Genomic DNA, 71,413 nt, shown 5'->3' with positions numbered 1-71,413 from the left:
GTGCTTCGAGTCGTTATATCGAGACTCACATTGTATGGAATTGAGACCCACAGCCTATGAAATATATTTTTATTGTTATTATTTAAACTGTGTTGATTGCGCTACGCTCCCTCTCCACCTTTCCCCCTCACGACATAGAACTACGCCCTGAGCTTGTGTCTGGGCTGCAGAAACGGATATCGGGAATCGAATTGTCGAAACGTGATGCGCGTAATCACACCTGGCGCCCATTTGGAATGTTTCGTCGGGAGAAATGTATACTGTGGATACTTTGGAGAAATTGATACCGCGGATACCTCGGAGCTACCGTCTGCCTATTGGTTAATTTGCGGCAGCGCCCCTTCGGCTAGCGAGACCGAAGAAAAACGGGTCGCAATAGAGGTAGATTTTTATAATATCTATGAGAGTTTTGTTGCCGGAGATAATGTTTTATTAAATCAAAATAAAAAATATACCGTTGATAAAATGATAACAATTTTTCTCTTTCTATTTGAGGTAATAATGATCTTTCTCTCTGTTTCGTGCGCGACCGAGGTACCCTCAGGACACGAAGTATGCCGGGACCACCCTGTCCAGGGCGCGGGGCAAGACCCAAGGAGGGAGCGAAAAGAGGGTTCAAAAAACGCTCGCCGGGTTCTTCTGACAAACACACTTTATTGCACATAGAGTACTTATCGCACTCACGCACCCGAGCACCCGGAGCATTCGCGGGATGGCGGGACGGAAATCTTGAGTCGCTCCTTCTGTCTGCGTGGCTCGCGAAACGGAAATCTTGTAGAGCGGTAGATGACCGCCCTCGCGTCCGGAGATCTTGCTCGCGGTCAACGGATATCTTGGCGCGAAGCAGACGAGCGACCGCGGTCACGAGGTGCGAGATGCTCAGGCTTTCTTTTTGTCTCGGGTACGCGATAGTGAGTTCGCGTTTTACACAATCACTATACGCTTTACATTCACGCTGTTGGTCCGTGTTCAGTCCATGAACGGCGCGGCACGACAAAATGGCCGCGAGAGAGGGGTCGATATCGGGATCGAACTCCCTTCACTGAGTTATTGAGAAGTGATCGCTTGCACTGACGCTCGGTTATCACACCCTTGTTGCAATCACTAGACGGGCTGACTGCATGTGACGGTCTCGTTCGCCGTCTGTACGTTCCTTTAGATGAGGATCACGGTACCGCACGCGGTGATCACGTGATCCGTTTGTGCGCGTTGCCCACTCGATTGCGGGCGACAAATCTCGTCAATCTCGTATGACGAGATATAGTGCGCGACGACTAATGCCGCTCGCGACGACACTTGTACGCTCGAAACTACCTCTCGCACAGGGCTTCTCGCGTCCCCCAATACCGAACTCCTCGCAGTCGGAAAACGGCTCACTCTTCGCGGCACTAGTGAAAGAGCGATTCGAGATGTTTCACGCGGCGATCTCACGGATGCGGCTCGCGATGAAACTTGATTACGGACTTCACGCACTGGCGGTCGAGATCACTCCCGATAGGCACAATGTCGCGAACGCCCGGCTCGATGTGTCTCTTGTCGCGGCAGAGAACAGAAGAGAGCGCGGATCGATATCGATTATCCTTCGTCCCGATAGGAGACCCTCGGCGGGGTATGGGCCTCACGAAGGGCCAATCACATGGATCCGCGATGTAACGCGTTGCGCGGTATACATATTTAGGAATACGCGTGCGCGTTCTGCAATCGCGCTGTCGAAACGGTAAGCGCGATAGTCGGGTGATCTCGGATAAAGTCGAGTCAAGCCCGAGGGTTGTTTGTGCTTGCGCCAGGGGCGATTACTTTCGCGACAGCGCCCTGCCAACTGATTTTACCTTAATCCTAAACATACCGCCCGCCTCGAAGCTTTAGTTTCGAAATTTTCTGACTTCGAATGTGATGAAGTTCGAGGAGGTCGATATGTGAACGCACGAAATCTTACGAGCTAATCGAACGCAAACGTACATACTGTCGCAGAACTTTATTTACAAGACTTAAGCAATAAGGGTAACAAGAATATCGCACGAACCGCCCGCCGTGGCAGACAGATCAGCGACGCGAAGGCTGAAGAGAAGTCGAATCGTTACTAGAAGTCTCGTCAGAACGCGTCTCACAGTCAATCGGCAGCAAACACAGTTTTACTATCGGCCGGGTATACTCGGACGTCGCGGTTTTGACATTCACAACACGAATCAATCCATCGGAACCGGCGTGGCACTGGGTAATTCGACCAAGCTCCCATTTACAAGGAGGCAGTGTGGCATTCCGCAATAAAACGAGCTGCCCAACTTTCACGGGCGTTTGCAATTTTCGCCATTTAACACGCTGCTGCAACGTGTTAACGTAATCTGTTTGCCACAATTTCCAAAAGCGCTCGGTCAAATGTCGAACTCGTTGCCACCTCGACAACCGATTTTCATGCAAATCTAATAGCGATGGCTCCGGACTGACCGTGATCGCCGATCCGATTAAAAAATGTCCGGGCGTTAAGACCTCGTAATCATTGAGCGTATCTTTCAACGGAGCGAGAGGACGCGAATTAAGACACGCTTCGATTCGGCACAACAAAGTCGTAAGCTCTTCGAACGTGAGCGTGTGATTCTGGAGGACCCGACGGAGATGATGTTTCACGCTCCGGACTCCGGCTTCCCATAAACCACCGAAATGTGGCGCAGACGGGGGAATAAAATGCCATTGGACATTATCGGAAGCGGTGGCGTTGAGAAAATTCGGATCATTAACGGCTGCGCGATATGCTTGGGATAACTTTTTAGTGGCTCCGACAAACGTTGTCCCGTTATCGGAGTACATTGACTCCGGCAATCCTCGCCGAGCGCAAAATCGAGAAAAGGCGTCTAGAAACGCGGGTGTGGAATAATTGCCTACTAATTCTAAATGGATCGCGCGGGTTGCAAGACACACAAACAACGCGATATACGCCTTTCGTGAACTAATTCCGCGGCCACCGGAAGCGCGAACTTGTACGGGTCCCGCGTAATCGAGACCGCAGTGTGAGAAACTGCGCGATGGCGGAGACACTCGCAGGGTAGGAAGATCTCCCATGAGCTGCTGGGGCACGACCGCTTTTTCACGCGTGCAAACCACGCACCTATGAATGATCGATCGGACCGCGCTTCGAGCTCGTAAGATCCAGAAGTCCTGTCGCAGTGTGGCGAGCGTGAGCTGCATGCCTGCATGAAGCAGTCGCGAATGAGCTTGCCGAATGAGTAGAGTCACTAACGGATGTGACGCGAGTAAAATTGGATGCTTAGAATTAAACGAGATCGGAGCGTTTTTCAAGCGTCCTCCGACTCTAAGCAACCCCTCGTGATCCACAAATGGATTTAACGATAAGAGCGGACTTTTAGCATTTAATGGTTTGTGGTTGGTCAACGCGGTAAGTTCGGCGGAAAATAATTCAAGTTGAATCTGCTTGAGCCAGAATGTGCGAGCGCGATGACATTCGTGGACCGACAAGGCGAGTCCCTGAGGCGCGAGATCCGATGACCCATCCGTAAGACGACAGCGAGAAACGAATTTCATGATGTACGCTGTTACACGAATGAGTTTAGCCCACTCTGAATACTGTGCTGCTAGATTCCACGAGACGGGAGGAGTCGCAACGTGTACAGTGACTGCGCGTTCCTCGAGCGACGGTTCGGCGAGAGGCGATGCAAGGCCTTCCGGCCATTTTTCCTGAGGGAACTTAAGCCATGGGGGTCCCCGCCACCATAACGGGTGATTCACTAATTCGTGACCGAGTAAGCCGCGAGATGCACAATCTGCTGGATTGTCCGCGGTAGCTACGTGACGCCATGTCACGTTCGGGAGAAGCGATTGAATTTTTGATACGCGATTCGCAACGAAAGTTTTCCAACGAGACGGATGCCGTCTCAACCATGCGAGTACGATCTCGGAATCGCTCCAACAATATCGCGCAACGACATCAACCGCGATCGATTCTTGAACAAATTCCATTAAATCAGCTAATAATAACGCGGCAGAGAGCTCCAACCGAGGGACGCTCATCGTTTTTATCGGAGCTACCTTAGATTTTCCCGCGAGAAGCGAGATTGTTACTTCGCCCGACTGTGATATTACGCGAAGATATACGACGGCTGCGTATGCAACAGTAGATGCATCAGCGAAGCCGTGCAACTCACAACGAACGGAATCAGATTCCTGCCCTGTCCAACGCGGAAGCTGCACTTCATTAAGCGCGGATACATTCGTGCATATAAGCTGCCAATCGCGGAACAAGTCGGGAGGAAGTTCGTCGTCCCAATCGAGCTTGAGACGCCATAATCGTTGCATAAAAACTTTCGCGGTAATTATGACGGGGGTGACCCATCCGAGCGGGTCAAACAACTTCGCGATCATTGAGAGAATTGTTCGTTTCGTTTTCGGGATGTGAGCTTCGATCGCGACCCGATACTGGAACACATCTCGCGCGGGATTCCAGCTAATTCCGAGAATCTTTAAATGTTCATCAGTTTGCAAAATTTTATTGCATGCGAGACCGTGATTGGCCGGATCGATATCCGATAAAAGCTCCGAGTCGTTGCTCGTCCATTTGCGCAGTTCAAAGCCGCCCTTTTTTAAGAGTGCGATGAGTTGAGTACGAGCTTGACGGAGGCAACCGCGCTTGTGTGCGCCGAAAAGAACCTCATCGATATATTTTTTCTTGCGAAGGATGATGACGGCCGACGGGAAAGCTTGTCCTTCATCGATAACTAACTGCTCAAGGACACGAAGTGCTAAGAACGGAGCAGCTGCGGTACCGTACGTTACGGTAAGCAGCATATATTCACGCAGAGGTTCGCTGGGATTCTTCCGCCAAAGAATCCTTTGATATGTCACGTCGCGCGGGTCCACGAGAATTTGCCGATACATTTTGGTAGCATCAGCCGTATACACAAATTGATGTTGCCGCCACTGGAGAATGACAACTGGCAAATCGGGTTGAAGTTTAGGACCCGAGAGAAGATGATCATTCAATGATGATCCGTTAGAAGAGGGACATGACGCATTGAAAACGACACGCAGATGCGTAGTTTTACTGTCTTCCCGGATAACGGGATGATGCGGAATGAAAACGCATTGCGTATCATTGGAGTCGGAAGCGGGCACTTCCCTCATGTGCCCGAGAGCTTCATATTCGCGAAGAAATTCGGAGTACTCGTCCCATTGCGCAGGATGAGCATCGAATCTCCGAATTAACCCGTTAAGATATTTCTCGGCGATAGCGCGAGAATGTCCGATTTCGATCGGAGGGCTTTCCTTAAATGGAAGACGTACAATATAGCGTCCGTCAGGACAGCGCGAATGAGTGAGGCGAAAATGCTCTTCGCATTTTTCGTCCTCGGGAGTGAGAGTCATCTTTCGCGGAATCTCTTCGACCTCCCAAAACCGTCGGAGTTCTTGATCGAGCGACAAGGAATTGAGACTGTGGTGAGCACTCACAGTATACGAAGGTCGATCGTGTGACGAGTCAACCGAGATGGCATGTGAGGCTACCTGACTAGAAGTGATAGGTCCCGATATTACCCATCCCAATATCGAATTTTGAGCGATAGGCTGTCCTACCGCCCCTTTTCGAATTCCGTCTTTAATGAGAGCGCTATACAATTCCGCGCCTACTATAATGCTAATGGGATCTGCGCTCATGGGGTCGTGGTCAGCCCAGGGTGTGGGAGATCCTCGAGATGAGCCAGCGTCGCCTTGAGCGGCAAACGTTTTGGCGCGTATGCCGTTAGCGATTTCAAAATTAATGCGGTCGTCGAGAATGCCGGAGTCTGTTTACCTTTCGGCGAGATCGTTAGTCGCGCGGCATATCGATACGTCCCGGCATTTACACACCCGACGGCCGAAACCGAAGTTGGCATTCGAATTCTCTTCAGCCGTAAACACTGCGCGAGTCTCTCGGTTATAAAGGTCATTTCGGAGCCTTGATCAAGCAAGGCTCTTACAATCACAGAACGGCCCGAAGACGCGCTAACGGTAAGCCGAGCTGTCGCAAGCAAAACATGCGACCTAGTGGTGTGCGAAGACGCACACAATGAGCTCACTTCGCTACTGGGCGTTTCACTTTGTTTCGGCGTGTCGGTTGACGCCGTGACCTCTGCGGGTTTCGAGGAAGAGTCGGAATCTACATGGAGCAACGTGTGATGTTTTCTCTGACAAAGACGGCATGAATATTTACTGGAGCACGTTTTTGCCCCATGATTTGAACTTAAACAGTTGAAACACCGTTTCTCTTTCTGCACAAGTTCTCGCCTCTGATTCGGACTCTTCTCGGTAAATTTCGGACAAACGTAGAAAGCATGCTTCGCTTTACACAACGAACACGGCGGAAACGATTTCGCGCACACGTTAGCACTAATCTTTTGCGCATTCGAATTTTTCGCTTTATCGGAGGAAGAAAGGGGGAGCTTTCAATTTTCGAGAGCTCGGATTCGGTTATCCAAGAATTTTTTAAAGTCATCGTATGACGGAGGATGTCGAGCTTCACCAAACTTTAAATTCCATGCCTTTCGCGTAACTGCATCGAGTTTTTGTGACCCGAGACTGATGAGAATATCGCTCCATAACTCTTCAGGCGTGCGATTCAATTTGTCGAGAGCGGCAACGGCGGAATTTATTTTATCGCGTAATGATTGCAACTCAAGAGCGGATTCTTTCGCGACCGCTGGCAAATTCAGCAGCGTCGACATGTGAATATTGATCAAACGACGTTTGTCTTCAAATCGCGCGTTTAACGTACTCCACGCAATGTCGAAATTCTCCGCGGTAACACTGATATCGTTCACACACTCAAGAGCGCGCCCCTGGAGGCAGGAAATGAGATAATGCATACGCGAGAAATTTGACACGTCTTTATTATTAATTATAAGAGACGCAAACCGATCACGAAAGCTCTCCCATTCCTCGTACTTCCCGTCAAACGGAGGAAGGTTTATCGGCGGAAGATGAGACAAAGAAAACGCGGACGACGGACTTGTGGGGAAATGCGGCCCGAAACTGACAGACTGGTTCGGACTTACATACGGATCCAATTCCTCCAGACACTCGTGCATGTAGTCCAAGGCGGTCCTGTACTTCTCCTCGTAGACCTCATAATGTTGATCCTTGAAGTACTCGTGATTTACTCGTTCCGCAGCAGGAATAGCGGCTCGAAGGGCGAAGTGTCCATCCTGGATTGCTGCCCAGACGTCCTTCAAATCAGTGATGCGACTACGAATCTTGGCTATCGTCAAGTTATTCTTGCCAATCTTCTTGAAGTTTTCGAGCGCGCGATTGACGGTTCGCAATCGCTGAGACTGCTTGTCGAGCAGCTGCTCACTCATGGTGCCGGTCAATGTGCTTGATTAACCCTTTTCGCTACGAGAATTGCCTCGATCCGGCTCGAAGGACCAGATGTTTCGTGCGCGACCGAGGTACCCTCAGGACACGAAGTATGCCGGGACCACCCTGTCCAGGGCGCGGGGCAAGACCCAAGGAGGGAGCGAAAAGAGGGTTCAAAAAACGCTCGCCGGGTTCTTCTGACAAACACACTTTATTGCACATAGAGTACTTATCGCACTCACGCACCCGAGCACCCGGAGCATTCGCGGGATGGCGGGACGGAAATCTTGAGTCGCTCCTTCTGTCTGCGTGGCTCGCGAAACGGAAATCTTGTAGAGCGGTAGATGACCGCCCTCGCGTCCGGAGATCTTGCTCGCGGTCAACGGATATCTTGGCGCGAAGCAGACGAGCGACCGCGGTCACGCGGTGCGAGATGCTCAGGCTTTCTTTTTGTCTCGGGTACGCGATAGTGAGTTCGCGTTTTACACAATCACTATACGCTTTACATTCACGCTGTTGGTCCGTGTTCAGTCCATGAACGGCGCGGCACGACAAAATGGCCGCGAGAGAGGGGTCGATATCGGGATCGAACTCCCTTCACTGAGTTATTGAGAAGTGATCGCTTGCACTGACGCTCGGTTATCACACCCTTGTTGCAATCACTAGACGGGCTGACTGCATGTGACGGTCTCGTTCGCCGTCTGTACGTTCCTTTAGATGAGGATCACGGTACCGCACGCGGTGATCACGTGATCCGTTTGTGCGCGTTGCCCACTCGATTGCGGGCGACAAATCTCGTCAATCTCGTATGACGAGATATAGTGCGCGACGACTAATGCCGCTCGCGACGACACTTGTACGCTCGAAACTACCCCTCGCACAGGGCTTCTCGCGTCCCCCAATACCGAACTCCTCGCAGTCGGAAAACGGCTCACTCTTCGCGGCACTAGTGAAAGAGCGATTCGAGATGTTTCACGCGGCGATCTCACGGATGCGGCTCGCGATGAAACTTGATTACGGACTTCACGCACTGGCGGTCGAGATCACTCCCGATAGGCACAATGTCGCGAACGCCCGGCTCGATGTGTCTCTTGTCGCGGCAGAGAACAGAAGAGAGCGCGGATCGATATCGATTATCCTTCGTCCCGATAGGAGACCCTCGGCGGGGTATGGGCCTCACGAAGGGCCAATCACATGGATCCGCGATGTAACGCGTTGCGCGGTATACATATTTAGGAATACGCGTGCGCGTTCTGCAATCGCGCTGTCGAAACGGTAAGCGCGATAGTCGGGTGATCTCGGATAAAGTCGAGTCAAGCCCGAGGGTTGTTTGTGCTTGCGCCAGGGGCGATTACTTTCGCGACAGCGCCCTGCCAACTGATTTTACCTTAATCCTAAACACTCTCTCTATTTGCATATCTTGTTGTTGTCCGTCTTCTTCGTCGACACGTCTAAAAATTTCTTTAACAATTTGACGCCGTCTTCTTTGCCCGAGGTCGCGAAAAGCCTTTCCTGACATTTCTACAATTGATGTAATAAGAATCTGTTTTATGCCTCATTTATACATACATACATCATCTATGTATACATACTTTTTAAGATTGATCTTCTGCGCTATAATTTATATTAATAATCTTTATTAAATATGATTGCTTTCCATCTCAGGACAAGACTACATAAGTATTAGTTTATCTTTTTTTTTTAGAGATAATTCCCTTTTCGGGATACATGGCGTTTTACAGGGACGTACCCAACCCTTTACATTTACCCGTAAATTTTCTTAAAAAGCCTGGCCATTGTGCGACCTTACAAGATTAGTTACCCAACCCTCTCTTTCCCTTATTAACCCCTTTGTCATCTTCCTTCGTATCCTTCCTTCTGCTCCTTCCAGTTCCTATAGCTCTTCCTCTATTTCCTGAGTGAGTCCCGATTGCGCACATTACAAATCGGACACGACAATATTTTCCGATCGGACACGGTAACGATTGCACACGGTGTCGATTGCACACGGTAACGATCGGACACGGGAACGATTGCACACGGTGTCGATTGCACACGGTGTCGATTGCACACGGTGTCGATTGCACACGGTGTCGATTGCACACGGTGTTGATCGGACACATGCTCCGTGGCTGCACGCGCAGCAAAATAAAAGTTGTAATTTTCGTTAAAACAGAGCACACACACGATTGTGTGAGCTCTGCTTTAAGCAGATATTTTGTATTTAACTGTGTAAAGCGCGTCACTAACTTATATAGGTTAGTGGCGCGCTTTACTTTATTCAAATAATTTTATAACATGTTAAATAATTTTTGCGATCGACACCGTGTCCGATCGACACCGTGTGCAATCGACACCGTGTGCAATCGTTACCGTGCCCGATCGGGAAATATTGTCGTGTCCGATTTGTAATGTGCGCAATCGGGACAATCCCTATTTCCTTCTATCTGTTTTCCTTTGACATTTTTTCCTTTTTCTTCTTCTGTCACGTCTCCGCTGCCCCCTACCCCTCCTCCCTTTCAGATTCCGCGCCCCTTCTATGAACAACGCAACGTTAATCATATGGTCCTATGTAATTCTTCCTTTGCACCTTATTCTTTCTTTAACATTTTGTGAGACCTCAACTGCAACCGATATCATTTTTGTACGCGTGCTAATTACAAGACTTTATCATACCGAGGTTTCTTATAATTCCTCCTCTACTTAACTATTTCTTGTGACCTTTCTTTTCCGCTATACTACAATGTTACACGCTTGTTCCGCTAGCACCATTTAATCTGTTCGTTCTTACCATACCGCAATTATTTCGTCAATGCTCGCTAAGTTACAGTAATCCTCTTCGTTTCACGTTCTTCTATGTTCTTATTATTTTCTTTTTTTCTTCACTTTTCTTTTGCTCACGCTTTTCTTATCTTCCTTGCCTACTTCCTCAGCTTGTATAGCTTGTTCCTCTTTTTGCTTCCTTTTCACATTTTCCTCTTCAATTTGTCGCTGCCTTTCCTTGTGTCTCTTTTCCTTTTGCTCGCTGTTTTCACTTTCTCTCCGTCTTCGTCTACCACCTTAGTTTCATTCCACGTGCTATCATCGTGGCGACTCATCATTCGCCGCCACGTGCGACTCATCATTCGCCGCCGCGACAGTCCACCTCTCATTCGTCGCCGCTCGCGCAGGCACCGTGAGCCTCGTATGCTGCACCTCGACGCCCCGCAGTGATGCCAACCCACTATTTTGGAGGGGCCCGCACTTCGCGTCGTTTCGGCCCCACCTCGACGTTCCGCAGTGATGCCAACCCACTCTTTTGGAGAGGCCGGCACCCCGCGCTGTCAGCCCGAGCCGGAGCCCCACCATCACCTCGCCGCTTCCACGCTGCCTCTCCGACTGCCCGTGCCGCGCGCCACCTTCTGACGTCATGTTCCTCTTCCTCTGTGCTTCACCTCTGACGTCTCCTCCCCCTCTTCCTTCTTCCTCCATGTCCTAACCTTCAAAGGCTTCTCTCCGAAATTCCACGATCTTTCTTCATCTACTTCCCTCTCGGAGCCTCCTTTATTTACTCCGCTTCCTCTGTTCCTCCTCCCTCGGATTCAACGCGCCGCTCCATTCTCCTTGCCTCACTCCATTCACAAAAACTTCTTTTCCTCTCCGCTTAATTCCCGACCATCCGCACGCTCCGAAAGGCTTTCCCCCTCCTCCTTTAGTTTATCTTTCTTACTCACTGGATATCGACAAAGATAGAATGATGATTATGTTACCGTAGCATATATCGGTCACGTGACTAAACCTAGTGTGACCACGTGATCACACTGCCACCACCGGCACCACCACCACGTAAAACAATCGACATAAGATAGTAGCTTAGTTGTGAAAATTTCGTTCCGTACTTTCGTGATCATTTTGACGAAACGTGATACCAAAGCCAAAACCAAAGAAATATGCACTTATATGGTGGCTGGACAGTGCCTACAAAGATGTGGTTGATTTTCCGGTATTGCCGCGATCTAGCAGGAAAGTTAATTCTATTGCGTCTGTGAAATGGCGGGATAATAAACGGAAAACAACAATTAATGCGCGCGCTACAGTTCTCGCCATAAGTGGTAAATATGTCTTTTATAAATATCTCCGAGTATATCAAGGATTAATAGATAAGTTTTATTTTAATTCCGATTGGAAACATGCATTTCCGAGTAGCGAATTTCCGAGTGGCGAAGCAAAGCGTCCTTAGCAACGAGATGTATTGATTAAAAAACAACAACTGTCAGATTGTTCTGGAGCCGCTGGATCATTTGAAGGTGTGTTCACGCTCTCTGTATTGAGCCTGTTTTAATAAACGCTAACCGAATTTCTTTTGTAAAACGGTGGGTAATTCTTCAGTTTAGCTACAGCAGCACAAAAAACGGTGAATTTAGGCTCATTCGACGCGTTTTTGCACAAAACGACCGAATCTGGCAGAAAAAAGTGTCGCTCTGCCCCGCGACGCGAAATATTAATCGTTAAAGTTGACAGGAATCAGGTTATGATTTCTGTCATACCGACGACATGTAGCAACACTGAACGTGCCCTGCGGCCACATGCGCATGCTTAGTGGTCGCACGCGCATGTAAAACTGCGCCAATTTTAAATGAATCAATCGTGCAGAATAACCAAGCATCTCGATTCAAGCAGTTAGGTCTCACGCTGGGAGTTTCTTTAATTTAATTATGCGTGGGAAGCACACACACACACATACACAACGGGGGAGTGCGAGGGGGGGGCCTTCGGCCCCCCCTCCCCCGCACCCACCCCGCCGGTAGGCTGCGTGGATCTCGCTTTACAACATAAAGTATACTGCTATTCATTAATGCCTGGACTTCCGTTTGCCTGGAGTGACATTTCTAACGTGCTTATTCCCATCTATGTGAATCAATGAGTTTCAGGTTGCGCAGGTTATACGCATGAAAATGTCCCTAAATAAACAGACTTAACCTATGATCGTTTCTGGCCGTATTTGACAGTTGTGAAATGAAACGGTTTGATAATGTCTTTTAAGTGTATGTCTTTAATATGTATTTTGTAGAATATAACTTTTTACGTATTTTTTCTATATTTATTTTAATAAATGGATAAGTATTTGCTACTTTTTCATTTTGTTTTTAATTACTATTAACAATACTACATATAATATTTACATTAATATTACTATTATTTTATAACTTGTAAACGTTTACAAATTCAACTGTGTTAACGAGTGATAAAACTTTACAACATTTTTCGTTAAATAATTAATTATATTAAACTTGAGCAACTTATGTTTACGGAAATCGGCTCCGTTTTTGCGATCGCTGTTCTTATTATTGAAAAAAGGTCTTCTTTATGTAATTGTCGGGATATAAATTTTCTTTGAATGTGGTTTTTCTCGATCTTTTATTTTCTACGATCCACTGAAATAGTTTCACTTGCTTCTTTGTATCGCTAAATCTACAAGTTCACTATTTTTATATTACGCCTAATCGTAGCTACGATTTCGTTTTCAGGCATTTCTCTTTGCAATAAGCGTATGATTTTTTCATGCACTAATTGAATTAGAGTCGCAAAAATGTTATTTCCTTATAAATGGTCTCTATCTTCCATGTCTATAATGATAAAAAAAAAGACAAACACATTATTCTTACCAACAATGCGCGACTGGGTTTGCTTAATCAATCGTGTTTTGTTTTTATCCGTTATTCATTATTATTACCGTCGTCGTGTTATATCGTGCTATATCAAATTGTTTATTGGCACTGTTTATTGGACGATTATGGACATGGAAGAGCGTAACATTTTTGCGAATTTAAAGCCATCCACGCGTGGAAGGATTATAGGATTATGGCAAGCAGGAATGCCTAAAAACATAATTGCGGCTACGATCGGATGTAATATAAAAACAGTGTGTTTGTGGATTCGTCGATACGAAGAAGGAGGAAATCCTGCTTTGGCGGATCATCGAAAAAACAATAAAAGACCAAAAATTACAACTGTCGAAGAGGACTTACATCTCTATAATTACATTGAAGAGGACCCTTTTTCAACAATAAATACAGCGATCACAGAGACGGAACTACCGATTTCAGTAAGCACTGGTCGCCGACGATTAAAAGAAGCTGGAATTGTAGCTTGTCGTCCAAAAAGGAAGCCAACTTTTACCGACGCTCATCGTCAAGAGCGACTCAATTTTGCAAGAGAACATTTGAATTGGACTCCTAATGATTGGGCAAAAATTATATGGTCTGACGAAAAGGTATCTATACTTTCCTGGAATTTAAAAAAATATTAAGAATTTTTGTGATACATTCTTGTTAGACCTTGAATAATATTTATTAAAGAATAGAAAAAATTATCTTATATATTTGTTACATTGTTTAAAACTAGTTATATTATTGTATTATAATATTCTTACATCTAGTGTGTTTATATATAATATGCTATATAATATGAAATATAATATACTATATAATACTAGGTTTTTACATCTTCCGCCGATGGACGGCAACACGTTTATCGTCGCCGAGGCCGTGATGTGGCATTACAGCCTCAATATGTTATTCAAAAAAGTTGGAGTGGCCGGATAACGTGCGGATATTGGGGTTGCATGTCGACTGCTGGTGTTATGGCGTTTGAGGAGATCCCTCCGCGGATGAACGCTGCATATTACATTCATATTTTAGAAAATGTAATGTTGCCGAGTGCGAGGCAACGATTTCCCGCAGAGGAATACGACGTCCTACATTTCATGCAGGATAACAGCGCTGTCCATACAGCGAATATTGTTCGTGAATGGTTCGAGGAACATCCGGAAGTAATTCTTCTCAGGTGGCCGAGTAAATCACCAGATTTAAATCCCATCGAGAACATCTGGAGTAAGTTCTTATTTTTTCTCCTCTTATCCTTCCTTGTAATGGATGTTATCTGTAATTATATACAAGTATTTATAAATATAGACAACAGTTTTTTAAGTATAGCTTGATGTAGAAAAAGAATTTGAGAATTTTGTATTTCATTGAATAAGAGTTTTAATAACGATATTGATTATGATCAGAATAAACTGAAAACATGTAAATTATAAAAAATTTGAACAAAAATGAATAAATAACAAATATTAATATTCTAATATAAATTATAATAATAGTATTAATTATTTAATAATAAATAATTATAATTAGTTTGTAATTACATTAATATTGATATTAATATTATTTATTTTTATAATAAATGCAAGGTTTTTGAAAGATTTTTACTACATTCAGTTATATAAAGCTATTTTCAAAAATAAAATTCTCTTTTATAGGAAAATAAAAATATACATTGACAAACCTCAAATTCTGAGAATTATATCTTAATGAGTACTTTAATAGCTACTTAATATGAAAAATATGAATAAATTATTATTATATTTAATTACCTTAAAACATATAAGACTGCAAATTTAATTACCGGAGAATGTGATTGATTTTTAACAGGTGTCATGGTCAAAGGTTGGGTATCTGGTCAGGACCGAACTCGAGATGATCTCATAGCCCATGCTCGTGCCACCTGGGAAAATTTACGTACTCGACCAGAACTTATAAGTGCTGTCTGTAATTCGATGCCAATTAGAATGCAAAAAATTATACGCAACGAAGGCTATTGGATCGATTATTAGGTGAGCAAGATATGTGTATACGTGTGTGTGTGTGTGTGTGTGTGTGCATGTATATTAGGGTGTCATTTTAGAGCAACTTTTTATTTTATTTTACGAATATCATATATACTTGCATGAAGGTAAAATAAAATACCTGTAAATGGCGTTTCCTAGGTGAACGAAACTCTACTTGCGAGGAATTCTGACAGCTGCTTGTTGACCTGCACCGTTGCCGTGGAATGGTTAAACGCGCAAGGATCCATCCTGAGAAAGGCGACTCACCGGACGGCATCGTTGCGCCTGATTCGAGACAATCAGCGCAAACTGCTGGTCGAGGTACGCGCCGAGAAGGCGAACGCGCTCACGAAGCTACCCCTAAGAGGTATATCGGTATTCAATAAATTCATGACCGAGGGGAAGGCGTCCATCAAGTTTAAAGAACAAAACTGCACGTTGTTCCTGTCAAACGCACACTCCTCCCAGCTGATAAATTTCCTGAAGACTATATTCGTCAAGCTGACGGGCCAGGAAGTAAGGTCCCAAAGGATCTCTTGCGGGAGAAGCTCTTTGCGAATGTGCAACCGGGCGGCGGTGGCGAGGACATCAGTCCAGCTACAAGCACAGAGGTCAACAGAGCGAAGGAGAAAGCTATGGCTGCGTCACGCGCGACGGTCACCACTCCGTCGCCGGGCGTGGTCAGGAAGCTGAAGCATTTCAGCGACGATGGCCCTAAGGTACCCGCGGCAAAGAAGCTGTACGAGAATCCTACCGCGGGAGAGCTGACTGAGGAGCAAACGCGAATTCTGAACGCGGTACTCAGCGGGAAGAACGTGTTTTTCACCGGTAGCGCAGGCACTGGTAAGTCGTATCTACTGAGGAAGATAATCTCGGCCCTTCCCCCGGACGTGACAATGGCCACGGCGAGCACGGGAGTGGCGGCCTATCACATAGGTGGAATTACGTTGCATCAGTTTGCCGGTATCGGTCTGGGTACCGCCACCAAGAAGAGATGCGTCCAGTTGGCCTCCCGTCCGTCCGCAGCTTCGATATGGAGGAGAACGAAACACTTGGTGATTGACGAAATTTCTATGGTAAACGGTGATTTTTTTGACAAGATCGAGGCGGTGGCGAGACACGTGCACAGAACGGAAAGACCCTTTGGAGGAATACAATTAATCTTGTGCGGCGACTTCTTTCAGTTACCTCCCGTGTCTAGGACCGACGACAAGGCCAAGTTTTGCTTTCAGAGAGAGGCCTAGCAAAAATGTGTTCACTTTAATTTTGAATTGCAGACGGTCCATCGACAAAAGGACAAGGCGTTCGTGAAAATATTGAATAGCGTTAGGATAGGTAGAGTCACGGATGACATCGTAGATATCTTGAAGGAAACGGCGAAGCAAAAAATTGAAAGCAACGGAGTATTGGCAACTAGATTATGTTCGCACGTGAAGGAAGCCGATGAGATTAACGAATTTTAGTTGGATGAACTTAAGGGCGAGAGTAAAGTATATACAGCGTTAGATTCCGATAGTTCTATGACGCACATGTTGGATCAGCAGCTGCCTATACCCGGTAAATTAGTACTGAAAGTTGGCGCGCAAGTTATGCTGCTGAAAAATATAAATGTTAACAGTGGATTGGTGAACGGAGCTCGAGGGGTTATTGTTAGTTTTAAAAATGATATACCGGTGATTCAGTTGCGATCTGGAACCCATTATGAGGCAAAGATGGAAAAATGGGCTATCAAAACCACTTCCGATGCTGTCATACACCGAAAACAAGTTCCGTTAAAGCTAGCGTGGGCCTTTTCGATTCATAAAAGTCAGGGCTTAACTTTAGACTGTGTGGAAATGTGTTTGGCGAGGGTATTTGACGCTGGTCAATCTTACGTAGCACTTTCGAGAGCTCAGAGCTTACAAAGTTTACGTGTTTTAGATTTTAATAGCCAACAGGTGTGGGCTAATACTTACAAAAAGTTTAGGAGGAATGTGCAAGAGATGGAAATGATTCCTCTCGGCAAGAAGATAAAGTTAGAGGGAAATAAACGATAATATTTATAGTTTTTATAATCTACACATATATAGCTTGTTGAAAGTAAACAATTTATATTTAACGCATACACATAGAATTACATAAAAATTTATTAACTTTATTAAAGTAAATATTTTTTCTTTATTTTTATGTATATAATTAATACACAACGTTTCGGTTCTTTCTTTTTACAAATATTACAGTTCATTGGTGTAGACGATGATTTGTATTTTCTATTTATATTAATAATCGTCGACAGTTATTTCGACGGGCGGTATATAACGCCATGTATGTCCCGCATTTACGAGCTCCGAATAAAGTATTGGAGAATTTGGAGCGAATTCTTTACTACTACATTGAATATCTATTTTGTACTGACCAGCAGTGAAAAATACTACGCGACATTCATGATAGACTCTGCCGGATTCCTGTAACTGTTGTTTTTTCATAAATTCGGGAACGTAAGACAAGGGTGTATAATATTAATAAATTGTATTTATTAAAGTTGTGACACACAGTAGGCAGCATGACCTTATTTGCTCCAGCTATGGATAATCTTGTTTCCAACTGATAATTATTCACTCCATTATAATGGTCCTGATAGAAATTAATGGACAATGTAAGATCACTCAGCGGATGCTCCAGAGCATTGCACACTCCCACACCAACACTTATGCATTCGCCCAAAGCACACGACAGTTCTTCTTGTGCTTTTACAATAATATCGTTGATAGTTATTTCTGGAAAATGTTGAATTTGTTTAGTAATTTTAAGTTTTTTTTTATACATACGCATGGTAAATAGTGTATAAATAGTATACGCACCTCACTGTAGAGGACTCATTCTGACCAGATATAACATATCCTGAGTTAAAGTAATGCCGGATAGAGTTGCTTTTCCCGTTGACTCGGTACCTAGTAATTGCCAGCGTAGATCAACCAACGAAGCTATATGTTCAGCATATACTTTTTGGAGTTCACTTGCATCACCAGCACCATTTAACTATAAGTGAAAAAAATAGTATTACGATAGAATAGTATTACATTGCGGTATGTCTTCGAATAGGCCACACGTCTCCGTTATTACCATAGATAATTTATTAAGTGGACATCGGTCAACTGGAACAGGAATTCTACATGGTTCTTTACCTTCCATGTATATACATTTATTTTGCGTATAGTGCAATTCCATTTCGTGATTTGTCATGTTTGTCACGTCCAGTACGAGATAAAATTGCAATGGTCTAAAAATTGTTAGCGAAAGAATTTTTATAGATAAAATATGTGCGATAACATATGAGATACAAGTTGTATAAATAAATACTATTTTACGAAATATTTGCGTTTTCGTGACTTACGTTTCAACCGGCAACACATCCCAATTAGTAATCTGCACACTGGGTAGCATCTCAATGGTTATAAAAAACAGATGAAATTCTGCAGTATCCAGTTACCAAGCCTCCACCTCCTGAATATTTTATCCTCAATTGACCTTCGATAATATTAGACATATGCAAAGGTACCGCAAGTTTCGACAAACGCATGCTTGCTACAGAAGAGTGGCCGAGTGCGAACTTATTCCCGATCTGAAGGAAGAGGTCAGCTCGGATTGTCTTTTCGTATTAGACGGAGAACTAAGCCTAGATGGTAAAGAACTGTGGGCTGAATGTGATATTAAACTACTTGGTTGACTAAGACAGTGACATCTGAAAATAAATTGTAAATTTAGCAAAGAGGAAAAATTAATAATATTTCAAAATTATGTTAACATAATAATATGATTAACGATTATATTACAAGTTCTAATCAAAGGCGCTATAAAATCCGTCGCTGCGTACAGATATAAAGTAAGACTCGCACTGCTGCCAGGTTGTGAAGGCAATTGCGTTATTAGATTCTCATCGCTCCATTTGAAAATTTTACTCTCAGTTACAGCATCCAGAGTGGACTGTACTGATAAATCGACTATTTCAATAGGAACTTGACCGGCGTTCGTTATCGTCCACTCGGCGCTGCAAATGTAAGCGAAACCATTTTACACGAAAATAATATTGAGGAAAAAAAATTGTTAATGCTAACAGTAGACACAAACCTCTCACCGCCATAGACAGATATACTCGCGCTGGTAATTATATTGTCGCCGGAACTGAAACTAGCAGTTTGAGGCAAACTAGTTGCGACATCAATTCTTGGTAAGACTGGAATGACTTCGACCGTATATTGAGGATGTAACATACCCTCCATGTATCTCAATCTACAGTTAGATTTAACTCCTAATGTATGCTGTATGCATGCTGAATCCGAGTATTTCTAAATCACCAACTTCCTTGGGTCTGCCTGCTAACGTAACCGCAATCGGACCAGACTCAGCAGGCAGGCTAATACTTTCTGGTATCGATTCAAATACTACACCGTTTGTCAAAAGTCTCATGTTAGACACGTGCAATTCAAATGGTAAAGGATTTATGAGCAGCATTGACATCTCACAGATATCTCCTTCCACCCACAAATAATCTGTTGGAAAAAGTTTATCTTCAATGATATTACACTTTTATTGATGGTGATAATAAAACATCTAGGTATGCACGTTTTACGCGCGTAATAGGCCACTTTACACGCACTTGTAATATAAATAAAATAGGGTATGTAACACGTGCGGTAGGTTGAAAATTGCGGGTGCGGGTGATCGCACTCGCCTTCGGCTCGTGCGTCCACTCCGCACCCGCAATTTCCATCTTACCTCACTTGTTACACAAACAACTATTATTAAATGTTTATTAAGTGTATTAAATGTTTTATCTTTTCTAACTTTTATTTTCTTTCTCCAATGTTTATATAGACATCTAATTTTGCTCGCCTTCGGCTCGTGCGTCCACTCCGCACCCGCAATTTCCATCTTACCTCACTTGTTACACAAATAACTATTATTAAATGTTTATTAAGTGTATTAAATGTTTTACCTTTTCTAACTTTTATTTTCTTCCTCCAATGTTTATATAGACATCTAATTTTGGAAGGTTGAGAGGTTATATCTGCCTATCTAGGGACATTATATCCATACATTCTAGCAGTCTACAACCTTAAACATGACATTTTGCATAGATGGGATAAATCATGGTAAAAACTCACATCCAGGCATTATTGAACAGCAGTGTACATGCTAAGTTGTAAAACGAAATTATAAAGCACATGCATGGAGGGGTGCAAGGGGGCTTACATGCGTGAGCGCACGTGAACAGAAAGGCTTTTCTCCCTTGCACCTTCCCCCATGCATGTACTTTATAATTTCGTTTTACAACTTAGCATGTACTTTATGTTGTAAAGCGAGGTCCACGCAGCCTACCGGCGGGGTGAGTGCGGGAAAGGGGGGGCCGAAGGCCCCCCCTCGCACCCCCCCGTTGTGTGTGTGTGTGTGTGTGTGCTTCCCACGCATAATTAAACTAATGAAACTCCCAGCGTGAGACCTAACTGCTTGAATCGAGATGCTTGGTTATTCTGCACGATGTAACTGTTTAATGATTTTCGTTAAAGCAGGGCACACACACGTGTGTATGCCCTGCTTTAACGAAAATCACAATTTCTATAAAGCAGGGCACACACACGTGTGTATGCCCTGCTTTAACGAAAATCACAATTTCTATAAAGCAGGGCATACACCAGCATACACACGTGTGTGTGCCCTGCTTTAACAAAAATCACAACTTTTATAAAGGAGGGCATACACACGTGTGTATGTGCCCTGCTTTAACGAAAATCATTAAACAGTTACATCGTGCAGAATAACCAAGCATCTCGATTCAAGCAGTTAGGTCTCACGCTGGGAGTTTCATTAGTTTAATTATGCGTGGGAAGCACACACACACACACACACACGGGGGGGTGCAAGGGGGGGCCTTCGGCCCCCCCTCCCCCGCACTCACCCCGTCGGTAGGCAGCGTGGACCTCGCTTTACAACATAAAGTACATGCTAAGTTGTAAAGCGAAATTATAAAGCACATGCATGGAGGGGTGCAAGGGGGCTTATATGCGTGAGCGCACGTGAACAGAAAGGCTTTTCTCCCCTGCACCCTCCCCCATGCATGTACTTTATAATTTCGTTTTACAACTTAGCATGTACTTTATGTTGTAAAGCAAGGTCCACGCTGCCTACCGACGGGGTGGGTGCGGGGGAGGGGGGGGGCAAAGGCGCACCCCCCCGTGTGTGTGTGTGTGTGTGTGTGTGCTTCCCACGCATAACTAAACTAATAAAACTCCCAGCGTGAGACCTTGGAACCGGGTGACAGGTCACTCGTTCCAACGTCGAGTTCTGATTGCGCCGCAGTCGACTTCGTGGTCCCGATGAGCGATCAGAGGGCAGAGGTGCCGAGGACGGGCGTGATCGAGCCGACGAAGCCACTGACCCAGGTGGCCAATCAGGGGGAGCCGACCGTCGAGGAGGACACCGAGGTCGCGCAGATCCTCCAGTTAATACCAGAGGGTGTAGCGGAGGCGATCATACTCCAGGAGGAAGCCGAACAGCCCGCTGGAACAGGCGAGGTTGTCGTCGAGGCCATCAGCCAATCACCGGCAGCGGAGGAGGTGATCGAGGCGGAGATGCCCCAGAGCCAATCGCAGTTCACGGAACTTTGAACCGTGACTGCCAACACTAAACTCACCCTTTTTATAATATTTATCTGTGTGCATTATTAATTTTATATTACATTTTATTTTATCACATATTATTCGCAAGTTAGCGTAACGCATGCCAAAGAGCGAGAAGGATTAAGTTTTACATTCCATTTTATGATTTCTTTAAGTTTATTAGTTAATTTTTATAGTCTGATTGTGACAAGTGCCAATGAGCACAAGAATATTGTATTCGTAGTTTTATGAGTTTTATTAGAAGTATGGGAGTAAATGCGCGAATGGGCGTAAGCGAGCGCTAGTTATGTATAAGAGACAAATTAAAACAAGACTGACGTATAAAAAAGACTATATTACCTTACAAACACATACATTGACCAATCCCAACAATCCTTACACCAAAAACCCATTAGTAGAGTCACTAAAATCATTAGAGCCATTAAAATCAGTAGAATAGAGAAAAGAGCCAATAGGAGGCCAAGGTCATAGTTTCAGAAGGGATGGATTCGGATAGATTCCGTATAGTAGTTTTGGCATTTATTTTCATTGTATTTGCAACAGCAATCATATGTACATTGTTATTAGCCCATTCACAACGGGTGAAAGCAGAACCTTATTTTCAAACTTAGAACAACCAATCAGAATCATGCGGCTGAAGGAATACTTAGTCGTAACGTTAATAATCTTTATTCCCTTAATAATATCCTTCCCAGACGTACAGACAGTTACATTGATTTACACGCTTTACACATTATATATTTTATTGCTAAGCATCGATATCGATCCGAGAGTGATCGTCGACGAATGATGAGCCGCGTAGATAATTTACACGAGAATGGACTAATGGGGTTCGAGATAGACGGTTTCACATTCATTACATTAACATTAGACGGTTTGACAGCGAGACAGTCATGTCGACCGGAAACGACCAATGGGAAGCGACCCAGTCGGTTTTATTAAGATTAGCGTTAGTTTCGATAGATTTGACAGTAGCGAACATTCTCAACGCAGTAACAGCCAATAGGAACGATTCCTGGCACTTTGATTTTATTTTGCAAGTTTTCAGAGTAATTTACGATTTTGCGAGGCCAAGAGCCAATGAGAGCGCGAGGCGCAACCTTTTTACGTGATCGCGGAAAACCGACCAATGAGGAGCCAGAATGGTTCGACGAAACGAGATAATGTCGGGACGCGTAAATTCACACCTTATTGTTATTATTTTATATTTCCCTGTCGAGAGAATGAATTTTATTATTATTTTATACATGTCATGTATCACTTATGCTTACCGACGTTGTTATTACTGGTAAGCCAATAACGTCCGTTGATTGGGCGAGACGATCCTATAAGACGCGGGTACCTGAAAAAAAAGGGGAATTAATAGATTTGATTCCGGTAAAAAGATTACTTACCTGCAATGTCCAGGAACGTCAAATTGATCATTCGAGGTCACTCGGAACCGTTCCGAGTGACTAGCCGCGAAGGTGCACTTTGTGCCCGTTGCGACGGCTGGCATTGGTTGCCGCATCGCCGAGGTCGAAGCAAGAGCCCTTGTCCGCCGTCCAATCCGAACGCAGTTTCTCTGATCCGAAGAAGCTGGGCCAATCACAACGGCTCAGCTATCAAGGGCAATATGCCGTGAACAGTAGGATCGTGTCGTTCGTCTCCGAGCGACGCGATTGGATGACGAAGAAAGGCGCGCGATGCGTGATCTTTCCCGCCGAAACGGGAAGCGGCGCGCCTGCGTCAGCAACTAAAGTGGGGGAATGAGAACCGTTTCTCCCGGACAGTCTTCGCGAGAATATCGAGGCGTGAACACGTTTCATCGGGCACGCGATAAAACTCGATAGCGTTTACTTATCCCGTGATCGCCTACGATAAATGCGAGTATTAACGAACAGCATTACGCAGGACAGTTTTCGGGAATTATTCGAGGCGTGATTACGTTTATCGGGCACGCGACAACACTCGATACCGATTACTTATCCCATGATCGCATACGACAATTGCGAATATTCGGTGCGAATATAGAGGCGTTGAATCGTGAATACGGTTACGCATAAAATTACTCGATTCGAGGAAGGCTTGCTTCGCGACGGCCTAACAACAACGCGACATTGCATCATCGGCGTACGAGCACGTTCTTGATAGCGAAACGACGATTAGTCGTAATAATAAGCTCTGTATCGTGGACATTCGAATGAGAAGGACCTCGTGGCGAGTGATTGCGCGAGCGAGTGATACCGCGACGGCTGAGAAACTGTAAACTGTGGAATATTAAATTGTTATTTGTTTATAATAAACAAACGAGTGATTATTTGCGACCCCAGTGCGATTCCTACATCAATTTCCGCGAATTACGCAACGCATTACCAGGGCGTGGCCGACGGCCTTGAACACGTCCGCGACGTAGAAGACGGCAGCCATTACGCTGAGAGGAAGGACGGGGCAACGCATACGTCTCAGGTTTCTGTATTTAAGCCTGAAAATACAGTGGCGACCGTAATTCAGCCCAAGTAGTAAGTGGCTAATACTTAGATATTTCATTGTTCATCGGTGATCCGGTTACAACCTAACTACTTGAATCGAGATGCTTGGTTATTCTGCACGATTGATTCATTTAAAATTGGCGCACTTTGCATGCGCGTGCGACCACTGAGCATGCGCATGTGGCCGCAGGGCATGGTCGTAGTCGCTGCATCTCGTCGGTATGACAGGAATCATAACCTGATTCCTGTCAACTTTAACGTTTAATATTTCGCGTCGCGGGGCAGAGCGACACTTTTTTCTGCCAGATTCGGTCGTTTCGTACAAAAACGCGTCGAATAAGCCTAAATTCATCGTTTTTTGTGCTGCTGTAGCTAAACTGAAGAATTACCAAACGGTGTTCCCTTTATTTCCGCGAGAGAGAGTGCTTCGCGACGAGCGCAACATTTTAAGGGCTCGTCCGGGATTGGACGAGCGTTCTTAGACGAGCAGAGAAACAAGCGAGATGACTTCATCAGCGGACCCCTCGAAGAATCGGACGCGGACGAGACCCTGCCGCAGGCCACGACGCAAGCCGAGACCCTCCAAGCGGTTCTGCAGAAGATGCGTGCGATGCGCGAGGAGCAGGCTCAGAGGCAGGCAGTATTTACGGCGGAGCTACCACATCGGGACGAGGATCTTCTATTCCTCCGCCAACAGCTAAGTCCTTCCTTAAATAGAGCGTCCGGAGATACGGGAGCGCGTGTCGCGTTCGCGGAAGAAGCGCGCGGAAGTGATATGCATGCGTAATTGGGTTTAAAATTAAAGCCCGACATTTTTTACGACACGACACCGCTGCGAGAGTTCCTCTCCCAATTCCTTCTAATCGCGCGTGCCAATAACTGGGATGACGCGTCGAAGTCCGTTGCTAAAAGCGCAGACGGTGCTTGAATCCGTAGAAAATTTAGAAAGCCTTTGTTTCGAGGAATTAAAATCGAAACTAGAGTTGCATTTTGGTGAGGGAGATTTGTCTCAGTTATTATACGCAGTTCACCAATCGGAAACAGAAGTTTGGAGAGGATCCGGGTTCCGACTACGCTTGGCTCCAAACTTGAAAGACTTTCGCGTCTCGCTTACCCAGAATGTCCCTACGAGGTTCGGGAAAAGATTGCGTGTGCGCATTTTATTTCCGCGATTACGGATAACTTTATTAGACGTACTCTTCAGTTAGAAGGAATAACCTCTTTGAATCTGGTTATAGAAAGAGCGAAAGCGATAAAGATAATTCACGGGGAGAATTTCGGAGATGAGAAAAGTTTTGAAAAAAAGGAAATACGCATTTTGCGAAACGCGGAGGAGAAAGTGGGAGAAGAAAAGGAGGAGGAGGGTAGAAAGGACGCCTCGGGGTGATTTCAGGACCAATCGAGGGGAGTGTTGGTCCTGCGGAGAGACGAGGCACTTCCGTTCTTAGTGCCTCAGTTATGAGAAAAATTAGACTTGATTCATCTCGGCGGGGGAAGCAAATTGTTCGAGGACATTTAAGTTTTTTTAAGAACTATAATAGTTTTGTGTTTAAATTACTGTGTGTTATTAATTTCTTTCCGAAGTAGAGTCTTCAATCTGCGGAGTGGTCTGATTTCCTGAATAAAGCCTGTCAACTAGCTGAGACCTATCTGAAGAGGGAAGAAATTTTTTTAACCCTCAGTTACCTCACCTGGGCCTAAGTGCCCCAAGACGTGTTTAAAAGTCGCGCCCTTTTTAAACGCGCAGTGGTAGGAACTCCGGATCCGTGGGGGGAAAAAGTTTGAAGGTTCTAGCACTAGCCTGGCCACTTGCGAAAGTCAGTTCGGTCAAGCAGCCATGGCAGACAGTGAGAAGTGGGACGCTAGGGTCACTCAGACCCACGTGAGGTAATAGCGTGATAAAAACGATTACTGTCAAAATACAAGTAAATAAGTAAATCTTATAAAAAAAAGTGTATTTATGCAATATAATGATGGAAAAAATATTCTGTGTTGTATAAAAAGTAAAATATTGGATTTTATTGGTTTACAGAATCAAATAATATGTAGTAGCTTAGCGTCAAGATATTAATTTTACGGCAGCTGCGACATTCTCAGGTAAACTCTAATAAATATTTACAAAATTTTTTTAACTGAAACTGTTTTATTTTTTCATTATAAAGATTATTATTATTATTATTATACAGAAATGGAGACAAAGGTCTCGCACTCGGTCAACGGCCAAGGTGGTACAATTCATGTGTAACGAACATGACGCAAAAATATGCAGCACTTGCGCGTCGTAATACAATTTTTTTTATGTCTATTTTTAACAAATAAAATATTTTTTTATGCATTTTTATTGCATTCATTCAACATTTTTAGCGATTTTATACAAAAAAACATGAATTTTTACCTCTCCATAGCCGCCATTTTGTACTAACCATATGAAACTTTTTGAAAAATATTTTGTTATTCTTTTACATGTTTATATTTCATTCCCAAGGTGGCAAGTTTTACGATAAAAAAAAAATCCGCTTTTTAGAGACAATAATATTTAATCGATTTTCTTAAAAAATCATGCAATTTCACTTTGCAAAAAAAAATATACTTTTTAGAACCAATCGTTATGACACTAATTTCTTCTTAAAATACAACTCCTGACCTTTCGAATCATGTATAAGAAACCCCTTGTATCTTTTTTTAGTACGCACTACGTCAATTTAAAAAAAAGCAAATTTTTTCGCTTTTTTAGAAAAACACGTCTTTTTTTTTTTAAATAACATTTATATTTTTTAACTTGGAATAATCTACCTTGCACAGTCTTGTAGTACTTTAAAAGACGCATCGATTAAAAAAAAGACTTCAAATTGATACATTTGTCTTGAAAATACAAGCTGGAGAAAACGGCAGGGGTCTCTCAGACCCTGGTGAGGTGATATCGGGGTGTAAAAACGTAAGGTAACTGAGGGTCTCTCTCGTGGTGGACTACCTTGGCGTGGTGAGAGGGCTCCCTGTTCGGATCTGACGGGCTACGTCCGGCGACTTCTGCTCGCAGAAGTCGCTGCGGTGGCCCGTTGGTGAGGTGCGGGGTCTAAGAGTCCACCCTTCCTGCCGCCGGTCTACGGACCAGAGATGCAGGAAGAATGGGAGCCCGGCAACTCCCTCAGGGACTGGTTTTCGGGTCAGTTCCAATCGCCGGTAAGGGTTGGCGGCCCTAACTTCAATCGCCCGGTCGGCCGGGACCGGTAGGGAGAAGTTTTTACTCCTCCCGCCGGCATAGAGGAAGGAAACCTCGATAAAAAACCGCGGGGTGGGCCCGAATCGCTCGACCATTGCACGCCGGTGCTTCGGCGTGTCGGGGAATTCGGGTCCGACAAGGGGAGAGGCTCTCCCTCCTGTCCATTGCTCGCCGGTGCTTCGGCAGGGGGAGAGGGGGTAACCCTCTTTCGGGCTGGCCCGGTACGTGGTGCCGGGCCAACCGGAGAAGAGCCCCAGTAGGTAAGCTACGGGAGTTCTAACTATGGAGCAATGAGGGGGGGTGAGGGGCGGGGGGGAACCGCGGGGGGGGGACCGCGGGGGGAAACCGTGGGCGCCGCGGGGGAGGGGAAGGGGGGAACCGCATGTTTCGGGCGCCGCGGTGGAGGGGGAGGGGGGAACCGCGTGTTTCGGGCGCCGCGGGGAAGGGGAGTGGGGAACCGCGTGTTTTGAACGCCGCGGGGGGGGAGGGGGAGGGAAAAACCGCGTTTTCCGGCGTTGCGGGGCGACCGCGTTTTCCGGCGCCGCGGGGCGACCGCGTTTCCGCCACGCCGCGGGGCGAGGGGGGGATCCGCGTTTTCGCCGCACCGCGGAGCGTTCGCGTTTTTGGGCGCCGCGGGGCGAGGAGACGCGCGTTCGCGTTTCGCCGCGCCGCGGAGTCCGCGTGACGTCACACGGCACGCTCGCGTTATCTCCCCCTCGTAGATGTTTCTCCCCCGTCCCCCATTTGTCTTCTTGTTCGCGCGGCGTCTTGCGCCCCCGTCCTTCCGTTTGCGCGAGTCTTCTCGTTCGCGCGGTCTTTTTCTCTCGCGCGCGGTCCCTCTCGCTCCCGACCCCCGTTTGCGTTCTCGCTCGTGGCCCCGTTCGCGGTCTCTTTCCCTCGCGCGTTCTCGCTCGCGATCACGTATCTTTTTTTTCGCCAGCGATATTTAATCGTTCAGATTTTCGCGAAATTTAATTTTTTAATATTACATTTAAGTAAACGATAAACGAAGACAGCTTTATGACAGGAAATGGGATGAACGGTAAATGAAAAGGAAAAACTTTTTAACCATATTATATGCATTTATTTATCATGTAGCGCATTATACACAATAGTATCCAAAGCGTAGGCTAATAATTCGCAATCAATAATCGAATTTTTATCATAAACGTCACGCAAGATTGTAACTGCGTTACATTTATCAGTGATACAATTTTGACGTAAAATTGTTACAAACTGTTTGAATTTTTCACTTACGCCGTGAACATTTTGACATAGTTGAAAATACACATTCTCGACGCAATGTTCTAGTTCGAACAGGAAGAGTACAGTTGACGGTTTCATGTACAAGCTGGTGCTGCACGACGTCAATTTTACAATATCTGCGTCACGTATTTTAACAAGCTCCAGATCTCGAAACGTTAGCGATGATGGTGCCGATGACTGCACGAGTCGCTGTATATCTGCACGTTTTTCGATGAATGTCACCCACGTTGCATGTAGCAGAATTATCCGATTGCCTCGGTTATCGCCAATAAGTATATCCGCAGAGGACATAGGTCCCGCGTTGATTCCAACATCCAAAAATTTATACGCTGTTGATGTCAAGGCAAATCTTCTTCCCAAAATACGTGGCGTGTAGCGGGGTTTATCAAAACTAAAAAATACAATTATATGTTTATAAAAGTTTTTTTGCACAAGTATATATGAAAATTAGCGGTACTTACTCATTGTGCTGTTTCTCGCACGTTTCGTCCTAAATCGGAACGTAGTAGCTCGCACCATGAGTGTTCATCGTATCTGGAGGCTGTTTGCGACGTACTCGAACCGTATCGAACTCTTGACTATGCTCTAGAATCCTCATAGACCATTTATACATACCCAAAACTGCAAATCTTGCAAAAATAGCGCCAATGTACGGTTGCTGCATGGTGACCACCACCACAATCCACATATATGTTAAATGTGATATCTTCGTCAAGAATATTCGTGATGAGATCACCTCATCGGGCATCAAATATGATTTTTTTCAAGAGCATACGTGTCTCGCGATGATTTCATCGAACACGTGCAAAACTGCAAATTTTGCAATTTTGCATAAGTCAATGGAGCGTTATAGTTTTCAAGAACATGTCGCGACATGTCTCGCGATGATTTCATCGAACACATGCAAAACTGCAAATAGCGCCGATGTACGGCCGCTGCATTGATACAGATCAAATCACCAGAAGTCAATGGCGCGTTTTCGTGAACGTACGTGTCTCGCAATGATTTCATCGAACACGTGCAAAACTGCAAATTTTGCAAATAGCGCCGATGTACGGCTGCTGAGATGAAATTAGATATGATAAGCAAACGATGCATCATTAATAGAATATAAAATGACGAATCTAGGGGATACGCTCAATAGTCGAGAACTGGAAGTCGTGAGTGCAACAAATGGCGTTAGCAAGAGGATCGTGCAATAACATGGAGCAAGAGTTGTTGGAGCAATCCACCCTGTTAAATTCGAGGGAAGACTTTGCCGCGTGGGAGCAACGATGCGACGAGTTTATCGAATCGTTGGAAGAACAAAGCCGAATTAAACGGCCACGATTATCAATCGATCAGTCATCGATCGGTCTCAAACAGTCATTGGTCGCTTGTATCGCAAGACTCGAAGGTTTGAAAGACTTGGTACGTCAACGTTTCGTACATGTGGGTGCGGGATACAGTGCGAGTGAGACAGGACTCAGATGGCGCGAGATAGATCCGGCTTTTGAAAGCCGTATATTGACTGGTGCGGTGATAAATTCCAAACACATCGACCCTCGTCAATTTCTCAAAAATGCGAGAGAAATTGTACTCGATCGTGTGCGGAACGTCATGCAACGACATGACAATGTAAAAATTAACACAGTGTTTAATGGTGAATTTGTTGCGGGTGACAAACGCGCGAATAAAAGTATCGCAACGAGAAACTATGAAGTCTTTCGTGAGTCCGATCTGCACGAGTGGTACAAGCAACACGTCATCGAGCCTACCTTAGCAAAGCTGGAGGAATTCCAGGAACGTGATAGCGGATGGGCGTTGTCGCGTATACTCAATTTAATGGTAAACGTGAACAAATACAATCCGTTGCACGCGGGGTGTTTTGTGGAAATACCGCAAGAAATTAAAAAGAAGAAGGCGGTGATAAATGGACAATGCATGTTTCGCATGGTCAGTGACGGCTGCTCTACATCCAGCCCAAAGAAATGCAGATCTGGAATCGTCGTATCCACATTACACGTCGGTACTAGATCTTACGGACATTGAGTTTCCAATGACGTTGGATCAAATTAAAAAATTTGAAAATCATAACATCTCCATCAACGTGTACAGCATCGAGAAAAAAAACAAGAAACTTGCTATCTTGCCAATACGGGTTACTGACCGAAAGATGGACAGGCACGTAAATCCGCTGTACGTGCATAACGACAACGTGGGACATTTTGCGTGGATCAAGAACCTATTCCGCCTCGTGAGCTCGCAAATCAACCGACACCATGGTCAGAAATACTTTTGCGATCGGTAAGTACCTATAGTTCTTTTAATAATATATAGAATATTTTGTGTATAAAAAATTTATAATATTTGCGTTTATTTTTTTTTGCAGATGTTTGCACTACTTCAGCTCCAACGAGAAATTATCTGCCCACACCGTCGACTGTCAGGAGATGAATGACTGCGCGATCAAGTTACCGAGCGATAACGACAAGTGGTTGGCCTTTAAAAATCACAACAGGAAGGAACAAGTTCCGTTTGTCGTATACGCCGACCTGGAGTGTACCCTGGAGAAGATGGAAGCGGATCCGGAAACGTCCAGGTACACATATCAACATCATCGCGTATTTAGCATAGGGTACTACGTGCGTTGCTCGTACGACGAGTCGTTATCTATGTGTCGGTTTCGTCGCGATAAGGATTGCGTCGCGTGGTTTGCTGAGGAGCTAAGACGTTTAGCTCACGACGTAAAAACTATATTGTCCACTAATATACCCATGGCAGATTTCACGCGAGACAAGTGGGAAAAGTTTAACAGCGCAACGCACTGTCACGTGTGTAAAGAACCGTTCGAGCCAAACGACGTGCGAGTACGCGACCATTGTCACCTGACCGGTCGATACAGAGGTCCCGCGCATTCGAATTGTAACTTAAATTATAAAGATTCGCATTGCATTCCTATAGTGTTTCATAATTTATCGGGATACGATGCACATTTTATTATAACTGAAATAGCAACAGCATACGAAGGACATGTAGATTTACTCCCGATCACAAAAGAAAAATATATTTCGTTTACAAAAAACGTTCAAAGCACTGAAGATAAAGATAAGAAAACGTGCGTCAAATTGAGATTTATCGATTCGTACAAGTTTCTCACCGCTAGTCTCGACAAATTGGCATCTTATCTCAGCAAGGATAAACTGCGAATATTGCAACGCGAATTTTGTGAATTATCCGCAGAAAATTTTAATTTGCTGACACGAAAAGGCGTATTTTCATATGAATACATTGACTGCGTCGAAAAATTAGAGGACTTGTGTTTACCACCGCGCGACTCGTTTTACAGTTCATTGACAAGTGACACCGTATCCGAGAGCGATTACGCGCACGCCGTCGACGTCTGGCAGCGGTTCTCCATTCGAACGCTCGGTGATTACAGCGATTTATATCTCAAGACCGATGTCTTGCTGTTGGCCGATATCTTTGAAAATTTTCGCGATAGTTGCGTCGCGAGTTATGGACTCGATCCGGCGTATTATTATACTCTACCGGGTTTTACGTGGGATGCTATGTTGAAGCATACACACATCAATTTCGAATTGCTCACCGACATTGACATGGTCATGTTTATCGAACGCGGTATACGCGGCGGTTTGAGTCAATGTTCAAACAGATACGCTGGCCAACAACAAGTACATGCAGTCGTACGATCCATCGAAACCGTCGTCGTACCTCATGTATTTTGATGTAAATAACTTATACGGCTGGGCAATGAGTCAACCATTGCCATACGCAGATTTTAAATGGGTCGACGACGTAACCGATTTTAATGTTATGGATGTCGCGTTGGATTCCCCGATAGGCTACATTTTCGAAGTCGACTTGGAGTATCCGCAACATCTTCACGACGCGCACACTGACCTACCGTTCTGTCCGACGCGCGATAAACCACCCGGCAAGCGGCAGGACAAGCTCCTCGCAACATTATACGATAAGAAACGTTATGTAATACATTATCGCAACCTGCAGCAGTGTACTCGTCACGGTCTCCGTATATGAAAATTCACCGTATACTGAAATTCGCGCAATCTCCATGGCTTCGCGATTATATAGACCTCAATACGAAATTTAGGACATTGGCCAAAAACGATTTCGAGAAAAATTTATACAAATTGATGAACAATGCCGTGTTTGGCAAAACCATGGAGAATGTGCGCAATCACGTTGACGTGCGACTCGTGACTCATTGGGAAGGTAGATACGGCGCGGAGGCTATGATTGCGAAACCAAATTTTCATAGCCGAAGCGTCTTTTCGGAGAATTTAGTAGTAATAGATGTGCGAAAACTCGAGGTGAAGTTCGACAAACCAATCTATGTGGGTATGTGCATCCTCGATATATCCAAGACATGTTTGTACGAATTTCATCACGAGTACATGTTACCGTTGTATCGCGACAAGTGTAAAGTCACGTACACCGATACTGACAGTCTCATTTATCACATCGAGTGCGACGATGTGTATGATATCATGAAGCGCCACATTCATAGATTTGACACTAGCGATTACGCGATTGATAATACGTACGGTATCCCACTCGCCAATAAAAAAGTTCCGGGCTTAATGAAAGACGAAAATAACGGTGCGATAATGACCGAATTCGTCGGGCTTAGAGCAAAGATGTACGCCTTGCGAGTAGACGGTAAGAAAGATACGAAAAAGGCTAAAGGTGTTAAGAGTAACGTCGTAGCCAGGTCGATAACGTTCGACGATTACACGCGATGTCTGCGCGACGAAATTGAAATGACGCGACAGCAAACCTGCATAAGATCCAAAAAACACGAGGTATACACCGTGTCCGAAACGAAAATAGCTCTAAGTCCGTACGATGATAAGCGATACATTATACCCGGTTCTACCGAAACGCTGCCATGGGGACATTATAAAATACCATTGTAAATATATTGTAAATACCATTGTAAATATATTGAAAATATATTGTAAATACCGCTGTAAATATATTGTAATTACATTTAGATATTTAGAAAAATAAATGACTCATATGTATATATGTATGTTTTTATACTGTAATAAATTTTTACAATACATTATTCTTGTGTATCCATGAATTGTATGAATTATCAAATCCTAACCACTTTACATAAACCTCATCCCCTCTTTTGCGTAAAACTTTTTCAACGAGATACACATCGGGATTAGCAACGCGATGTAACTCGTATTCGTAGAAGCCGCCGGCGATGGGTTTTCCGCAGGAATCTTCCAACAGAAACGTCACAGGATTAGTTTTCTGCACTCCTACTACATCACACTATTGTCACACCGTTTGTTTATCATATCTAATTTTATCTCAGTAGCCGTACGGATGCGCCTGCCGAAAAATCTGCGATGTGCAGTTTTGCACGTGTGCGATGAAGTCACCGCGAGACACGTATGTTCTCGAAAACGATATCGCGCCATTGACTTTCGGTGATTTGATCTGTAAAACAGCTATTGAACCGCTATGAAACAGCTAAAAACAGCTAAAAACAGCTATCAAACAGCTGTTGAACCGCTATGAAACAGCTAAAAACAGCTAAAAACAGCAATTGAACCGCTATGAAACTGCTAAAAACAGCTAAAAACAGCTATGAAACAGCTATCAAACAGCTATTGAACCGCTATGAAACAGCTAAAAACAGCTATAAAACAGCTATCAAACAGCTCTTGAACCGCTATAAAACAGCTAAAAACAGCTAAAAAACGCTAAAAACGCTATCAAACAGCTCTTGAACAGCTAAAAACAGCTATCTGTATAACTGCGATCTGTATAACTGATATTGAACCGCTATTTAATCGCTATCAAACTTCTTTTAAACAACTAAAAACAGCCATCAAACAACAAAAAACAACTAAAAAACAGCTCTTGAACAGCTAAAACATCTATATTATACTACAAAGTATGTAGGAAAAGGAAATAAAACATTTATTTCGCCTAGCAGGTCACACCGGTCGCGATAACGAAATCCTGTCGATTATCGAAGAACTTCGCGAGGCTGGACTTATTATAAATTAAGTGGCGCGACAGCGAGTCATTCAATCAACATCGAAATGCTAATCAACAAGTTTGGTATATCGCTCGGAAGAGGCGGTGCGGAACCGTACTATCAATGGAGAGGATTAATCAGAAATTACGTGCGCGATAACGCTCTTTGCATAGTCGCCACCGACTTTGATCGCGCACGTAATTTCTGATTAATCCTCTCCATTGATAGTACGGTTCCGCACCGCCTCTTCCGAGCGATATACCAAACTTGTTGATTAGCATTTCGATGTTGATTGAATGACTCGCTGTCGCGCCACTTAATTTATAATAAGTCCAGCCTCGCGAAGTTCTTCGATAATCGACAGGATTTCGTTATCGCGACCGGTGTGACCTGCTAGGCGAAATAAATGTTTTATTTCCTTTTCCTACATACTTTGTAGTATAATATAGATGTTTTAGCTGTTCAAGAGCTGTTTTTTAGTTGTTTTTGTTGTTTGATGGCTGTTTTTAGTTGTTTAAAAGAAGTTTGATAGCGATTAAATAGCGGTTCAATATCAGTTATACAGATCGCAGTTATACAGATAGCTGTTTTTAGCTGTTCAAGAGCTGTTTGATAGCTGTTTTTAGCTGTTTTTAGCTGTTTTTAGCTGTTTTATAGCGGTTCAAGAGCTGTTTGATAGCTGTTTTATAGCTGTTTTTAGCTGTTTCATAGCGGTTCAATAGCTGTTTGATAGCTGTTTCATAGCTGTTTTTAGCTGTTTTTAGCAGTTTCATAGCGGTTCAATTGCTGTTTTTAGCTGTTTTTAGCTGTTTCATAGCGGTTCAACAGCTGTTTGATAGCTGTTTTTAGCTGTTTTTAGCTGTTTCATAGCGGTTCAATAGCTGTTTTACAGATCAAATCACCGAAAGTCAATGGCGCGATATCGTTTTCGAGAACATACGTGTCTCGCGGTGACTTCATCGCACACGTGCAAAACTGCACATCGCAGATTTTTCGGCAGGCGCATCCGTACGGCTACTGAGATAAAATTAGATATGATAAACAAACGGTGTGACAATAGTGTGATGTAGTAGGAGTGCAGAAAACTAATCCTGTGACGTTTCTGTTGGAAGATTCCTGCGGAAAACCCATCGCCGGCGGCTTCTACGAATACGAGTTACATCGCGTTGCTAATCCCGATGTGTATCTCGTTGAAAAAGTTTTACGCAAAAGAGGGGATGAGGTTTATGTAAAGTGGTTAGGATTTGATAATTCATACAATTCATGGATACACAAGAATAATGTATTGTAAAAATTTATTACAGTATAAAAACATACATATATACATATGAGTCATTTATTTTTCTAAATATCTAAATGTAATTACAATATATTTACAGCGGTATTTACAATATATTTTCAATATATTTACAATGGTATTTACAATATATTTACAATGGTATTTTATAATGTCCCCATGGCAGCGTTTCGGTAGAACCGGGTATAATGTATCGCTTATCATCGTACGGACTTAGAGCTATTTTCGTTTCGGACACGGTGTATACCTCGTGTTTTTTGGATCTTATGCAGGTTTGCTGTCGCGTCATTTCAATTTCGTCGCGCAGACATCGCGTGTAATCGTCGAACGTTATCGACCTGGCTACGACGTTACTCTTAACACCTTTAGCCTTTTTCGTATCTTTCTTACCGTCTACTCGCAAGGCGTACATCTTTGCTCTAAGCCCGACGAATTCGGTCATTATCGCACCGTTATTTTCGTCTTTCATTAAGCCCGGAACTTTTTTATTGGCGAGTGGGATACCGTACGTATTATCAATCGCGTAATCGCTAGTGTCAAATCTATGAATGTGGCGCTTCATGATATCATACACATCGTCGCACTCGATGTGATAAATGAGACTGTCAGTATCGGTGTACGTGACTTTACACTTGTCGCGATACAACGGTAACATGTACTCGTGATGAAATTCGTACAAACATGTCTTGGATATATCGAGGATGCACATACCCACATAGATTGGTTTGTCGAACTTCACCTCGAGTTTTCGCACATCTATTACTACTAAATTCTCCGAAAAGACGCTTCGGCTATGAAAATTTGGTTTCGCAATCATAGCCTCCGCGCCGTATCTACCTTCCCAATGAGTCACGAGTCGCACGTCAACGTGATTGCGCACATTCTCCATGGTTTTGCCAAACACGGCATTGTTCATCAATTTGTATAAATTTTTCTCGAAATCGTTTTTGGCCAATGTCCTAAATTTCGTATTGAGGTCTATATAATCGCGAAGCCATGGAGATTGCGCGAATTTCAGTATACGGTGAATTTTTCATATACGGAGACCGTGACGAGTACACTGCTGCAGGTTGCGATAATGTATTACATAACGTTTCTTATCGTATAATGTTGCGAGGAGCTTGTCCTGCCGCTTGCCGGGTGGTTTATCGCGCGTCGGACAGAACGGTAGGTCAGTGTGCGCGTCGTGAAGATGTTGCGGATACTCCAAGTCGACTTCGAAAATGTAGCCTATCGGGGAATCCAACGCGACATCCATAACATTAAAATCGGTTACGTCGTCGACCCATTTAAAATCTGCGTATGGCAATGGTTGACTCATTGCCCAGCCGTATAAGTTATTTACATCAAAATACATGAGGTACGACGACGGTTTCGATGGATCGTACGACTGCATGTACTTGTTGTTGGCCAGCGTATCTGTTTGAACATTGACTCAAACCGCCGCGTATACCGCGTTCGATAAACATGACCATGTCAATGTCGGTGAGCAATTCGAAATTGATGTGTGTATGCTTCAACATAGCATCCCACGTAAAACCCGGTAGAGTATAATAATACGCCGGATCGAGTCCATAACTCGCGACGCAACTATCGCGAAAATTTTCAAAGATATCGGCCAACAGCAAGACATCGGTCTTGAGATATAAATCGCTGTAATCACCGAGCGTTCGAATGGAGAACCGCTGCCAGACGTTGACGGCGTGCGCGTAATCGCTCTCGGATACGGTGTCACCTGTCAATGAACTGTAAAACGAGTCGCGCGGTGGTAAACACAAGTCCTCTAATTTTTCGACGCAGTCAATGTATTCATATGAAAATACGCCTTTTCGTGTCAGCAAATTAAAATTTTCTGCGGATAATTCACAAAATTCGCGTTGCAATATTCGCAGTTTATCCTTGCTGAGATAAGATGCCAATTTGTCGAGACTAGCGGTGAGAAACTTGTACGAATCGATAAATCTCAATTTGACGCACGTTTTCTTATCTTTATCTTCAGTGCTTTGAACGTTTTTTGTAAACGAAATATATTTTTCTTTTGTGATCGGGAGTAAATCTACATGTCCTTCGTATGCTGTTGCTATTTCAGTTATAATAAAATGTGCATCGTATCCCGATAAATTATGAAACACTATAGGAATGCAATGCGAATCTTTATAATTTAAGTTACAATTCGAATGCGCGGGACCTCTGTATCGACCGGTCAGGTGACAATGGTCGCGTACTCGCACGTCGTTTGGCTCGAACGGTTCTTTACACACGTGACAGTGCGTTGCGCTGTTAAACTTTTCCCACTTGTCTCGCGTGAAATCTGCCATGGGTATATTAGTGGACAATATAGTTTTTACGTCGTGAGCTAAACGTCTTAGCTCCTCAGCAAACCACGCGACGCAATCCTTATCGCGACGAAACCGACACATAGATAACGACTCGTCGTACGAGCAACGCACGTAGTACCCTATGCTAAATACGCGATGATGTTGATATGTGTACCTGGACGTTTCCGGATCCGCTTCCATCTTCTCCAGGGTACACTCCAGGTCGGCGTATACGACAAACGGAACTTGTTCCTTCCTGTTGTGATTTTTAAAGGCCAACCACTTGTCGTTATCGCTCGGTAACTTGATCGCGCAGTCATTCATCTCCTGACAGTCGACGGTGTGGGCAGATAATTTCTCGTTGGAGCTGAAGTAGTGCAAACATCTGCAAAAAAAAAAAAACGCAAATATTATAATTTTTTATACACAAAATATTCTATATATTATTAAAAGAACTATAGGTACTTACCGATCGCAAAAGTATTTCTGACCATGGTGTCGGTTGATTTGCGAGCTCACGAGGCGGAATAGGTTCTTGATCCACGCAAATTGTCCCACGTTGTCGTTATGCACGTACAGCGGATTTACGTGCCTGTCCATCTTTCGGTCAGTAACCCGTATTGGCAAGATAGCAAGTTTCTTGTTTTTTTTCTCGATGCTGTACACGTTGATGGAGATGTTATGATTTTCAAATTTTTTAATTTGATCCAACGTCATTGGAAACTCAATGTCCGTAAGATCTAGTACCGACGTGTAATGTGGATACGACGATTCCAGATCTGCATTTCTTTGGGCTGGATGTAGAGCAGCCGTCACTGACCATGCGAAACATGCATTGTCCATTTATCACCGCCTTCTTCTTTTTAATTTCTTGCGGTATTTCCACAAAACACCCCGCGTGCAACGGATTGTATTTGTTCACGTTTACCATTAAATTGAGTATACGCGACAACGCCCATCCGCTATCACGTTCCTGGAATTCCTCCAGCTTTGCTAAGGTAGGCTCGATGACGTGTTGCTTGTACCACTCGTGCAGATCGGACTCACGAAAGACTTCATAGTTTCTCGTTGCGATACTTTTATTCGCGCGTTTGTCACCCGCAACAAATTCACCATTAAACACTGTGTTAATTTTTACATTGTCATGTCGTTGCATGACGTTCCGCACACGATCGAGTACAATTTCTCTCGCATTTTTGAGAAATTGACGAGGGTCGATGTGTTTGGAATTTATCACCGCACCAGTCAATATACGGCTTTCAAAAGCCGGATCTATCTCGCGCCATCTGAGTCCTGTCTCACTCGCACTGTATCCCGCACCCACATGTACGAAACGTTGACGTACCAAGTCTTTCAAACCTTCGAGTCTTGCGATACAAGCGACCAATGACTGTTTGAGACCGATCGATGACTGATCGATTGATAATCGTGGCCGTTTAATTCGGCTTTGTTCTTCCAACGATTCGATAAACTTGTCGCATCGTTGCTCCCACGCGGCAAAGTCTTCCCTCGAATTTAACAGGGTGGATTGCTCCAACAACTCTTGCTCCATGTTATTGCACGATCCTCTTGCTAACGCCATTTGTTGCACTCACGACTTTCAGTTCTCGACTATTGAGCGTATCCCCTAGATTCGTCATTTTATATTCTACTAATGATGCATCGTTTGCTTATCATATCTAATTTCATCTCAGCAGCCGTACATCGGCGCTATTTGCAAAATTTGCAGTTTTGCACGTGTTCGATGAAATCATTGCGAGACACGTACGTTCACGAAAACGCGCCATTGACTTCTGGTGATTTGATCTGTATCAATGCAGCGGCCGTACATCGGCGCTATTTGCAGTTTTGCATGTGTTCGATGAAATCATCGCGAAACATGTCGCGACATGTTCTTGAAAACAATAACGCTCCATTGACTTATGCAAAATTGCAAAATTTGCAGTTTTGCACGTGTTCGATGAAATCATCGCGAGACACGTATGCTCTTGAAAAAAAATCATATTTGATGCCCGATGAGGTGATCTCATCACGAATATTCTTGACGAAGATATCACATTTAACATATATGTGGATTGTGGTGGTGGTCACCATGCAGCAACCGTACATTGGCGCTATTTTTGCAAGATTTGCAGTTTTGGGTATGTATAAATGGTCTATGAGGATTCTAGAGCATAGTCAAGAGTTCGATACGGTTCGAGTACGTCGCAAACAGCCTCCAGATACGATGAACACTCATGGTGCGAGCTACTACGTTCCGATTCAGGACGAAACGTGCGAGAAACAGCACAATGAGTAAGTACCGCTAATTTTCATATATACTTGTGCAAAAAAACTTTTATAAACATATAATTGTATTTTTTTAGTTTTGATAAACCCCGCTACACGCCACGTATTTTGGGAAGAAGATTTGCCTTGACATCAACAGCGTATAAATTTTTGGATGTTGGAATCAACGCGGGACCTATGTCCTCTGCGGATATACTTATTGGCGATAACCGAGGCAATCGGATAATTCTGCTACATGCAACGTGGGTGACATTCATCGAAAAACGTGCAGATATACAGCGACTCGTGCAGTCATCGGCACCATCATCGCTAACGTTTCGAGATCTGGAGCTTGTTAAAATACGTGACGCAGATATTGTAAAATTGACGTCGTGCAGCACCAGCTTGTACATGAAACCGTCAACTGTACTCTTCCTGTTCGAACTAGAACATTGCGTCGAGAATGTGTATTTTCAACTATGTCAAAATGTTCACGGTGTAAGTGAAAAATTCAAACAGTTTGTAACAATTTTACGTCAAAATTGTATCACTGATAAATGTAACGCAGTTACAATCTTGCGTGACGTTTATGATAAAAATTCGATTATTGATTGCGAATTATTAGCCTACGCTTTGGATACTATTGTGTATAATGCGCTACATGATAAATAAATGCATATAATATGGTTAAAAAGTTTTTCCTTTTCATTTACCGTTCATCCCATTTCCTGTCATAAAGCTGTCTTCGTTTATCGTTTACTTAAATGTAATATTAAAAAATTAAATTTCGCGAAAATCTGAACGATTAAATATCGCTGGCGAAAAAAAAGATACGTGATCGCGAGCGAGAACGCGCGAGGGAAAGAGACCGCGAACGGGGCCACGAGCAAGAACGCAAACGGGGGTCGGGAGCGAGAGGGACCGCGCGCGAGAGAAAAAGACCGCGCGAACGAGAAGACTCGCGCAAACGGAAGGACGGGGGCGCAAGACGCCGCGCGAACAAGAAGACAAATGGGGGACGGGGGAGAAACATCTACGAGGGGGAGATAACCCGAGCGTGCCGTGTGACGTCACGCGGACTCCGCGGCGCGGCGAAACGCGAACGCGCGTCTCCTCGCCCCGCGGCGCCCAAAAACGCGAACGCTCCGCGGTGCGGCGAAAACGCGGATCCCCCTCCTCGCCCCGCGGCGTGGCGGAAACGCGGTCGCCCCGCGACGCCGGAAAACGCGGTTTTTCCTTCCCCCCCCCCCCCCCCCGCGGCGTCCAAAACACGCGGTTCCCCACTCCCCTTTCCCGCGGCGCCTGAAACACGCGGTTCCCCCCTTCCCCTCCCCCGCGGCGCCCGAAACATGCGGTTTCCCCTTCTCCCCCGTGGCGCCCACGGTTCCCCCCCCCCCCCGGTCCCCCCCTCTTATTGCTCCCTAGTTAGAACTCCCGTAGCCCCGCGTCGGCGGCTTGCACACCAAGGTCGTGGACCCACGGTGCCGTCGGCGCGGAGGGTCGTCTCGGGCCGCTCAGACGTATTCTGAGGTCGGGGCCGGGGCGACCTAGGTGGGAGACTTGTCGGGCCGCTCGGACGTATTCCGAGGTCGGGGTCGGCGAGTCTGGTCGCCGTACGTAAAAGCCGGCGGCGAGCGACGAGGCTCACTGGCGGTTGACCGCAACAACTTGGGGGACCCCTGTGCCCTGCCCTTTCGCGGGCGGCGGCGGGGGGAAGCTGAGATCGAGATTCTCGGCCGGATCCGCCCCCGTGCGGCTTGGCGCGCGGGAGGCGTACGGTGGGGGTTCTCCCCTATTCTGAACCCGTCATTGAGCGAATTGGGGTCGTCCGTGCGGAGAAGACCTCGGCCAGCGATCCGGGAATTCAGACTGGCTCCCTCGGCGGGAGGGAGGACGGAGGGGTTGTAGCCTCCTACTCCCTGAACGTCGGGGGGGTGTATCTCCCGTGACTGGCAATCGCCCCCCGCGGTGCCTTCACTGTCGGAGGTGGGGGACTCCCGAAAGCCCGCGGTGCGTTGGCCCCTTGATGGGCCCCGCCCGCGAGGTGTGTAAGAGGCATACCTAGGGACCTGCCCCGAATGGGCGGATCATGCCACAATACCCGGGGCAAGGTGTAGCCGGCCCCCCGGAGAAACTCGGGGCCCGGCCGGCCCATGTTGGGTCGGTCGGTGAGGGCACGCCCTGACCGGTAGAGCCGCGGGGGGTTAGGGAGATCTGATTCAATGGGTAAATTAATTAAGAAAACGTGTTCAGGAGGAGCGGAGGACCGGGATCGAGAGTTCTCGGCCGACTCTTCGCGAGAGAGGGAGGAGAACGACAGCCTCGTTGACAGGGGCACCAGAGTTGCCGATAGGAAGAAGGCGGGCGGGCTCGACGCGTCGGCACCTTGATCAGTATTGAGAGGCACAGGCGTAGCCAAAGCCTGAACACCGGGAAGAGGGGGGAGAGAGACCGCTCCACCTCTACCCAAAAAGGCGGGCTAAAGACGAGGACGGGGATTAGGACCCGCCACGGCTTGGACGAACGGCTGGAGAGACCCAACGACTCCTCCACGCCAAAAGACTCGGACGTCGACATGGACGTGAGCAGTCGGAACAACGACGATGGGGACGAGGAGAGCGAAGAAGACGTCGTTCACGACTCCACGACGGAGATTGCCCCGGAGGAGCAAAGCGCCCTAGTGGGCGGCAGGCGCGAGGGAAAGAACAACGCAGTACCTCCGTTAGATGAGGAGGGACCATCCGTGAATCCCGAGCAACGCAATGCTCTTATGGGAGGCAAGGACTCAGGCAAACAGGGGAGGCCTACAATTACGGGGGATTTCGCCTTGAAGAAAGTTCTCCTGGCAGCAAAGGAGGTGAAGAGGCTGGAAAAAAAGATCGCGGATATCAAAGATCCCGGAGTCTCAGTGGAACTCTCCAAAGGCAGAAGGGCCAAGGAGATGGAGGAGCTGGAGATCCTGAGAGGGGCCCCCACGCTGGAGCTCTCCGGGATTATTATAGAGAATCTCCGGGAAATTGATAAGGCCATTACGAAGAGCCGCAACATTAGTGGCCGAATAAAGGGAGAGATGAATAATGCGGCGGCGGTCATCTCGGCTGCCGCGCACATCTCTCCATGAGGATGGGCGACCCTACGACCAGGTTTGCCCGTGACGCGGAAATGGAGGACCTCCGCCGCAAGGTCACCATCCAGCAGACCGATATGGACCGGCTGAGAGAGCAAAACGCTAGGCTGCAGCAGCAAATAACGCTGTTGCAGCAACAGACGAATCTGCTGCAGCAACAGCAACAGCAGTAGGATCAGGGCGGAAAAGCACCTTCCTCATCGAAAATAATAAGGAGGAAGAGAAGGCGAATGTCCACCCCACAATACGTCATATCGGAGTCCGGGGACTCCGAAGTGGAGGTGGAGGTGGAGATGGACGTGGAGGAGCCCTGCAGAAGAGAGGAGATACTCGGCGAGATTAGAAGGGAGGGCATGCCGGTGGCAATACGCCCTCCCATTCTCGGGGTCTCCAAAATAATTGACAGGGCCGTGCCGCCGGCTGCTCCCCTCGCAAACGCGAGTCCGAGCAAGTCGTGGCGCCGTCCCACACAAATGAAGGGAAGAGAGAAGGGAAGAGAGAAGACTGGAGAAGAAGGTCGAATCCCTCTCTCAGCGGGTTGAGGATTTCATCGCGGAGATGAGGAGAGGAATCCTCCCACCTGCGACGGATACCCCGGTGACGTCAGCCCCGCAGTCAAGCGGGACAAAGGTGCCGCCGAAGCCGCCCCTGGGAAGACCCAAGAAAAAGGAAAGAAAAGAGGGAAAGAGCGCCACACGGGCGACGACGGCGGCGCCGGGCAAGTTGCCCGACGCTGTCGAGTCATTCGAGCCCGCGACTGTCGCCCCCATCTCTAAACCAGCCATGGCCACAGATTAGCCGTGGTCAACAGTGGTCAAGAGAGAGAAAAGGAAGGAAGGGAGTAATGCCCCTGCTGCCGGACAAACAGCGACGGCGAAGAAGAAGGTGCCCCCCACAGGGGCTGCTGCGCGGGGGGCGACCAAGAAGGCCCCCGCCGCTAAAACAGCACCCCCCAAAAGGAACGCCGCATCCGGGGGAGTCGGCAAGACCTCTGCGGCCAAACCGGCACCCCCGAAACGCAAGGTACCGCGCACCTCCGCGGTTGTCCTCACGTGCTCCGAGGGCAACTACGCGAAGTGTATGTTGGAGGTGCGCAGGCGAATCAAGCTCGCCGATTTGTGGATCCTATCCTACAATTTTCACCGCACGGCCACCAATGCGTACAGCATCAAGGTCGCCGGCGAAGGGAACAGGGAAAAGGCGGACACCCTGGCCAATAAGATGGCCGAGGTACTCGCGAGGAGAGAAGGAGTCCGCATCGCGAGGCCTGAGCTCATGGCCGAACTTAGGCTAAGCGATTTGAACGAATTGGTGTCGTCGACCGACGTCAGTGAGGCCCTGGCAAAAAAAGGGAAAATTTCCCCAACCGCCATCAAAGTGGGTCTCCCGAGGCGGATGGCGAACGGCCTGCACACAGTCGTGGCCAGTTGCCCGCTGACTTCAGCGAATTTGCTCGTCAGAGAGAGCAAGATTACTATCGGATGGGCAAGGGCCAAAGTCGATTTGTTAAACAAACGGCTCTTGCAGTGCTACTGGTGCATGTCGTTTGGCCATACAAGGGCGACATGCACCAGCGTGGTGGACCGCACCGGTCTCTGTTACCGGTGCGGCAAGAAAGGCCACCTGGCAAAAATTTGCACAGACGAACCACATTGCGTCGTCGAACCACTGTGCGGTCGCAGGACAACCTGCCAATCACAGGGTTGGCTGAAAGTCCTGCAAAGGCCCAAAAAAGGGAGGTGGGGCAACTCCCAAGGCAAATAAAAGCGGAGGGAAAAAGACCCCCGCTAAGCCGAAGGAGAAGTTGAAGGAGAAGGGCCCCGCCTAACCGGCAAAAAAGGCTGGCGGCAAGCCTAAATCAGCCCACAAGCCGACAGCGGAAAAGCCTTCGGGAACACTCGTAAGAGTGCTCAGCAAAGAGAAGGTGAATATCGACGTTTCCCGTTACAAGAAATATAAGAGGGAAACGTCGATGAAGAAGGGGAAAGAGGTGACGAAGCTACTAAGCCCGCGCCGGGGAGGGGCAGTTAAGCCCGCGTTGACCGTCATCTCGGCATTCGTGGGGCGGGGGTAAAGAAGATGAAGGCAATCGAACCGACACCAGAAACACCCGCCCCCATGGAAGTGTGTGCGGAGGCGTCTGAAGACGCGAGTACTGCAAAGGTGATAGCAAAGGTGGAGTGGGCTAAGGGAGCGGACTCGGTTGGGTGAACCGAGCTTGCGGCGGCCCAGGACACGGCTGGGTTAGTTCCTTCTGACCCAGTCGCTATGGATGGCGTCGAGCCGGAGGACTCTGGGGACAAACAGTAATGTCCCTCAGAGTCCTACAAGTAAACTTAAACTACTCCCGCGCGGCCCGCGCAAGATTTGTTCGTTCAGACAATGGCCGAGCGCGGGGTTGGTCTGGGGATTGTCGCGGAGCCGTGGCGGGTCCCGAACGACCACCCACATTGGTTTGCGGACAGGCGAGGTTCCGCGGCCATATACTGGAGGTCGCTATCGCGATCCCCGCCGTGCACTCGAGTTCAGGCCGGCGAGGGATACGTGGCGGCAAAACGGGGGCCCATCCTTGTAGTCGCGGTGTACACCCCTCCTAGTTTAGACCTGGCAACGTTCGAGGGGGTGCTGGACACGATAAGCGTGTGCGTCCGACGGCACTCCCGAGGCCGGGTGTTGGTCGCCAGGGATTTTAACGCAAAATCTGCGTTGTGAAGGGTCCCACCCTGGAGGGGTGGGCGGCGGGCCTAGGCCACTGTTTGATAAACAGGGGCCGCAAAAGCACGTGCGTGCGTAGGCAGAGGACGTCCATAGTGGATCTCACTTGGGCGGACCCCTGCACCGCGCGGAACATACGTGATTGGGGGGTAGCGGAAAGCAGCAAAACGCTGTCGGACCACCAGCTCATAGAAATGGTGGTCCAAGCTGCACCCTGCACGTGCTCGCCCGCCGCCGCGCTACGGAGGGACAAAAGAGATGGGCCCTCAAAAAATTGGACCCGGACCGCCTAGTAGCGGCGGTCCTGGGTCTGACATGAGGAGACCCGGAGGAGGAGGTGGGCGGCGACGCCGAGGGGGGTCCAACCTCGAGTCGGAGGTGGAGGGGCTGCGAGAGTTGATGGAGAAGGCGTGCGACGCCTCTATGCCCCGCAGTCGGAAACCCCCCCCCCGCGGCGCGCCGCATATTAGTTGACCAGGGAGATCGCAGCACTCAAGCGCTCCTCGGTCTAAGCAAAGAGACGCTGGCTAAGGGCTCGCGCGGGTTGCGAGGCCCTCACCGAGCCAGAGGCGGGGTAGGCCTGGCGTTCCGCCCGCCAGGACCTCTCCCGGGCGATAAGGGCGTCCAAAGAGTCCTCCTGGAAGGAGCTTCTCGCCACGCTCGAGGAGGATCCGTGGGGGCGTCTTTATAGGCTTGTTGTCATGAACAAGCTCAAGCCATGGGCGCCCTCGCTGACAGAGACCCTCGACCCCCAGTTCGTCGGCGAGGTGGTGGACACCCTGTTCCCCGCCGGCGATGGAGGCGAAGTCCATTTTCCTCCGCAACTTGAGGTGGAGTGGGACGAAGAGCTGGGGATCTCGAAGGAGGAGCTGGCGAGAGCCATCCGCAGGGTCAAGGCGGGGAAAGCGCCTGGCCCTGACGGACTTCCAGGGAGGGCGTGGAAATTGGCCGCCGGGGAGCTGTCCGGCCAAATGTGTCGGATATACACCGATTGCTTCAGAACCGGACGGTTCCCCAAAGCATGGAAGGCGGCGAACCTGGTGCTGCTGCCAAAGGAAGGGAAGCCAGCTGGCGACCCGTCTGCGTACAGGCCCATTTGCCTGTTGGACGAGGCGGGAAAAATCCTAGAAAGGATTATTGCCGAGCGCCTCGTCCGGCATCTGTCCCGGAGAGGTGGTCGCGACCTTAGTCGCGACCAGTGGGGCTTCCGTGCGGGGAGGTCGACCATTGACGCGATTCTTAGCGTCTTGAACCGCACGGAGGCCATGACAGGGGAGGGGAGGCACTTGGCGTCAGTTTCGACGTCCGAAACGCCTTCAACTCCCTCCTTTGGCCGGTGATAGGGAGGGCACTAGAGTATTTTGAAGTCCCTCCCTACATGATCCGGTTAATTGAGGATTATTTCCGGGACAGGAGCCTACTGTACGTAGACCAGGATGGGGTCCTCAGGGTCAAGATCATCGGGTGCGGTGTTCCGCAGGGGTCCGTGTTGGGCCCGCTCCTGTGGATCATCGCATACGATATGATCCTGAGGATCGCTTTCCCCGCCAATTGCCATCTGACCGGGTATGCAAACGATCTTTACCTAGTCGTTGGCGGGGAGACTTGGCAGGCAGCACTGGGATTAGCCAACGTCGCCTTGGCAAGCGTGGTGCGCTCGGTAAAGGGGCTGGGCCTAAAGGTGGCCCCGCAGAAGACCCAAGCGTGTTGGTTCTTCGACAGGAAACTGCGGGGCCTACCGCCCAGAGAGCTCAGCCTCACAGTGGAGGGGGCCCGCGTCCCCATAGAGTCACAGCTCAAGTACTTGGGGCTGTGGCTCAAGGAGGATCTTAGCCTCAGCGAGCACATTGCCCGTACGCCCTAAGGGCGAGGATAGTAGCGAATAACCTCGCCAGGTTACTGCCCAACATAGGGGGGGCAAGCGGGCATGTGCGCCGCCTATATGTCGCGACGGTCCACTCCGTCATTTTGTACGGAGCACCGGTGTGGGCGGAGGAGGTTGCGGGTGATGACCGCCTCAGGCAGGCGCTCGTGGCAGTTCAGCGCCACATCGCCCAGCGAGCCGCCCGCACCTATCGGACCGTCTCGCACGTGGCGGCAACGGTCCTCGCGGGGATTCCCCCGATAGACCTCATTGCCTTGTCCCAGGCGGAAATGTACTGCCGGGTCAGGCGAATTAAGGAGGGACTGGTCGCTATGGACGGTCCCCCAGTTCTAACCGAACAACAGAGGACCGCGCTGAGACAACAGGCCAAAGAGTCGCCTCCTCCAGAGCTGGGAGGAGCTTTTAGACAACCCCCAGCTCGTCTTAGGAGAGAAGGTCCGAGAGGCCATCCGATCCGTCCTTCGAGACTGGGTGGGTCAGAGGGGACGCGGGATAACATTCCACGCGGCACAGGTGCTCACGGGGCACGGATGCTTTGGTGAGTACCTGTGCCGAATTTTGAAGGAGCGCACCACGGGCTGCCACTGTCCGGAGGGGGCGGATACGGCGCAGCATACGCTGGAGGCGTGTCCGGCATAGGAGAGGCTGCGCCGTACCCTTCGGGCGACGGTGGGGCAGAACCTCTTTCTACGGGCTATCATCGCAGCTGCGGTGGGGCCTACGGAGGGAGAGGCGAAATGGAAGGCGTTCGTCTCCTTCTGCGGCGCTGTAATGTCGCGGAAGGAGGCGGACGAGAGGGCGAGGGAGAGGGGTTTACAACCCTCCCCCTCTGCAGAGCAGCGAAGAGGAAAAGAGCACGTAGTTTCCCTCCCGAATCCCGGGAAATGCGTTGCAAGGCACCGGCCTTTGAGTAAGACCCAATGGAGGGCCTTCTCCTCCCCGCAGCAGAAAGGGGGAAAATGGCAGCAGGGGGAGCGTGGGTGTGCTGGCGTGGACCACACACCCGCAATCAATCTTTTCCTGGAGAGGTGCGGCGGATTAAGTCGTCCCGGTCCGCCGCAAACAAAGGATAGGCGCTCGCTGTTTGAGCCTGGCACGAGGGGGTCCCGGATGGTATCATTGCGTTTCCCTTAGTGTGCCGAGAGGGACAGCCGTATGGTTTTAGCCGGTAGGCCATGCATGTAGTATCTTTCGCGATGTGCATGCATGGAATCCGGCACTCCCCTCGCTCTAGAGATCGCTCTAGAGGCAGAAGAGGAGGACCATCTTTCTCTGGACGCCGTGGGGATCCGTTGTTGAAGTAGAGGACGTCCGTGGAACAGCGGCGCCCGGTAACCTGAGGCAGCAGCCCAGGGTAGTGTAGGAAGCCGAGTTCCCTGGAAGCCGCAATGAGGAAACGCCCTGATAAAAAAAACTGCCTTTCCGGATTGTCGGGACGACAATCTTGAAAAGGGAGGGTAGTGTGGCGCCCGTGCGAGTCTGTCCGAGACACCCGGTATGAAGAGAAGCGAAGCGTCCTTAGCAACGAGATGTATTGATTAAAAAACAACTATCAGATTGTTCTGGAGCCGCGGGATCATTTGAACGTGTGTTCACGCTCTCTGTATCGAGCCTGTTATAATAAACGCTAACCGAGTTTTTTTTGTAAAACGGTGTTTCCTTTATTTCCGCGGGTCACATGAGTCAGTGCGCGTGAGTGTGCGAGCGAGAGAGAGTGCTTCGCGACAAGCGCAACAATATCGTTTGGTCCTTTGTCATGATAGTTTTTTACGCCATCATATATTTTTTTGCCATTTAGGTTAATAAATTTTTTTGAAGACTGATTTTTTCTCTTTTAGTTATTTTTTACAAATAATTAAAAAATTTCTATTTTGTATTATATCTTATAATAGAATAAATAAAACTGTTAGATACTAAATTTTTTAATCTTTTCATGATTTATAGTTACCCTAAAACTTATTGGTACATAGTTTTTATTTTGTTAAAGTTAATGTTTTTCTCAAAAAATCGCGATAAACTGGAAAATATTATTGTCGATAGTCGTGGGGAAATACATGATGCCTCAAATAAAATTTTCTTAAAAGATGTATTGCAAGAGAAGAATGAGATTACACAACAAGAAAAAATATGCAAAAGTATAAAAAAGTCAAACAAAAAACAAATTGAGGAAACAATAAAAAAAGATCGTCCAATCTTTGATAAAGAACATTCTTGCAAAGAATATATCTTTTCATCTTGCTCAAAGATTCTCGACGAAGGGATACTTTTTGACAAGCCAGTAAATTATCAACAACCGGCCAAAAACTTTCAGGTATCCGAAACTGTTAGAAATTTTGCACTTTCACTGAGAGAAAAATATATCATATTTGTGACTATAATTAATATTGTTATTATTGCTATAATGTTAGTAATAATAACAAAAAAATAGTTGCAAAAACAAAATCCTTTATCTACTATAATATATAGTAGAAAAAGAATTTTGTTATTTGCAACTGTTAAGTGGACCACTCCGGGTTTTTGCGCGGCGAGCCGAGGACAGTTCAAAATAATTAGGTTCTTGTTTTGGAAAATGTAACAGTCAATTTATTAAAGTTTGTTACACAGCACTCGCTTTTACATTCGCTCCAATTCGTGGTCCGTTTTCGATGTCGACAATCAGTGTCGCGTACGAATGGCTAGGGCGCACTTGGCTCACTGGGCTCCCGGCCGGAGCAAGCGAAGCGATCGCGGCCGGAGCTCCGAACTTTTCCGCGAGGAAACTTCGATACGTGAGAAACGCTGATTGGCTCCAAATCGTCGAGCGACCAAACTATTGGTCGCTGTACGAGCGATCACGCGATGTGCACCTGTGTTCCGGGCGCGAGCGAAAACACCAAAAAAACCGGGGGGAAGGCAAATAAACGCGTTTTGGAGCAAATCGAGCGTTCTCGAATATTCCCAACGCTCGCTTTCACTGTACGAGCGTTAGATTTTCAACATGCCGCCCGCCTCGTATTCAACGGAATGCGAAACAAACGGGGTTGAACGAGGTCGCATAAGTGCGCACGCAATGATAGCTGAAATCTTATAATACATTTACTTATATACACTATATACACTTGAGAGCTTACAATATTTTGCACAATGTTCTTAAATCTAATGAGAAACAAAATAGTCTAGTTTAATGTTATTCTACGGGCTCCGTGGGCCCGATAGACGCAGGTAACCGACAGATCTGTGTTATTGGTCGTTTCAATTCGGAATTGGCGGTGCGTAATGTAACGACGCGAATGCGACCGTCAAGTCCGGGATGGACTTGTTGAATCCTTGCGAGTTCCCACTTCGAAAAAGGAAGGAGATTATTTTTTAGTAAAACCAACTCGTCAACCTTGAGATTATCGTGAGATTCGGTCCATTTGACGCGTTGTTGCAATGAATGTAAGTAGTCCGACGACCAAGAACGCCAGATCTGTTCGACCATGAGTTGCACGTGTTGCTATCGCGACAACCGATTCGCATTGATTTCGAGTAATGATTCCTCCGGTACGCTGGTGAGCGGTCGACCGATGAGGAAATGACCAGGCGTCAACGCGGTAAGGTCGGACGGATCGTCGCTGAGGGGCGAAATCGGTCGAGAGTTGAGGCACGCCTCTATCTTACATAAAATAGTCACAAATTCCGAGCGAGACAAGGTACGAGCACCGATCACCCGCTTGAGGTGGTGCTTAAAACTTTTAACGCCAGCCTCCCAAAGCCCGCCGAAATGTGGTGCCGCCGGGGGCACAAAATGCCATTTCACACCGTCATTCGCGAGGACTTCTTTGAGGGAAGGGTCGTTCATAAGCGAGCGAAAGCTGCATTGTAGCTCGCGGTCCGCACCCCGAAAGTTCGTGCCATTATCGCTGTACATGTCCGATGGCAGTCCGCGTCGACTGACGAACCGATGAAATGCGGCAAAGAATCCCTCGGAGGAGTAATCCTCGACACACTCGAGGTGGATCGCTTTAGTGGCGAGACAAACGAAGACCGCCACGTAATGTTTGCTCCCCCTTTGACCACGGCCGACCACGGGGGTAATAATCATCGGTCCGGCGTAATCTATACCCGTGTGAGAGAAAGGAGGAGAGGGATTGACTCGGGGATTCGGGAGATCACCCATTAATTGCGTCGGCGTTTGCGCGGAGTATCGAAGGCAGGTAACACATTTATGGACGTGAGATTTGATCATGCTTCGCGCCGAAATTATCCAATATGTCTGCCGGAGACATCTAAGCGTGAGTTGTGTCCCGCCATGGAAGGAGCGTCGGTGAGCTTGATCGATCAAAAGTTCAGAAATATGATGTCGTGGGAGTATGACCGGGTGTCGCTCATTGTAACTCAGCGCTGAGTTTTCGAGCCGCCCGCCCAGCCGGATTAGTAAATCTTTCCCGATAAATGGGTGGAGAGAGCGTAATGGACTTGTTCTCGATACGGTGGCATGAGCTTTTAAGGCCTTCAAGTCATCAGGAAAGCAGGTCGCTTGTACCGATCAAAGCCAAAAGACCGAAGCTTCGTGGATCTCTTCTGCGGTCAAAGGCGACTTGACGATCGTCGATGAAGCGACTTTATTTTTTAAGTTTTGCACGAAGCGGCGAATGTACGCGGTAATACGGAGAAGTCGGATCCAGCTCGAGCACGAGGTGGGCAGCTCCCACTCAAGAGTTAAATCGACGAGATGAACGGTAGCTTTGCGCGCTTTGGAAGATACCGTTTGCAAAATTTTCTTTCCGGTAGGAGTCGGGAAAATCGGCCACGAGGCCGGGAATTTTCTAAGCCACGGAGGACCTACCCACCATAATTCATGGTGTACGAGATCGACAGTTGTAGAGCCGCGCAGTCGGCAGGATTGTCGTGCGTGCGGACGTGCTGCCAACGTACTGACGGAAGGCGCGTCTGCACCTCGGAGACGCGGTTCGCGACGTAGGAATTCCATCGCGATGGATGTTACTGAATCCAAGCCAATGCGATTTGGGAGTCAGTCCATCCGAATAATGACGCTCGCGGAAAGCGCCGGGAATTTCTTACCCAATCTAACAACCGAGTTAATAGAACGACGGCGTTAAGTTTTAATCGTAGAACGCTGACGGTTTTTAACGGCGCGACCTTCGTTTTAGCCGCGAGGAGGGTCACCCGAATATTCGTGGTAGAATGCACGATTCGAAGGTAAATGACCGCGGCGTAAGCTCGAATGGACGCGTCCGCGAATCCGTGTAATTTCACTTCGAGTTTATCTTGACGCATCCCTGTCCATCGGGGAATGCGTATTTCACTGATATGAGGCAAATCCGGACAATAATTAATCCAATGAGGTAAAAGATCGTCGGGGATGGGAGAGTCCCAATCAATTTTACGGAGCCAGAGCTCTTGCATCAACATCTTGGCCGCGATGACGATCGGTGACGCCCATCCGAGGGGGTCATATAACCTTGCAATAAATGATAAAACGGAGCGTTTAGTATGAACAGTTACGGCGTAAGGCGAGATTACAAAGGTAAACGAGTCGTCATGCGGTGACCAAGACAGGCCGAGGACCTTGAGCGTGTCATCGCGATTGATCGGATAGTCCGAGGATTCACGTTGGTTCTCCGGGATATCCGTCAACAGTTCGGGTGAATTCGCGGCCCATTTTTGGAGGGGAAAACATCCGCGATTCATTAGTCCGACGAGTTGCTTGCGTTTTTCGAGCAGAGACCGAAAGTCGTCTGCTCCGAAAAGAACGTCATCAATGTAGGTCGATTCTTCGATTATTGAAACCGCGTCGGGAAAATATTTACATTCGTCACGAGCTAATTGAAGAAGGCAGCGCTGCGCGAGAAATGGCGATGGCTTTTGGCCGTAAGTCACGGTGAGCAAGCGATACAGTCAAATCAACAGACTTGCGGGAGGGCGCCAAAGAATTCGTTGATAATCCGCGTCGTCACGATGCATGCGTATCTGACGGAACATCTTCGCGATGTCCGCCATGTATACGTAACGGAATAATCGCCAGCGTAAAATTATTGCAGCGATGTCTTGTTGTAGCTTTGGTCCCGCCATTAGGAAATCGTTGAGAGTGGTTTTATCGTCCGATTTGCTCGACGCGTTAAACACGACGCGTAACTTAGTAGTCGTACTCGATTCGCGCAAAACGAAATGATGCGAAATGTACACCGGGGGGTATCGAGAGGGCTCGTCGTCGCGTACCTCATCCATGTGCCCCATGGATTCGTTTTCCTTGAGGAAATCGTGATACTGAGCGGCGATTTCGGGTTTCTGCGAGAGTCGGCGCTCCATTTTGGAGTATAAGAAAGAAGCCTTTCGAAAGGTGTCGCCTATGTGAGGGGGGCCGTTCTTGAAAGGCAAACGAACAATGTAACGTCCTTGAAAATCGCGAGAATGCGTACTAGAGAAATGTTTTTTGCAACGTTCTTCCTCTTCGGTGAGAGGATTTTGAGAGGGGATACTTTTGTCCTCCCAAAAACTTTGGATCAATGAATTCGTATCCTCGCAGGATACGCAATTCAAAACGGAAGCGGATTCTCCGGCTGGGCGCGCGGTGCCGGCAGGACCGGAGACGATCCATCCGAAAACAGTAAGCTGGCCCGTCGGGGTGCCGACCGGGCCTTGACGGAGGCCGTCGAGTAGCAGAGAACCGTATAAATCCGCGCCGATTAGTACATGAATCGGGTGATTACAAGAGGGATCGGGATCTGCTAACGGTAAATCGCGTAGATGCGGCCACATTGCGGCTGGCTTTGTTTGAGAGGCTGTGTACGAAGTAATTCGTTGGTATACGTAGCCCGAAAATGGGAATATCGGTCCCTGTTTGTCGCATGGCGCGAGCGTGAGATTGACTTGAGATCGCGCGACTCCATTCTCCAAAGCAATGTATTTTCAACGCGGCACGATGACGCTTGGTTCGCATAGTCTGACAAAGAGATTCGGATATGAAACTGTATGTCGAGCCCTGATCTAATAGCGCACGTACTTTGAATGAGCGGCCCTCGATAGTACTTAGATTAACATACGCAGTGGCGAGAAGTACATGAGGCGGTTGCGTTACCTCTCGAATGGCATGCACGGTTTGAACGGATGCGGAGGGCGCGGCCGGAGGCTCGGGAGCAGCGGCGACAGACAGCTGACGGCGCGGAGGACGGCGAATTAATTGCGGCTGTACCCTCGCTGTGAAGCAGCGAATGGTGAGCTTGCCGGCATCGATTGCAACGTCCTTTACTCGGACAATTTTTTAAATAATGCTCGGTCCTCAAGCAATTGAAGCAACATTTATGCTGTCGCGCTACGAGTCGACGCTGCTCAATCGGCAAACTTAGAAATTTATCACACTTTGTCAGACTATGATTTCCGGAACAACGGACGCACTTGACGGGCGACACATTATTAATCGACGTACGAGATTTGTTTCCGCGCGTATTGCTCGACGCGGAGTCGAATTGCGACGGATAATCCGTGAGGCCACGTGTTTGAGATCGCAAACGTAGCATCGCGACAAAGTCGCGTTCGGCTGCATGTCAGCACATGCACGCTTGCAATAAATTTAATTCTCATGCCGTATAAGGTGAAAGTGACTAATGTTCGCGTAAAATCGTCGCATGAAAATTGTCAAGAAAATATTCGGTATAGCATGGATCTTTCGAGATTAGCTTTCCAGAAACGTTAACATTGTCATCAATAACAAAGTCAAATAACAACGCTAGAACAAAGGAACGATCCATGCTATACACAAAACACTCGAAAACAGGTGACGACCCCGTCGGGTCGCCACGCGAAATCGGTGACGTCAGCTCCATGACGCAGGCCTCCGACGGCCAATCACCCTCCCGAAATTCTGGGAAATCTGCAGGGAGGGAGTTTCGCCTCGGAGGTGTTAAAAGGACCGTCGCCGCGCCGCGGAAACGATTTCGCTCGCAGATCAAAAAGAAAACCCGCTTTCGTACTCCGCTTTGCACACCGCTGTTCCGCGTTTTGAACGTTTTCGCCGCATCGCTAGCCGTAGCTTCTGTGCGCGCTCCACGGCTTCCTTGGAAAAAAAAGGGAAAACTGTAAATACTTGTACATATTCTACATTGTTAAATATATTTGTTTATTTTGCAATTCGGTACTTGTTCCTTGCTTTTTGTGGTCGTCTCGTTACCTCGCGCTATCTCGCGCAACCGCGTGCTCTCGAACACCACGTATGCAAAGAATCATGAAGTCATGAATCTCCTTGTACGTGGGGTATGCATCCATATCGCCTCGCTTCAAATTCCATTTATTGCGCGTTCGCGGACTAAACCTTTGCGATATAATGTAAACTAGGAGGTCGTCCCACGTATCGACAGGACGCTCGAGATTCGTTAAAGCGGCGACACGCTATCGCGAAGTTTTTTCAATTCGAGAACATTCTCGGTTTTCATTTTTGGTAAGTCGGCGAAAGAATGGATGTTCGCGTGAATAATTGCGTTACGGTTGTCGTACTCGTCGAGAAGAAGTTGCCACGCTGCCTCGTAGTTCGCGTCAGAAATATGAATATTATTAATTAACACGGCAGCCTCGCCGGAGAGGCTCGCTTTTAAGTAATGTAACTTTTGAGTCTTCGTGAGGGACTCGTTTTTGTCGACGAGTGACTCAAAAATTCCCCGAAAATTTTCCCATTCCGGGAAAGCACCCGAAAAGTTTGGAAGCGAAATACGAGGCAGATGCAATGACATGCCGGAGTGCGCGTCGCGATAAGATGATTCGTTACCTCGGTACAGCGCTTTCGGGGCGTCGTTACTTAATTTACCGATGATCTCGTGGAGATGATCCGCCGCGTCAAAGTAGGCTTCCTCGGCGGCAAGAAGGTCGTCCTGTTGGAAGTAGGGGGTCGACTTCTTCTCCTCCGGGGTGGCCGTCTGTAGCAGCTGGACGTGGAGGGCTCGAACATTCTCCCAGAGTCCTTCCAAATTTGTCAGTCTCCCCTTCGTCCTTAGGAGAGTGACCTGAGCTTTGGGAAGCTTTTTAAAGTTTATCAGCGATCGCTTAAGTGTAGCGATCACATCGCCTTGGGCGATTAGCAGATTTTTGAGATCCAGAGACATGTCAGCGTGATGGTTGAATCTTGTAGGCAAGGATCTGACACCTGTGTGTCAATCCGATCGAAGAGCTGGTGCTCTTGAAGACTCCGCGGCGAAAAGCAGGGCGATACTCGCGGGAGTCAGGGACGTCAGGCCCGTCTCCGCTTGCGACTCCGCGGCGAGCAGCAGGGCGATACTCGCGGGAGGCAGAGACGTCAGGCACGTCTTAAGGCAGGGCGCCCGTCGGGCGGCGGTGAGCGTATCTCAGCACGATACGTTTTGCTGGAGGTCACGCAGGAGCCTCCGGAGCAGAGCGAAGCCGGGTAGCACCGGGCTTTTTCGACACTGGTGGACACCTATCTTTAAGTGAGCGGGTGCAGAGCGCTCGGGTTGGTCGATCGAGAAGAGCGAAGACGCTCTTATGCGTTTCCGCGGCGAGCAGCAGGGCGATACTCGCGGGAAGCAGGGACGTACAGCACGTCGCAATGGCAGGGCGCCGGTCGGGCGGCGAATGCGTATCGCGAGGATACGGTTGCTGGAGGTCGCACAGGAGCCTCCGAAGCACTTCACAATTCACAGGGCACCAATCTTTACGAGAGCGGGTGCAGAGCGCTCAATGTACAGAGTGAGCCACGGAGTCACGTATCGCGGAGTACCCGATAAACCGGGAATCAGATTCGATGTGCGACGGTTCAAACGGCGAACTCCGTTTGCGAGCGAGTCGAGCGGGCGCGACGGTCCGATTGGTCTCGGAGCACAACGCGATCACTATGGAGGCGGTCAAACTGTCTATGCCGGTTTTTGATTTAGCACAATCCGGCTCAAAGGACCATTAAATGTTAAGTGGACCGCTCCGGGTTTTCGCGCGGCGAGCCGAGGACAGTTCAAAATAATTATGTTTTCGTTTTGGAAAATGTAACAGTCAATTTATTAAAGTTTGTTACACAGCACTCGCTTTTACATTCGCTCCAATTCGTGGTCCGTTTTCGATGTCGACAATCAGTGTCGCGTACGAATGGCTAGGGCGCACTTGGCTCACTGGGCTCCCGGCCGGAGCAAGCGAAGCGATCGCGGCCGGAGCTCCGAACTTTTCCGCGAGGAAACTTCGATACGTGAGAAACGCTGATTGGCTCCAAATCGTCGAGCAACCAAACTATTGGTCGCTGTACGAGCGATCACGCGATGTGCACCTGTGTTCCGGGCGCGAGCAAAAACACCAAAAAAACCGAGGGGAAGGCAAATAAACGCGTTTTGGAGCAAATCGAGCGTTCTCGAATATTCCCAACGCTCGCTTTCACTGTGCGAGCGTTAGATTTTTAATAGCAACTATTGATTCCTCATAGAGGAAGCTTTGTTTTTGTAAATTTTGTATATGAACCTTTGATTGCGTATAGAGTTGAGTCTAATTAACCAAATTTAAATGAATTATATATGAAATAGGGGTAGAAAAAACCAAAGAAAAGATTGTTTTTTGAGTTTTTGATGTTAATATGTTCAGAGTGTTTTAAAACGTCGAAATATTGCATTAAAAAAAATGTTCGTATGTGTGTATGTGTGCACACATACCCGAGCAGAAATTCGGTCAGGCATACCTGATGCACGATCAAGGCCTTACCATGTGAAGGTAAAGTGTGCCTAAAAGGGTTTTCCTGAAATCATCCTTATCTGGACCTGAATAGGTACTAATAGGGCGTCCCTGATAAAAATTGCCTGATGTCATCCTAATCAGGACCTGAACAATAGTATATTGTACAACTCGTGGGAAGAGTGGTCGAGCCCAAATGAGTGTGATGGTCGCACTCGCTTCGCTCGTGCGATCAACTTCACATTTATTCAGAATTGACCACTTTTCCCACGAGTTGTTCATACTATTTTTCCTAACAAGAGCGTGGAACAGGCCGCTTTTCGCGCTTGTTTTACAATTTCATTTTTTCACTAGTTAAGAAATGGCTCCATTTCTCAACGCTTACGTCACGATTGCAAAATGGATCGTTTTGGTCACTCAAAACAAGCGCGAAAAGCGGCCCATTTCACGTTCGTGTTAGGAAAACACTTTTTTTTATCAATGTTTTTGTCATCAGAAACCTTTTATTTTTTGTTACGTGTGAAAATCTTTGACTATTGGGATCCCGAGCCTAAGCCCGGTTTACCCAATAGCCCCCCGTTTGACAGGGGGGAAGACCCCCTCGCCCTCCGGGGAGAGGAACGAGGGAAGTGCCAGATTCTATGTATGTACATCGCCCATGTTGATATCATTGCTGAGAGGGATCGGCCGCGTCGGGGTTTTTTTCCCCTCGGCGGATCCTCTCAGCTTCCTCTTTAGTGGACATTACGCTTCCACAAAATTGGAGGAATGCCCTCCATTTCTCCTCCCTCCCGACTGCCGCTGCCACGACAGCCGGGAAGGAGAGATCGTTTTCGATAACGCTCGTTAGGACACGGCGCAGCTTTGTCCACGCCGGACAGACTTCCAGCGTATGCTGCGCCGTGTCCCTCTCCTCGTCGCAATGGTGACATCTGGTGGTGACAACATCCGTGTCCGGTAAACACCTGTGTCGCGTGATACGATAACCCGCGTCTCCTGCCCTTCAGCCATTCGGCCAAGCAGGGCCGGATAGCATCGACGGTCCTCTTTCCCACAATGGCCAGGTTGGCAAGATATTCTTGCCATCGGCCTATGAGGGTCGCCTTCTCCTGGAATTTAACAACCCTGATCGCCCTGTCCGGTCCCCCGCTCGCAGCTTCTTGACACGCCTTTGCACTTCAGCGTCCTGTCAAGCCGCGAGCTCCAATGGGGGGAGACCGGCCAGGGTGGTCGCCGCCGCATAAGAAACGGTGCGATACACCCGTGACACTCTTAGGGCTACCGTGCGTTGGTAGCCCTAAGACAGTGGACCGTGAACGGCAAACCGGCCGTAAGGGGTGGCAGTGGGGTCTAGTGGTAGAGCGCCAGACTCGTAATCTGAAGAACCAGGTTCGAGTCCCTTAGAGCCATGGAATGTTTTGTGAGAGACATGACGTTCTTGCGTTCAAAGCAAAGCAGATAACATGCGCTGTTGGTAAGAACTGCAACTTCCCGAGCATGCCGTTAACAGCGTACACGCATGAAGATTTCACTAATATAGTAGGGATATCTCTCGTACTCGAAACGCGATTATTTTTTACTATAGGAGTATATATGATTTTTGCTAGTGACGTATGCGGAGAGGTTATGTGTTATAAGCATGGCTCTCCATGCTACAGAGGTAAGATTTTTCTCTCCGTGCAGTCGCTATAAAAAAAACAAAAAGGGGAAACCAAAAGAAAAGTGAACGCAAAGAACAAAAATTAATCATGAACTGTACGCGTCTCGTCGTCTCGAATCTTTGGCCCGTCTCGCTCGCCCTACGCGCCGGGCTTCCAGGTTTTGTCGCCTCCCTCGTTGTCGCTGGATGGACTCTGGAAATCGTCCGAAGGCTGATCCGCCGGACCGATTGGGAAATCATAGCTCATGGCCGCTATAATCTCATCCATGAGCGGCGGTGTCGTGGGTGCCAGAATCGGCATATTGAGGGCCGACAACATCGGTACCGGGGGTAACGCGGGAAGCGCCGCCTCCTGACTCCTGAGCTTCCAGCACCGTACTCGAGCTCGCCTGCGGCTCGCCTGACGGGGCCGCCGTTTCCGCAGCGAGGATGAGCTGAACCTAGGGCGCCGACAGTCGACGGAGTACCACTCTGGGGGAGCCTACCTTCGAACGGCGCGGTGACTTCGAAGAGTGCGATTGCAAGGTCAGGAGTGGGTGCCCACTTTAACTCCTTTAGCAACTCCAATTCCTTGACCTTTCTCTTTTTCGAGAGCGAGGGAGCCACCGAACGATCCGTAAGACCCCTGACCCTTCTCGTTTAAACCTCCTGTTTTTGGGCAACCAAGGCCTTTCTGGCCTTGTATTCGCCCGTTGTTGGGGGCTTTCCCCTCTTCCTTTTGTTGGATTTGGCGTAAATCCTACCAGTTACGGGATCTTTTTCAAGCAAATCACTCGATAACTTGTCCAAGTTATTGTTTGATCCCGACATCATCGACGGCTGCGGTGACGACGACGTCAGTGGCGACGACGTCGTCAGGCAGTCCTGTGCGGAGTTGGGCTGGTTGGCTTCACTGATTGTTTCATCAAATCTGCCTAGGGCCTCCTCCACGCTATTCTTCGTGCTTTTCCCCTTCTTAACGGGATCTTTGGGAACGACAAAGGTATGTTCTCTCTTGTTCTCCTTCTCGTCCGTACTCGTTTCTGGGGCTGACTCTTTGGATTCGGAGGAACTCCTCTGAATCCTGGAAGCGCTCCTACTCCTATCCCTGTTGCTCTTGGGGCCAGGCTTAACATTCTTGGCGACCCTTCCCTTGTCAGCCTCGACAGAGGCTTTGCTAGACCTGTTAGCCTCAGTTGAGGCTTCGCGAGACCTGGTCTCTTCCCTCTCGACGACGTCGTTATTGTTTTTAGGTTTGATACAGTCACTCATTATTAAATTTATCCCCGTACCCGTTGCGGCTCGGGTTGCCCCTATGCCACTGGCTCCCGAAGTATGGAAGCGCTGGATTCCAAGCCCCTTACTCCCCCACGGGCAAAGCAAGCTAGGCACCGTGGGCTTTCAGGGGTCCCCGGCCTCCGACCACCGGGGCATCGCAGCGGGCGCCGCCACGCGAGGGGCCCCACGGACAGTTGGGGCCAAGAAAGTCGCACCCCTTCCAAGGCCTTGCGCGCCGTGGCGATCAGCTACCGTGTTAGGTCGCCGGCCGAGGTGGCCTCCGCACCGACGATTTTTCTGCAACCCCGGTGGCCGGGTTCGGGAAAGATGCAATTCCCGACTACCGGAGTCCTCACGCGCCGCCGGCCTTTTACATCCGGCGGCGTTACCCGCCGGCCCCGACCTCGGAATATGTCCGAGCGGCCCAGGCGACCTTCCACACTCGGTGAACTGTGGGACCACATTCCTGGTGTGCAATCACCAAGTGTGGGCCTCTCCTCCAACCGACCCAGGACCACGTCCTGGGCCGGATTGAAAGAAGGTTATTCCCCCCTTCCCCTCCTGCCGGAGCACCGGCGTGCAATGGAGGAAAAAAGGGGGATCTTTCCGTCCCCTCGGCGAGACGACATCCCTGCCCGCCTCGGGAACGGAAACCACCTTCCCTCAAAACCCTTCTCCTGGCCAACAGGCCGGATCTCTTACCCTGCCGGAGCACCAGCGTGCAATGGGTGAGAGATCCAAACCCTACCCCGTAAACCCCGGATCCCTTGACCTGCCGAAGCACCGGCGTGCAATGGTCGAGAGATCCAAAACCCACCCCGAAACCCCGTGGCTTTTTATCGAGGTTTTCTTTTCTTTAGGTCGGTGAGAGGAGTAAAAACTCCCCCTTAACGGTCCTGGCCGACCGGGCGTTTGAAGTCAGGGTCGCCTCCCTCTACCGGCTGTTGGAGACTGGGTAGCCGGGTACGGCCCCGCCCGGGCCGAGCGGACTTTTTATAAAGGCCACTTACCTCGCGAGTCCTGAAAAAGGACTCCCCGGCCCACGACAGACCCGTAGGACTGCCGTAGGTTACGGTACTGATGTGCTCGGGCACTCCGGGTTTGCAAAACCCGTATGGAGCCAAATGGCTCCAACTGGGCCCCGAAGGACCTAAGATGTCGCCAAATGGCCCCTGGAGGGATCAGAAACCTTTCCCAATTTTTCCACAAATGTGTCTCAATGATATCTACAACATATTAAAATTAATCAAAATTGGTTAAGCCGATCGAAAGATATGAATTATTTTTGAAATTTTTATTTTTATTTTTTACAGCAAAATGGTTCAATATTAAGGCTAATATTTTACTAAATTGTAAGTAACACAAATAACAATCAAACTAAAAGAAATGAGGATGATCCGTGTGAGGGCACATTCACCCTTCTTATCCGGCTACGGCCTTCGGTCCAAAAGCTATCCATTAAGCCTAGTTAGAACTTGATCCGTTCACTGGTTACCAAGATCTCAAAATCTCGGGTACTCACAACTCGTCGCGTCGCGTAAAAGAGTTACGGTGTGGTTTCGCTTTGCGTATACTTGGCGCAAAACACTACCGTGTCTCTTGATTACAGATTACTTAAGGGGGTAGCCTGGTCCAGCGCCCGAAAAAAAGTGATTTTTTAAAACTGTTGTATTTAGAATCTACAACTGCAATCAATTTAAAACTTTTTTTGCACACTAGTATTGTTGGCGTTTTAATTCCGGGCGTAACTCCGGAGCGCCAATTAGCGTAAGAATTTGCCGAGTCGACCCCGACAGGGATCCGGTGTGCAATGAGGAACGGACACTTTAGTTTCGTTGAGTAATGCACAAAATATATTTAAGTCAATTTAATGTTGTACAGGTTTTGTGAACGCACTTTTGAGAGAGCGCGACATTCTGCGAGCACGTGATTCGAGGTGGGCTCGGTGCGCGGATTACGTGACGCGATACTGTTCGCTGGGCGCGGAGGCGCAGGCGAATTGAAGGCGCTATGTCTTGCACTCGATTGACGCACGAGAGGCGTTTTACAGTAGTCGTGTTTGCTCGTAACACAAGACGCGAGATAGTTCATAAATGGTCGGATCGATCTCGATAATCGAGCGGACAATGGCGATGCGCGCAAGGCGACTTATACGCGTTGTTCTCCACTCGCGGTAGCGAGGTAGGATTTCTGCGGACGCACTAACGGCGCGATGCAACTAGCGGTGCTCTTGCTGAGCAGTAAGTCCGTGTGCACGACGGTGTGTAAGGCCGCGTGGAACGGACGAACGATTTACGGATGCACGGCGGTGTACCACTTCGTGAACCGGAGTACTTGTCGACCTTGTCGTAACTATCTGAGACCGGAGCTCTTGCGGCCCTTCGCGGGCCCGTTTCGGGAGCCTTCGGTTGCACGACGCGTATTGACCAATCATTCGCGTTTCCGGGATCATGCGATCCCGGCATGACAGATCGATACACATCGGGAAAAGCCCTGTGATCAGGGTGTACGCGGGGAGCGGCGTGAAATCCCTTCGTTCAGAGGGCGACTGACGGATGGCGTCACTGGCACGCTATTGATCCGCGATCGCAATAATTTACAGAAAATTACGGAACAAGTATAACTATTAGAATACAGAAAAATTTTATTCATGAAAAAGAGAATTATTTAAACAAAAGATATAGCAGATTTTGTTGAGCGCCTTAATTTGAAGCACCAAATCGGTGTGCAGTCTTTGGATCGCAAAAATGATTCAATCGGAAAATTTCAAATAATTTTGTAATTTATATACCTACATTTTCTATATAAATAGGCGCAAAATTTAAAAAATTAAAAATTTTAATTTTTACAGCAATTAAAAAAACCGATTTTTTGCATAAAAAAATCGGTAAAAATGGCCAATAAAATTTTTTTAAACAATTTTTTAAAAATAATTTTTTATTTATATAGAAGATATTTATGTATTTTCAAAGTTTCAAGTAAATCCGTTTATTAGTTTTTGAGTAATCGTGCACACTAATTTCAAAAACATGTTATCGAGAAAAACGGGTTTAAAGTTTTCGGTACGTATAAAAAAAAAGTTAAATAAAGAATTTTTTTGGAAACTTACAGCTTTAGGTCAGTCAATCGGCAATTCCTGGACCATACGCCCTCAGTTTCTTCAAACAATTCTAATTGCTGTACATCTTGTAAAGCGTACCTGAGCGGCAACTGCGTGCTCACATACCTGCTCGGAAAAAGGCTCGGTCGGTGGACTTACCGTTCGAATTTCGAAAAATTAAATAGGTATAGCACCGTATTCTATAGATGTTAGGGAGTATTTTAAGCAAAAAAAAAAGACTTTTGGGACCAGGCTATCTTCTTGAAAAATTTGTAATTTGTCAAAGAAAAATTTCTAGTTCGTGAAAGTTAGTATTTAGATGAAAATGAATTAATTTTTTTTGCATATTAGTAATTAGTAGAAATAAATTCTTTATTATTAAAATAATTAAGTTTGTCAAAAATAAATTACTACTTATTTGAAAATTAATAATTAGTAAAAAATAATTACTTCATTTTTTAATAAAAAATAATATAATTAGTCTACTTAAATAAATTAATTATTTTAAAAATTATTAATAGTTGAATATAAATAATTTAATTATTGCAGTTAAAGGTGGTTTAAAAAATAATTATGCTAATATTATTGTTTCGTGCTCGGCCGAGGTGACCTCGGGACACGATTTGAATGCCGGGACCACCCTGACGAGGACGCGGGGCAAGGTCCGAGAGGAGTTGGCGAGGAGTGGATTTTAGATAACGCACGCTTTTTGGATTTGATTCACAAGCACAATTTATTTCAACACGGTATTTGTACAGTTTTCTCGCACTCGGGCAACCGAGCGGGCTGAGCATCTGCGATAGATGTCGGGACGGAAATCTTGCGTCGCTCGTACTCTCTGCGATGGCTCGCGAAACGGAGATTTTGAAGAGCGATTGAATACCGCCCTTGCGATCGGAGATTTTTTGAACACGACCGACGGATATCTTGCTCGTGAGGCAGATGAGCGACCGCAAACACGATGACTCGCGAGATGCTCAGGCGCACTTAGGTTCACTCGGGGACGCGATAGCGGGCGCGAATTTTACATTAATCACAATGAGAAGAGTAACTTAATAGTATACTTAATACAAGAAATGCTTGTCTGAGCTTACGCGCGGTTAACCGGGTTTAATTTGTGTGACGGTCTCTCGCCGTCAACACGGTTCTTCCTTGAAGAATCACGCTACCGCACGCGGTGATCACGTGATCCGTCCCTTGGCTTCGCCACGTTGCTGGCGAACGGAAAAACTTGCGAAGTGAGACGTTTCGCGCGATGACCAATTGACCAGGTGCTAGCGTGACGAAAACCGGCTCACTCTTCGCTTCACGTGAACGGAAGCGATTTAAAATGTTTCACGCGACGACCTATCGATTGGGTGTGGCTCGCGATGAAACAGTACGGATTTCGCGCAATTACTTTCGAGAACACTCCCGAGATGCTAATTGCCACGAACGGCCAGCTCGACTTTCTCCTTAGAGAGGCAGAACAGAAGAGAGCGCGGATCAATATCGATCGTCCCTCGTTCCGATACTGGAGACCCTCGACGGAGGTTGTTGGCTGGCGAAGGACGAATCACATCGATCCACGATGTAATGAGACGAATCACATCGATCCGCGATGTAACGCGTTGCGCGGTGTACGCAAATTAGGAAACGCGTGCGCGTTTTACAATCGCGCGGTCGGAATGGTAGGCGCGACAACCGGATAATCTCGGGCTTCTTCTTCTTCTTATTAAGATGGCCTTTGAGCAGGCTGCTCAAATATAGGCCAGGGCGAATCACTCGTCGTAGTAGCAAAATCCCCAAGTTAGAAGGCCTCGAAAGACGCCAATTCAGTCACTAACTTCGTCGATACAAGATATCGAGCGGTGCGGTACTCCGCGCCTCCGGCTGAGCACCGGCGCAGTCGATACGAGACGGCCCCTTCTCCCGCCCAGGAGGGACCAAGGAAGGTTAAGGCTGGAATCCCATTAACAGCCCCCAAAAGGAGTCGGGTAAATTGGTGAGAGGGATCATTTAAAAAAAAGAGGATATCCTTAAGAGCGTGTGAAAAAACTTTTTCTAAGTACTTAATTAAGTAGGATGCTTTACTTGAGTATATAGAACAATAAAAAACGACGTGGTTTATGTCCTAGATAGGGTGGCCGCAAGGGCAAGCCCTCGAGTCTATTATGTTTTTTCTTGCTAAACTGTGGTTCAAAATGTAATGGCCGCTACACTGTTTATTAACACTATTTTTTTTAAAAGGTTTTTTGTAAAACCAGGGGCGATCTTTACTGTGAAAAAGATTGTAGTGCAAAATACCTTTGTACGAACCGCAATGCCGTAAATACTCCGCGAAGCTTCTACGTAAGGACTCTCTGGAAAGTGAATAAAAATCGCTATGCGGAACTTTGAAGTTAGGACGATGTCCGCTTTTAATGACTGCTTTGCCCACTCTATCTGCAGATTTGTTTCCCTTAATGCCGCAGTGCGAGGGAATCCAGGCCAGACGGATGTCTACGTCTCTAGCAGAAAACTGCGAGATTTTTTCCCTAATCCAAGGAATAATATAATTTTACTGGTTGGCTTTAATTGAACAGATATTTTCAAGCACGCTTTTAGAGTCAGAGGAGATAGCTCTGCGAAGGTCAAACTGCCCAATAAAAATTAATGATTGGAGGATGCCCATGCCTCCGCCGAAAAAATTGTTGTTTCCGGCGGAAGCCTATGCATGAGCTCCAAATTATGTCCGGCGAATAGATTCCGGCACGGTCGAAAGAACTAGGGTCTACCTTGGAACCGTCTGTGAAGAAAGACGTGGACCCTTCTCTGATGTTTTTAGAGGTTTCCAAGAAAATGGAGTTGACGTTAGGAGTATCTGCAGGAAATTTAAATGCAGTGTAATGGATGTCGATGATAAGAGAATCAAAACTATGGCTGAAAACAGGTAGAGACACAGATTAATAAATTTTACCGACTTTATTTCGGCCCTTATTACTATTAATGTAGATGGTGAAATAATAAAGAACACCTAGGGTGACAGTGTGGTCTAGTGGTAGAGCGCCAGACTCGTAATCTGAGGAACCAGGTTCGAGTCCACTAGAGCCATGTAAGCATGGAACGTTTTTCCGATAACTGCGCCCCTCCGTGCAAGATAGGCTTTTGTGCGGAGAAAACTGGACTCTGTCTTTCGGAAAGAGACGTTAAGCCGTTGGTCCAAAGGGTTAAAGTGAGAGGAGAAGGATAGTATTGGTAGTAGATTGCAAACCCTACGGGGATATGCAATAAATTACGAATTTAATGAAGGACACCTTTTCAACTGTATGTATTGTGACGTGACGGTTCGCCGCGCATGGCAGCGCCCCGCCGCCGTCACAAGGCGCGGGTTCGCGCTCTCAAACGAGCCAGAAGAACGACCGCGAAATCTCCAGGGGGCCTACTGAAACTAAAATGCGTATTATTTATTTATTTAACTTTATTTTATTTTGTATGAAAATGTGGCACCTCGCCGAGACACCGCGCTTTGGGATCAGGATTGCGGAAGCCGGCGACAAGAACGAGACCCACGGCGAGGGACGGAGCCGCGAGGATGCCGCGAGACCCGGTGAGGAGTCCGACCGCGGGGCACAAGGCGGACACACACAGCGCAGTTGATTGGCGAGAGGCCGAGAGGGCCGTGATAAGGCCTTTCTTCCCCGAGGAGACGAGAGCTACCTCCAAACCAACCCCGGGACATCTAAGCGGACCTGAGACGCCTGGCCAGCGTTCCCTCGGTTCGCGAGGAGACTTTCGGACGAGGGAAGTTGCGCCCGAACACGCTAAACATCGGATGGGAAAGTCTACGGCACTAAAAATGCCTGGGGGCGCAAAGAACCCCGCAGGATACCTGCGACAGCGTGCGCGTGATCCGCGACGCGCTTAGCCCCGATTGCGACACGGCGCCTGATTACCGCGCAACCCTCAGAAAGGGGCGCGCTTTCGATTCCACATCAAGCGGATCATCGCACGATCTTTCCTGGTTCGCCCGCCGACTCGAGCAGACGTCTCGTGAATTATTGAAAATCCGCGTTATTGAACATCCAGATTTCGAGCGAGTGGATCATCCCCGGCGCCTGTGATTTCACCCGGGAATCAGCAGGACCGGTGAGGTGTCCATCTCAGTAATTGGTGTGTGTGGCAACCTTCGTCAGCCACCAAGTCTTCAGGGTAACCTCCGTACCTCCGCTCCGACGACACGTGGTTTTCGCGACAGCAAGCAGGTTATTATTTACGATGTGCGCGGGGCAAATTCAAGTTGTCAAACGCGGAGAGATTCAAGTCATCGGAAAGCGAGAATTTCAGATCGCTTCCGGGCTGACAGATTGCAAGTTTCACGAAACGCAAGTATCCTAGCAACTCCGTTGTTGATACTTGCCGCCGATTTTTTTCGGATATAAAAGAGGAGCCCGTCGAAGAGAATATTCGGTGCATTGCGAGCAGTCGGCCGATACGGTCGAGCCAGCCTCACCACGCCACGCTCCAATAACATCCAGCACCCTTTAAGCCTGCCGAGGACGTGGTGGATGCGAAGGCGACAGAGCGACGCAGAACGCAACCGCTCCCTTTGCAGCATTATACTGCGAAGAGGAGGAAGGTTGTTCTGAGCGACAGCCCTGCGAACGACGCTCAGTCGACTCCCGGTGCTAGATACTCGGCTGACCTCTTCCCGAATCCCCCGAGGAAGACTCACCTGTCAAAAGAAAACCGCCACCCAGCGCAAGACGTGCGCAGATCCTCCAAGAAAGGTGATTGTGATAGATCCGCCCTCCGGTGCTAGCCGCCAGGAGATCGATGCACGACGCTCGACGGCAAGATCTCTGCCTTCTCTTGGAAGTCCTTATACCTCCGGTGCTCGAACACCGTCACCAAGAGGTAACATAACTTTAAGCGCAAAGTCGCTAACTGGCGCAGGACGCTCTCACGGTCATTCACCAATTCTGAGTTGAAGTCTTTTTTAAAAGAGTTCGAGGTTCCCCGACTTATCTCTCCACTACCTTTCTCTCCTCGAAGCAGCGTCACTAATCCATTAAAGGAGCTTACGGAACAAGCTACGCAGACCGTAGAGCAACAACGCCCGGAGGTGACACATCGGAGTGTGGCGACACAGACAAAATCTCGAGGAAGAGAAAGAAGAAGAAATAACCGAGGGAAATTTAACCAAATAATAAATAATAAAGAGAATGTTTGTTTAAGTTGTAAAAAATGTTTGAACTGTGGAAAATATTGAATATGTTCAAATAAAAAAGTTACATGTAAAACTGAGTCAATTAATCTTAGCGTACCCAGTATTTATAGGAAAGCAACTAAAAATAAGCTAGCGAATTGAGCGATTAACAACTTATAGAATTTCCTAAAGTGTGTAAACAGCCTCGGTAAAGCCGCGAGTGCCGCGTTTCTCTTGCCCCGACCTGCCGTCCTCGGATATCATCGGATATCATGTACGCGTAGCGGTTTTCGGGTTAGCATTGTTGCAAATCGTCGGACGCGACGTACGCCGGACGCGGCGGAAACGTATTGGTGTTGGCGGTCGGTGGCGGACACGAGGAGCTTCGCGACGACATATCCGTGCGCTGCTAGGATCGGCCTCCTGGGGATCGTGACCGCGGGGTTGCGAGATCGTGGATATCACGACATCCGGTCGTGGATAGAATTCGCGTATTTGAACTTTTTGCGTAGTAACGAGCGTCAGCAGTCTGCTCTCGAGGTTCGCGTCGGCGTTCCTTTATTGCGCGTCGCCGGAGAGTGGTCCTGTGGGGTACCTGCCTGCGTGCTGCGTGGAGACCAGCGCTGCGTCGTCATTCGCGATTTGTGCGAAACGATTATTGGTCATTGCGTAAATATAGAATTGTTGTCTTCGTCTTTGTGTTATTCGTGATAAGGATGTCGCGAGGGATTTTGAAATCGCGTCGATGTTATCTGCGAACATCGCGAGCTACTGACCGACGCCCTTAATACGTCGCATTTCCTGCGAGCGAGATCAGGCGCGCCCGGCAGGGCGCCGCCCCGTAAATTCTGAGAATACTCGTCGATTCCCTTCTCGCGATACAAATTAGTTACTTTGCGTCATTAGTGATAAGTTAGATTTAAGTTGTTTCCGCGATAAATCGGTTTGTCAACCACTCTTTCATAGCGTTGTATTGCCGTGATTTCGGTTCCGGAGATCGCCTAAATTCAAGTTTTCTTCTCGGCGTATTACTCACTTGTAAGTTGGTTTTGATTACATCCGACCTGTTTATTTTTCCGTGTGATCTATCATTCGACAATTTAAGATTTTTTTCCGGGAATTCTCTGCTTGCCCGAATAACCAGACTTGTTTATTCTTTATTATTCAAAATTTACTACGTTGATTATTTACTTTTATTTTAATAAACGAAACCTATTGTTCATTGAATATCTACAGCTATTTGTGTGGAATTATTTTGTGTTTGTTCGACGAAACCGCACCGCCCTGCCCCTCTGCCATTAGGTCGAGCTGGCTGGCCCCTCGTGCGACAAGCTTTGGTTCTCGCGACTTCGTGTTAAAA

General features: G+C 47.5%; 4 protein-coding genes, 1 long non-coding RNA gene and 1 pseudogene across 5 annotated transcripts; 3 read left to right on the top strand and 3 right to left on the bottom strand.

Annotated features, from left to right (window-relative positions):
- The first annotated feature begins 13,960 nt into the window (after positions 1-13,960).
- Positions 13,961-17,022, top strand: LOC139813443 (ATP-dependent DNA helicase PIF1 pseudogene; annotated as a pseudogene).
- Positions 17,023-17,049: 27 nt separating this feature from the next.
- On the bottom strand, positions 17,050-18,698 carry LOC139813260 (uncharacterized). The gene is made up of 5 exons (XR_011732098.1): positions 18,360-18,698; positions 18,089-18,245; positions 17,827-18,004; positions 17,519-17,742; positions 17,050-17,436 (listed from the first exon to the last, which is right to left on the bottom strand). It is a non-coding gene; the product is annotated as an uncharacterized lncRNA (long non-coding RNA).
- Positions 18,699-28,346: 9,648 nt separating this feature from the next.
- LOC139813442 (uncharacterized) lies at positions 28,347-29,263 on the bottom strand. Its single transcript, XM_071778955.1, has 3 exons — positions 29,156-29,263; positions 29,061-29,089; positions 28,347-28,990 (listed from the first exon to the last, which is right to left on the bottom strand). Exons 1-3 carry the CDS (start codon positions 29,261-29,263, stop codon positions 28,417-28,419), a joined length of 711 nt encoding a protein of 236 aa, XP_071635056.1. The 3' UTR covers positions 28,347-28,416.
- A 1,491-nt stretch (positions 29,264-30,754) lies between these two features.
- On the top strand, positions 30,755-33,539 carry LOC139813441 (uncharacterized). Its single transcript, XM_071778954.1, has 3 exons — positions 30,755-30,885; positions 30,971-31,180; positions 32,714-33,539. The coding sequence occupies exons 1-3, from the start codon at positions 30,755-30,757 to the stop codon at positions 33,537-33,539; spliced, it is 1,167 nt and encodes a 388-aa protein (XP_071635055.1).
- A 2,515-nt stretch (positions 33,540-36,054) lies between these two features.
- Positions 36,055-38,839, bottom strand: LOC139813440 (uncharacterized). Its single transcript, XM_071778953.1, has 3 exons — positions 38,709-38,839; positions 38,415-38,624; positions 36,055-36,880 (listed from the first exon to the last, which is right to left on the bottom strand). Exons 1-3 carry the CDS (start codon positions 38,837-38,839, stop codon positions 36,055-36,057), a joined length of 1,167 nt encoding a protein of 388 aa, XP_071635054.1.
- Positions 38,840-40,382: 1,543 nt separating this feature from the next.
- On the top strand, positions 40,383-41,249 carry LOC139813436 (uncharacterized). Its single transcript, XM_071778950.1, has 2 exons — positions 40,383-40,534; positions 40,606-41,249. The coding sequence occupies exons 1-2, from the start codon at positions 40,383-40,385 to the stop codon at positions 41,177-41,179; spliced, it is 726 nt and encodes a 241-aa protein (XP_071635051.1). The 3' UTR covers positions 41,180-41,249.
- Positions 41,250-71,413: the final 30,164 nt, after the last annotated feature.

Source organism: Temnothorax longispinosus, chromosome 5 (genome assembly GCF_030848805.1).
Source record: "Temnothorax longispinosus isolate EJ_2023e chromosome 5, Tlon_JGU_v1, whole genome shotgun sequence".
In the NCBI taxonomy this organism is placed as follows: Eukaryota; Metazoa; Arthropoda; class Insecta; order Hymenoptera; family Formicidae; genus Temnothorax; species Temnothorax longispinosus.
This window is presented reverse-complemented; position numbering and strand designations above follow the sequence as displayed.

Bases quoted from the DNA above. Each gene is read 5' to 3' on its own strand.
- LOC139813440 (XM_071778953.1), bottom strand. From the start codon at position 38,839: ATGGACAGGCACGTAAATCCGCTGTACGTGCATAACGACAACGTGGGA. The intron at 38,625-38,708 runs GTAAGTACCTAT...TTTTTTTTGCAG, and splicing joins CAGAAATACTTTTGCGATCG to ATGTTTGCACTACTTCAGCT. The intron at 36,881-38,414 runs GTACACATATCA...TACGAAATTTAG, and splicing joins GCGGATCCGGAAACGTCCAG to GACATTGGCCAAAAACGATT.
- LOC139813436 (XM_071778950.1), top strand. From the start codon at position 40,383: ATGTATAAATGGTCTATGAGGATTCTAGAGCATAGTCAAGAGTTCGAT. The intron at 40,535-40,605 runs GTAAGTACCGCT...GTATTTTTTTAG, and splicing joins TGCGAGAAACAGCACAATGA to TTTTGATAAACCCCGCTACA.
- LOC139813442 (XM_071778955.1), bottom strand. From the start codon at position 29,263: ATGCAGCAACCGTACATTGGCGCTATTTTTGCAAGATTTGCAGTTTTG. The intron at 29,090-29,155 runs GTACGTCGCAAA...GTTCCGATTTAG, and splicing joins AAGAGTTCGATACGGTTCGA to GACGAAACGTGCGAGAAACA. The intron at 28,991-29,060 runs GTAAGTACCGCT...TGTATTTTTTAG, and splicing joins TGCGAGAAACAGCACAATGA to TTTTGATAAACCCCGCTACA.
- LOC139813441 (XM_071778954.1), top strand. From the start codon at position 30,755: ATGGACAGGCACGTAAATCCGCTGTACGTGCATAACGACAACGTGGGA. The intron at 30,886-30,970 runs GTAAGTACCTAT...TTTTTTTTGCAG, and splicing joins CAGAAATACTTTTGCGATCG to ATGTTTGCACTACTTCAGCT. The intron at 31,181-32,713 runs GTACACATATCA...TACGAAATTTAG, and splicing joins GCGGATCCGGAAACGTCCAG to GACATTGGCCAAAAACGATT.